Source organism: Microcebus murinus, chromosome 29, assembly GCF_040939455.1.
Source record: "Microcebus murinus isolate Inina chromosome 29, M.murinus_Inina_mat1.0, whole genome shotgun sequence".
Taxonomy (NCBI): Eukaryota; Metazoa; Chordata; class Mammalia; order Primates; family Cheirogaleidae; genus Microcebus; species Microcebus murinus.
The window spans coordinates 7,168,015-7,238,922 of record NC_134132.1 but is presented as its reverse complement, the minus strand read 5'-3'; the positions used below and the strand labels follow the sequence as shown (position 1 = coordinate 7,238,922).

Sequence of the window (70,908 nt, the reverse complement as noted above, 5' to 3'; positions counted from 1 at the left end):
CTGGTGAAAACGTCCTGTTAAAGTTGTGTCCTTTCCACCCGCTTCTGCTCCCCGTGTAGACAGATGCGGCATTAATGATTCGCACCCACCCAGGGCATCATTATTCTAGTTCCCTGCTGCCAATACGCTGCTAAATCGTCGCATCTTCCTCTCTGTCGCTGGTTTGGGTTTAATTTATTTCATGCGCTGGGCACCCGCCCCCGAGTGTCGCGTGCGCTCGCGCGTGGCACAGTGAGTCTTCTGCAGTCCGTTCCCCAAATGCATCGTGAAACGCAGAGTTAATGCTTCCAAAGTACATAACTTTTGACTATGGAATTGTTAAAAAAAATAATAATAATAAAGCGGGGAACTTTAAGGTTTATGTGTTGTCCAACCATACCCAGTATGTGTGTCCGATCGCGAGGATGTTGGCGTCTTTTAGGAAACTTGTCGCACGCACTTTACCAGCCGCTGCAGCTGCGGCTCCGGGAAAAATTCAACTGCCAATTGCAGACCCGTTTTTTTGTTGTTTTTGTTGTTGTTGTTGTTTTTAAATTTTTAAACGCAGCCACTTATCATTCTTAAGCTCTTTGCAAGTGTTTGTTTAAAAAAAAATGAAAATTAAAAAAAAAACACATCTAGTAGTGTCAAAAGCATTTGGTCGATTTTATTTTGCCTTGTTAACGTTAGAAAACTTATTTATTATTGAGTGTTTGCTACCATTTCTACTTATCTTGGTTCATTTTTTTTTTACATTTTCTACTCGAGATCATTTTATTTTAATTTAGCAAAGCCAACTGCCATTGTTTTATGTATTTCCTTTTGCAAATGATGAAAATAAACGTGAAAAGGAGCTATTATTTGTCATTTATTCTATTCCAGTATAATCATTGAAAATAGTTTTTGAATGACCTTGAAGACTTGCACTAAGTCTTTTATTGAAGATGAATTTAAGGTTGGGCACAGTGGGTCACACCTGTCATCGCAACACATTGGGAGGCTGAAGCTGGAGGACTACTGAGGCCATGAGTCTGAGACCAGCCTGGGCAATATAGCAAGACCCCATCTCTAAAAAAAAGTTTTTAAATTGTGAGTTCATAATACTTACATTATGAGATAAGACTTTTCTCAAATTTTCAGCACAGCTTTGCCTTTCTATGACAGCCAGGATCCTTCCAGTCTCCCTTACCTCTAGCCCCGAGAGCCTCTGCAAGGGGAGGAACTCGTTTCAGGTCTCCCAGGATCTAGCCAGGAGTAGTTAACTTTACCAAGGTTAGCTATTTCCACTCATAAAAACTAGCCAAGCTGAAAGCTTTCTTGCAGCTCAAATGCACAGCACAAGTGTGCTCTCAGACTCTCCTCTCCTCCCCTCCCCTCCCTCCCTCTCTCTCCTCCTATCCCTGTCTCTCTTCCTCTCTTATTTTGGGGTACGGGGACCTGAAGAAGCAAAGAGAACAATGGAAAGAACTTGAAGGGAAAGCAGAATTGGACTCATGGATTCAAAAATGAGGAGCCAGCAGTTGCCCTAGGAAATGGTTGAACTACACTCATTTTTCTCTTTTCAAATAACTCTGCTGCTTCCCATTAATATAGAAGCTAATGTGCATCTTTATTTTGTCCTTCTGAATTAGCTTCCATATAGCAAAGATTATCCAACTACATTTTTGAGTCAGTTGCAGAAACTAAGCTGTGCTCTCATCTCATCTCAAATGTCCTCACTAAGGAAAAGCCTGTTCTGGGTCACACATTCATAGGTTTTAGAAAAGCTAATATAGTATGTATATGGAGAGAGTAGAAAGCTGAACTGTAAAAAAATAAATTTGATTGGCCAACATGAGAGTAGAACTATTTATTAAACTAAAGATTAAAAAAAAAACAAAACTAAAGATTCAGCGACATTCCGCTGGATAAACATCGCTGAATTTGAGACGTTGATTTTAAGCCAAGTCTTTTATGTTTTGAGGTCCTCATTGGGATAACAAATTGCAGGAAAAGGAAGCAAAAAAAAAAAAAAAAAGCGAAGGGAGGCTCGTTTAATCACTCTCGCATCCTCCTCTCTCCCCAGCATCACAAAAAAGAGGAGAGAGCCACTAGAAGAAAAAAAAAAAGGAAAGCACCACAAACTAGATTTGCAGAAAAAGTAATGTTCCAACGAGCGCAGGTTGTGGTCCCCAGGAGAGAACCGCAGAGCCAGCTTGTAACTGGCCACCTGGGTGTCGGTGGCTTTTAGTTGAAGCCACAGGAGAAGCTGGGAGCCGCCACCAGCTCTGTCCCAGAATTGAGCAGCGGCTTGCGACACTTTCCAGGACAGAAACAATGCACCTGCGCTTAGATAACCTTTTGCACCCACCGAGTTTGCTGTGCTCATGATAAACATCAGGAATCTTCTTCGAGTTGCTGAATAAATCAAGCGATGGCTTCTAACACATCTCCATGTCGCTCTCTATAAGCAGACCCAACAGGTATGAACACACTGCGACCTTGCAGGATGGCAGCACACATATTTTTATAGTTATTTGGCTCCGCGTGTTTGCCTGAATGTGTAGAGGGAGAGAGAGGGAGGAAAGGACCTAGAATTCTTTTACCTGTTATGAATCTGAGTAGGGGAAGGACAAGAGGAAAAAAAATCTATTTTTTTCCTTTAAACAATCTATATTTCATTTGGGGGAAGGATTTATACTCATTTTGTGTCAACCAAAGAGGAAAAAGACCTCATCCAAAGTTAATATTTTTCACTGTCTCAGAGAAACCACAAAACAGAAAGTGCATCAGGAATATTCATTTACATCTTTTATAAACGAGGAAACTGCTGCCCGTTATTTGCCCCCAAATCACACAGCCAGAAAGTGCCACTATCCAGAACTGGATTGTCCACCAGGTCAACACTTCCCCAAATTTTTCTCTGAGAAAATCAACAGCTAAGAGTTACAGCTATCCAAACTTGGGACTGGGCAGGGGGAGGTTTACCAACATAATAGGCAGATATTTATTCTTTTAAATATTAGTGGTGGTATATAGGAATCGGAATTCCTCATCTTTATTTAAGATAGTTCTCTATGTTTATTCTCAAGAAAAAAAAAAACTATAACAGTATCAGATTGGAAATTCGGTATCACACTGATTGAAAAGCGATGGTGAATTTTTCTAACCCATCCAAACGTGCACAAAAAGTCAAATCACTCTGTGGTCAATTGAGTGCTCAAAGTTCAAATGAAACTTTAACCCCTTTTCTTTCCTTCATTCTATTTCTCTCTCTCTCTCTCTTTTTTTTTATGCTGGAATTTCTTTGAAAGAGATGTACAATCACATTTCCATTTTAAGGTTCTGCTAGGGAGTTTGCATAACAAACGTTTGGCAGCTCGCTCCCTTACACTCCATTAACAAGCTGTAACATATAAGCTGCAGGTTGCTATAATCTCATTAATATTTTGGAAACTTGAATATTGAGTATTTCTGAGCGCTCATTCCCCATATGCCAGACCACTCCCGCCATGCTGACTGGTTCCTTTCTCTCCATTATTAACAATTAGCTTCTACCTTCCAAAGTCAGATCCAAGTATCCAAGATACTAGCAAAGGAATCAACTATGTGTGCAAGTTAAGCATGCTTAATATCACCCAAACAAACAAAGAGGCAGCATTTCTTAAAGTAATGAAGATAGATAAACCGGGTTAGTTCTTTGCAACACTGCTGGCACCTTCTCGAGTTTTATGTACTTTAAGCAGCTTGCTTTATATTCTGTCTTCGCCTCCTACCCCACCACCACTTTTTATTTGTGGAGGGTTTTGGCTCGCCACACTTTGGGAAACTTATCTGATTTCACGGAGAGCTGAAGAAAGATTATTTTTGGCAACGGGCAACTTGAACCACGTTCTCCAAGGGACATGGCTAACACTGGGGGGTCCAACTTGACCAGAAAAAAAAAAAGGTGGGGGGGGCAGGGGGAAGGTTAATTTCTTTCATCTCAACTGACACGGGACCAATACTTTCACGAGGCCTTTTCTCTTGATTTTAGTAGAGCTTTCAACCTGAACAAAGTGAGTGGTCTTTTATCAAAGGATACGTTGCAATATTTCTCTCCTAGGCTTGTTTGCAAGTTCAAGGGAAAGACTATGAGCGATGCTGTTGCCAGTTCCAAACCCCAGTTGGGAGTGGAAAGGCAGAGTTGCAGATTGCACTTTACCAAGTACAATCTACACTTGCCCAGTTGCCGTCTTGCAGAAAACAGCCAGTGTCACTGAGGGTTCAAGACAACCAGTGGCAGTTGAACTGCTTGCGACTGTTTTTTGGTGAGAAGGGGCATGAGATGGTGGGGGGGGGGGCGAGGGGGAGGAGGGAATATATAAGTCAGGCTTAAGTTTTTCTCCATGTTTCTGACTCATATATTGACTCTTCACTTTCCAGCCGCCCTCACCCCTCGGCGGTCCCTGTCCTCGACTGGGCCCCTGGCAAGAAAGGGCGAGCAGGGCGGGCGGGGAACGGGTTAAATGCTCGGGTGGGGGGCGGGGAGGGGCAGGCAGGGGAGGAGAGGAGCGGTGGGAGGGAGATAAAGGAAAGGACAGGAACCGGGGAGCGCGGGGGTGGCCCGCGGTAATGCGAGCGTCGCTTAATTAGAGCGCGGGGACAATAGCGGGCTGGCAGCGGCTCCGGGCCGGGCGCGGCGTCTGGAGCGGAGCACGCGCTGTCAGCTGGTGAGCGCGCGGGCCTTTCAGCCCGCTCCCCGGGGAGCGCCGCGGCCGCATTGAACGCCACCGCCACCCCTCCCGGCCTCCTCCTCCTCCTCCTCCTCCTCCTCGGCCTTCCTCCGCCCCCCCCTCCAACCCCCGCCCCTGCCGCGGTCGCCCCGCCCGGCAACCGGCCCGGCCAGCAGCAGCCCAGCAGCGGTGCCAAGCGGAGGGGACTAGGCCTGGGGGACCGTTCTGGAGAGCCGGGCCACCTGGCGCGGTCACCGGACCCGGCGACGGCCGCCCGGACCCGAGCGCGCCACTCGCTGCGCGGCCCAGCGCCCGCCCGCCGCCGCCGTCGGAGATCCGCTTCCCTCTTGTAGCCCAAGATAGATGTCCCCAGTCGCTCCTGCACTCCAAAGAGACTTTTTTTCTTTCACGCTGTCGCGATTCTCAGGGTTTAAAGGTTCATGGAGAAGGGGGCGCGCGGGCCTCGTCGCGCGCGTGTCGCTCCTGACACTTGGCCACCCAAGGCAGGCAGAGCTGAGCGTTTCCCTGCAAAGACGCTAGGCCTTTCTGCGTCCCCGAGGTCCCCTCCCCCGAGTTCAGCTCTGCTTTCCCTGCGCCCAAACTAGCAACTGAGTCTGTTTGAGGCCTAATCCACAGGTAGGCCAGGCCCGTTCTACAGGTTCATACTTTTTTTTTCCCCAAAGAAACCCGAAGCTTCCTTTATATGGGTGAAGAAGAGCAAGATGCTATTCAATATAAGTATCATTATCACTATTTTTTAATAAACAATTCTGATCAGGGAGTTAGGGGATATGATAAAGAAAAGGGTGTTCTGGTGGCCGGCTGGTGCCCCAGGCTGCAGGGCCCAGCTACTGCCAGGGTGACAAGGAAGGTGTGAGCTAGGCTATGCTCTGACTGTCTTGGGATTTGGCAAGCCAACAGATGTGGTTCTCTTTGGGGGTCACTGGCCACTTATTTGTCTTTTCTAGAAACAGTTCTCCATAATCCCTCCCACCTTCCTGCCCCTTTATAAACTCTTAGAGCTAGGGTACCGGTGAGGGAGGGGCTAGGATTGGAAGGAACCCTTACTTACCTGGGTCAGGGGTGAGGTAGCATTTGGGGGAGAAGTTGGTGTCATTCTTTGTTTCTTAGAGGCCACAAAACCAGGAGAGATCTGAAAACATGGGGCCACCAGTCTACCACAGAGATGGAAGGCCAGTTCTTTTTATTTTCTTTTATTTTCTTTTATTTTTTGACACAGAGTCTCACTTTGTTGCCCAGGCTAGAGTGAATGCCATAGTGTCAGCCTAGCTCACAGCAACCTCCAACTCCTGGGCTCAAGCCATCCTCCTGCCTCAGCCTCCCAAGTAGCTGGGATTATAGGCATGTGCCACCATGCCCGGCTGATTTTTTGTGTATATATTTTTAGTTGGTCAATTAGTTTCTTTCTATTTTTAGTAGAGGCGGGGTCTTGCTCTTGCTCAGGCTGGTCTCGAACTCCTGACCTGGAGCAATACACCCGCCCTGGCCTCCCAGAGTACTAGGTTTACAGGCGTGAGCCACCGTGCCCCGGGCCTCTTTTTATTTTCAATAGGGGATGTTTCTAAACCGACCTAGCAGAAATGCACAGGATTATTTATTTTCTTTACATTTTCTTTGAACCCAAGAGATGTTGATTCAACAGGTCAAGAAAGAATCCCAGGAATCTGCGTACAGAATTCCACGTGAATCTGACGCAAGTGGAGCAGAAGACTCTGAAGCACTAACCTAAAGGAGTTTATATGAGACCCTTCCTGACGTTCCCTGTGAAAATTGAAAATGGACACTGGCTAACAATCCCCTTTTACCTCCATTTATAAGACTCGGTGTTCTTTTTTCCAAAAAGAGAGAAGCTAACAACATAGCTTCTTGGATTATGTGACTTGATCTTGTTGCTTTCAGACTATGGGGCCATGGGACAATATGCTTTGGCCTAAGATGTCTCAACTACAAAGTGACACCAGCTGCCTTTGGAGGCACAAGGGCATCAGTCTGGGCAATACAAGACATTCATCTGCTGACTCTCTGTCCAACAGAAGAAGCTCAGTGGGAAAAGCCAAAATCATAACCAGCGAGTGCTGTTTGAAAATCAGGGAGCAAGAATTTTCTCAGGCCAAACAAACTCTAGGACAAACAGAGGGTGTGGGATAGGGTTGTCGGGAGGCCTTTGGTTTAAGGTGGGTAAACTAAGTCACATCACTCTGTAATAACTCCAGCCTGGATTTAGAGGGTCATCGACTTTAATGGAAGAGTTAGCCACTGATAACTTGATTGAAAAGGTAGCTGTTCTCTTGTGTTGGTAATGGTAATCAAAGAATACAGAGAAAACCAGTTTTATGATTTAGAAGGCAATGATCTTATGAAACAGTAGAACACTATAACTTCCTGTGATGATAAATTCTTTTATTTCTTCCAAGCTCTTCCCCACTGTCTCTTTTTAATATTCCCCTCCCTCCTCCTCCTTTTCATCAATGAATGGGCACTTACTGGGTACCAATATATGGGAGTTAACCACCATGAGAGATGCCCAAAACTAAAATAGCACCTTCTTCCTTACAGAACTCAGAACTTGAAGAATCTCAGAAAAAAACATGGAAAAGAAGCTTCATCTTCTAGGTGAAGGTGTCATTATTGCTCCAAATGAGTCACAGCATTGTCATCTTGTGTTTGTCATCAAATGATTCCATTCATACTCCCAGGTATGCCTATGCATAACCTTCATTGTTTTCCTCAATAATAACAGAGATTTTCATGTAGTTTGAAACCGTAGAGCTAATCTTCAAATCAACCACTATTTCTTTTGAGCTCAGAGGATACCTTTATGAGGTTCTAAAAGAGATCAAATGGCCTACTGAAGGTAACATAGATTAGTGGATCCATGATCACGAAAACCCAGGTGTGCTGTAAGTCTGTGGTCAACATTTTTCCCACCACACTTACCTGCCTCAGGTGTGTATTTTGAACCTCCTTCTCTCATTCTTGCTCAAACTGGAGGTCATAGTGATCCCCAAACTCTTCCATTTTACATTTGCTCCAGAGAGAGCTAACTTAAGATATTTCTTTGGAGATGATCATAGAGCCAGTTCCATTTCCATGGGATAGATTTTAGAGACATACTGGTTAGAGGAATTTTCCTTTAGATTGCCATCCTTGCTCCTCTGATTTGACTGATACTGGACATGCTTGCCATTTATTCTATATTAAATTTCATTTCCACTTTCATCTAGAAAAATAATCCATCCAAATACGAAATAGCATACGAGGTGAGGAAATGAGGATAAAGAATGTTACATGAAAGTGTGTTCCAAACAGTAATGGCCTGAAAGCAAGTCATTTCCCCAAATGATTGCCTTATCTATGCTCAAAAGCATGGTAGGAAAATGGGGCTATCATTTTTATTGTTTCTCTTGGAAGGAGAAGTGAATTTACCTGCTACATTTGTAGCTGCGGATTCATTCAGTGATAACGTACATTTTTTATTCACCTAGTCATCTGAGCTATTGGCATTTTCCCTTAAACCTTCCAAGTAGACATTCACCACTGTCCCAGGTGGTTCGATGTCTTAGACATATTTCTTTGTTTTGAAAACTTCTGTTCTTTCACTGTCATGAGTCAGTACTCCATTTTATAACACCTGTCCTCATTGGTTTAAGGCAATCTCCTCTGTATTGCTTGTCATTTAAATGCTTTCAACCTCCCAAAGAGTGAAGTGGAGAGTGGAGGGCAATTGAGGCAGAGTATATTTCTCATCAAAAAAAGGAAAGTTTGCAAGCAGCCTCATAGATCACATTTTAGGATCAAGCAATCAACTGTGTACTTGCAGTCATGCCTAGATATTTTTCCGCTTAATATTTATTCCCCATTGTTCCTCCTCCCCACCTGTACACCAGGACAGCTCCCAAGGTTCAGTCCAGAGCCCTTTTTACCAAAATCTAAACCCAGACTGCTTCCTAACATGACCTAACATGACCACATGACCCACCTGGCCGAATATCCCCCCACTATTTTGGCACATCTACAGGGCTCTTATTTCTAGAAAAGGAGTGTGAAGTTGTGATATAGGACCCCCCCTTTTTTATTGAGCCTTATTCTTAAAGCAACCCTAAAGAGTTCACTGTAGCCAGAAACTACTTCCCCAATATTTCATTGCCTGTTTCTCCTTGTTCCTCCACCATGTCCATTTTTGCTATAGAGAGGTGTGGATTTCCCCAGACCAAGGGTATTGGCTTGGGTTCAGTGTTTTCTCATATGTCCAGGAGCTTGTGTTAGCCAGCTGGCCCAAGGACTAAAGGCATGGGGACAGGGAGGCATGGTCACCCAGCCAGAGATTATTATTAATGAGAGAGCCTGAGGCTTCTCAGGGGCTGTAGAAGGGGAGGAGCAACTCAGTGGGGTCCATGTGGGAGACTCTCTGCAACACTTTTCCAAGTGCCAGGTATTTTACATGCAAGTCCCTTTGGAGGAACCCCTCCCTACCTTCATACTACTGAGAAACAAAGAAAAAAATGACTCATCGTGTGGGCTAAATGTTGTCCTCAAAACTCTACTGTCACCTATGAGCTCACCTCCTTCTGGATGCTTCCTCAACCCTCCAAGATTTGTTTTTTTTTTTTTTTTTTTTTCATAAACCCTCCAAGATTTGGTAAAGAATTTTTTTGTTTTTCTTCTTTCATGAGAGCCCATGCAAAACTCTCACATTCCACCGAAATTGCTGATTTGTTTTTAAAGGCCAGCTCCTTAGGGTCAGAAACCCATGTCCAATTTGACCATGCATAGACCAATGGCAGACAGGCAACGGCCATGGAGGAAAGAAGTGAGAATTGAGGTCACCCAGGCTTGCCTGTGCTCTGTCTGGCCACAGAATTCCTTGTCTTGCTTTGTCTTTAGATGAGATAGATTCTTTGAATCGATTGCAGCCAACACCATGATCTCTTTGCCCTGAAAACTCAGACAAACCTTTCCTTAGAGGTTCTTCCTTCCCTTCTTTCATTTTTGGGGTAGCCTCTGAAACCCCTAGAGGGGTGCTCTCTCTACACTCCAATAGGCCTCCTGACAAACAACATGGGTACTATCTTTGGAAGCAGGTTTCTGTGAGCCCCTGGAGTGGGGCAAGGTCTAACGGAAGTCACCTTTGCAGCCGGGCTAACAGGTATGCCCAATGGGCCTCTCCAGGGTTTTGCTGGACAGGTAGGTGCCCTTAGGCCAGTCTTGGCTGAGTGTGACCAGGTTAGCCTACCTGATCCCTGGAAGGTGCCATTGTGGCCTCTCTTCCCCTCCTTCTCGCATGGTCTTGCTACCTATCTCACCTGGCTGCATTTTCTAGCGCATCATTCCCTTCTAGCACCTTCCATTCACGTGCTTTTCATTCATCCTCGTCTAGCAGTTTCCACTTCCCTGTCATTCCCCCCCCAGACCTGTCGTCCTTGGGTCCGATGGCCTCCCTTGTCTTCCCCCACTCCCTGGACCGTCACTCCCCAGGTCTGGTCCTCCTTGGCCGGTGGCTTTATTTGCTATCTTAGCTCCGTTGCCAGCAGCATCCCCTAACCTCATCGCTGCTCTCTCCACGCCTCTTCCTCTTCGCTTTCCTGCCTGTCCTGCCTCCCAGCAGGGACAAGACCCGAGCAGCCACTGCCCTGCGTGGCAGCCCTGGCGACACCCCTTCCTCCCCGCAGCAGCCGGGTCAGGCACGTTGGTGACAATCTGCAGCGCCCCCAACCCGGCCGGGGACACGGAGGGGCCGGTGGGGAGGGCGGTGCAGGTGGGCAGCCCAGAGCTGGGGAAACCGGATCTCCTGTCCGTGGGAACTGGAGGGTATTTTTTTTTCTCCCCTGTTCTTTTTTTCCCTCCCCTATCTGCCCTGACAAAGACACCCAGCCGTGGTTGAGTGGCTGGTCGCCCCTAATCTCGGTTAATCAGCTGGGGGTCAGGTCAGCATCAACCCAGCAGTGTGATCAAGGCGGGGATCTCTGTTTCTCTGCGGTCTGACTTCTTCCCTGGGGCAAGCACCCTGCTATAGGATCCTCCATCTAATACCCCCCTTATCTCCAGCATCTGAGCTCACCTACACCCCTTTTCCCTGGAAAGATCCCTGCTCCAGCCTGCGGGGACCCTGAGGCTTCCAGGAATAACCTTTTCCAAGTTCACCTTGACCAAATCCAGAGAAATTGCTGCTGCTTTCAGCACTGTTATAGCCACTAAGCAATACACTTCCCAGGATAATGGCTCTCTTAAAAACAGTCCTCAGTTCTACCTGTTCCTTTTCATCCTGTACACTTTTCAGTTTATTTCCATCTAGGGAATACATAAAATCCCCCCTCCATTCCAAAAAAAAAAAAAGGCTGTCTTCAGTCAATGGGAATCATTTTGGTCCAAATGCTTGTAAGCTGATTTGCAGGATGTTGACAAAGAACAATAGAGGAAATGAACTAAACCATTCAGAACTGTGTCCCGAAGTTTACCGGGGTAATCGATCCTTCCACTGGGTCCTTCTGAATTTTTCAACAGTAAACTAGTTCCATCTCCACCCCATGGCTTCAGCATTATTATATATTTCCCAGACAGCAGAGGCTGGAAATAATTTCAACATTTACCCCATAAGTTAAAAAAAATAAATAAATAAGACATTGGGTTAAAATAGTAAATAAGACATTTGGTTCAAATAATACCTCGAGAAATTGGAGACAGAAAGAAAGAGAGAGAGAGATTGTTAGTGCCAAACTTGCAGAAGAAATTTGCACCTGTACGACTTGTAGTTCCTTAATGTCTGCTAAAGTCTAGAAATATCCACCAGGACAGCTGGCAAATAGGGGGTTAATCATTACAGAAAATGAGGCATCATATCTTTTCAGTTTGGTTTATACTGAAGGGCAGTAAAGATTTATGCTTCAGGAAGGTAAAACTGTTATTTTCGGAGCGTGGTTGATTCCTTTGAAAGTTTATTTTCTGAGGAAGTGTAGATAGTCTATGTTATAGAACATCCTTAGTTCTCTCTTAAAAACCTCTGATTCTAAGAAGATCACCTAGACCTTCTTACACAATATAAAAACTTAGGTTTCTGATATAGTCTAACATTTAAAGTTTATAAGAATACTGGACTAAAGTAACCTATTTTTAAAGGAGAAAATTTCTTAGACATTTCGTTAAATCAGATAATACTTTTTGGCTAAATTAATTTCTGCTCTCTTGCAGTGTTTTTCAAAAAGAGAGTTTCCTTCTCCAATACTTTTAACAACTGCCCATCACATTATAATCTAGAAAAATTTAGCGGGCTGCCCTTTTTTCCTAATAGACAATGTGCTTATTTTTTTTCTAACATTTGTGGAAAATTAATTCATGGATATAGATAAGATAGGTGTATCTTATTACTATATATCTTTCTGGTACTGTATTTTCCAATTCCAGGAAAGCCAGGTTGAAAGAACTTTCTGTCACCAGCCAGTTATTAACAAAAACAGTATTCATTGACATCCTGGTCTTAGGCAGCATCTGAAGCTCACTGCAGTTCAATCCTGTGATTATTAATTCACTTCCCACCAGTATCTTATGCAGGGCTATTATCTACTGTCAATATTTTTACAGCCTATGAGGAGAAGTCCTGCTTACTTCCTGTTAGAAGGGAGGCAACAGGGTTTTTTTTTCTTCTTCTTTCTTTTTTTAAGTAGATAAATATGTACTCTACAAATATGTTTGATTGAGCAGGTAAGAAGGAAGGGAAAGGGGAGCCCAGCATCTGCTGTCTCACCGGCTCATTGTGTGGTTAATAATTGCTCCAGAATAGTTTTACAGGGTGTAGGCTTTCTAAAACAAGGATTACTGAAAGATCCAGGTCTGCAAACTTTTTTCAGTTCTGTTCATACATCAAATCTGAGATATTTGGAGTTTTTTGCTGTCGTTGTTTTAACCACCTTATCTTCTTGTAAACCCTTTGGATTTTCTAGCTTCCAGAAATCTCTGAAGGACATTTTCCTGAAAGAGATGAATAGATATATAGTGTCTACTTTTAAGAGAATGGTGCTTGACAGCAAAGGACTGTCACAATGATTTATTATGAATTCTGGGTTAGTGTTATAAAGGCTCTACTTTGTATGAATATACACTATTTTTAAAAATGTATGCAAATAAAACATACCCACTGGGCCAAAGTGACTTTAACATCTTCCTATCTTCTCTATGTCATGGCTACTCTGATCAAATAAAAGGCCAAAGCAAATGATTATAGATGTGGAATAACACAAAATAGTGTGGTAAATCACAGTATTTTAAAATATAAATTATAACAAATAATATTCAATTCTGAAAATTTTCAAATTGAAAACACTTCCATTAAGAATTAGAAGATTCATTTTGTGTTTACATTTATATATTTTTAAAAGAGTAGTAGACTTGAAGTCAATAACTCTATGTTTTACTCTCATTTTCTCACTTATTTATTAATTCTCTGTTCCAAGGGCATAATATTTAGCTCTTCTGAGCCCAAGTTTTATTATTATTCATAAAGGAAGGAAGGACAATTAAACCTGAGCCACCTATATCAGAGGGTTGTTTTGAAAATCATATAAAATAACATAAATAAAATAACATACTAGAATATAAAATAGCATACTAGAATTATATAAGATAATATAATATAAGATAATATATATGTATCAGTCAGGTTAGGCCAGGTTATGCAATTGTAACAAACAAGGCCAAAATCATGATGACATAAGAAGCAAAAATTTATTTCTTGTTCACAATACAAAATGACAGGTCAGCTAGAGTTTAGCTGCAGTCAAAGGTCAACTGGTCTCTTATCACTTAGGGACCAATGACACAGCAGCCACCATCTGAAACATTGCTAGTTACAAAACACAGAGGGAAGGAAGACTCTGGAGGCAATTATATCACATGCATGGAACATATATCACACACTTCATTGGCCAGAACTATTCACAGGGCCCATCCAACCACAAAAAGGTCAGGAAATAATATCCTACCATGAAAGTGAACCAGGACTATAAATAGAATTAATGATCGCCACAGTTTGTGGAAGAAATTTTCCAATGGCAAAGTGCTTTATAGGTGAAGTGTTATTTACCAAAAGTACACTTGGAATTTCTTAGAATTAGGGCAGACATGAATTCACCAAAAATTATAGTACCCTTTTTGTGATTTAATTCTTTAAAGTGAATTTACTTAGAGGTCTTTAAATTAAATGGTATGGATATATTTCCTTGGTATTATAAAAACACTGACCCAGAAGTTTCTAAAATGAAGCTTAACATTTTAATTGGCTTCAAACCAGATCAAAGTTTTCCTAATATACAAATCCTTAACCATGCACTAAGATATGATTTTAAAAACAACAAAAAAGTAACACATAGATCTTGATATGACAATAAAATCTCTTGCTGTATTCCTTATGTATTGATAAGTCAATCATCTCCAAAATAAGCCAATCAGAAGTCAACCCAAGACTTTTTTTTTTTTTTTTTTGAGACAGAGTCTCACTCTGTTGCTCCTGCTAGAGTGCCATGGCATCAGCCTCGCTCACAGAACCTCAAACTCCTGGGCTCAAGCGATCCTTCTGCCTCAGCCTCCCGAGTAGCTGGGGCTACAGGCATGCGCCACCATGCCCGGCTAATTTTTTCTATGTATTTTTAGTTGGCTAATTAATTTCTTTCTATTTGTAGTAGAGACAGGGTCTCACTCTTGCTCAGGCTGGTTTCGAACTCCTGACCTTGAGTGATCTGCCCGCCTTGGCCTCCAGAGTGCTAGGATTACATGCGTGAGCCACCGCACGCAGCTCAATCCAAGACTTTAAGGGCAATTATAGGGAAAAAGAAGTTCTCCTTTATCAGATTTGAAGAACTATTAGATGTAACCCTAGAGTTCTGAGTAGCTATTTCTCTCACTACATGAATAAAAGTTGCCTAAGAAGATCACCAATTCAGAGCTGAGACAGAGAGAAAGGAAAGTGTGTGTGTGTGTGTTGATCTCATCATTTAGTCTCCAAATTCAGCATGCCTAAAATTAGTTATATTCTTCAGCTTCCCAAGTTTTTGAACCAAAGTAAGTCCTCTCCTCATTTTTTTCTTGAAACCAGTTTGAATTGGGTTACTGCCATTTGTATCTACAAGTCTCCTAATTAATACAGAAACTTAGTGTATTTACTACTGTACTAGACTCAATCATCTGCTAAAAGGATGAGAACCTCAAATTATATCTTAAGAATAAAATAAAATTTGCAATCAGAGTATAGATATGCTTGACTATATGAATCTATAGTTCAGGTTCTGTATTTTTCTCTATTATTTGGGACATTTTGATAAAAATGCTTGGTCCATTTATAAGTTTAGCTTAGCAAAGTCAGAGTGATCATTTGCATAATAGTGCTAATCTAGCAAATGTGGCCAGCAGGATCGTGTGCCTATTTAACCTCTATAACAAAGACAATTGTCTTTCCATTGGGGAACATAAATTCAAAATGTTCTATACAAAGTTCATCCTTAGTCATCAATTCATCCAAGAATTTTTTCAATTTTTTGAGTACTTACTATGGGACAGCATTGCATTAAATCTTAAACTACAAAAAATGTGATAGCTGGGCACAGTGGCTCACACCTGTGATCCTAGCACTCTGGGAGGCCAAGGTGGGAGGATCACTCGAGGTCAGGAGTTCAAGACCAGCCTGAGCAAGAGCGAGACCTCGTCTCTACTAAAAATAGAAAGAAATTAGCTGCACAACTAAAAATATATAGAGAAAAAATTATCTGGGCATGGTGGCGCATGCCTGTGGTCTCAGCTACTCGGGAGGCTGAGGCACGAGGATCGCTTGAGCCCCAGAGTTTGAGGTCGCTGTGAGCTAGCTGATGCCACGGCACTCTAGCCCTGGCAACCGGGCAATAGAGCGAGACTCTGTCTCCAAAAAAAAAAATAATAATAATTTGAGGATGAGGGTAAGGTTGGGTTTATTTTAAAGGACAGATAAAATTTGTGTGGGCCAGTCATTTTCTATGTGCTGAGGAGAGAGATCATTACCTTCATGGACTTTGTATTCTACTAAAGAGAGACAATGACAAGATAAATTAGCAAAATACATAGTGGTTTAATAATTAAGGAGGAAATTAAAGCCAAGAAAATTAAAGCCAGGCAAGGTTGAGGAAAGGGTTGAAATTTCATTCTGAGTGGCCAAGGCAAACCTTGCTGACATGACTTTGGAGAAAAGACTAGAAAAGTGATGAAGCTGGCTATCTCTGTGGATAACTGGGGGTGAGGGAGTATTTTAGGGAGTCAACAGCAAGGGGCAAGGGCAAAGGCTCTGAGGTGGGAGGATGCCTCCTATTTCCAACCATCAGCCAAGAGCACGGCATGGCTATGTGGAACGAGAAGGGAGAGAGCCGGAAGTTAAAGAAATAAAAATGGGCTGAATCTCCTATGGCCTTGGAGGTTGTAGAAGGAATTTGGCTTTTACTCTGAGTGAAATGAGGAGCCACCTCGGGGTTTCGAACAGAGGACTGACATGATATGACTTAAGTTTTAAGAGCCCCTCTCTAGGTGTTGTATTGAGAATAGACTGTAGAAGGGTGGGCACAGCAGCATCTAATTCAGACGAGAGAGAAGGGTGGCTCAGATCAAGTCATTTGTGTGAATGGCAGGAACTTGTTAAATTCTGGACATGATTTACATGTATAGACAGACAACAGGGTAGGCTGACATACCGGAAGTAACATGTGAGAGAAAGAGAGGAGACTAGGATCACACCGAAGTTTTTGGTCCAAGCAACTGGAAGAATGGAGTTGCCAGTAATTAAGATGGGAAAGACAATAGAGGAAACAGGTTGGAGGGAGACTCAGTTTTGGGCACGTTAGGTTACTGTGGAACTTCTAACAACTTCTCTGCCAAGTGTCAAGAAGGATGGATTTGTCTGGACAAAAATAAATAATGGAGTTTTATTAATTCCAAAGAAGTAGTAATGGAGAGAATCCCATTTATCATTAGGCAACCTGGGTTTTAATCAATTAATGCTCAAGAATTGGAATTCTTGGTGTCAGACTGCCTGGGTTCAAATCCTGGAATCATCACTTAACATTTTCTATGACCTTTAATAACTTAACCTCTCTAGAAGTTTTGCTTCTTCATTTTTTCAGTTGGGTACAATAATTTTACTACTTCCTAGATTTGTCCATATATGAATACATTGCACGAATGCAATGCATTGCATATAGTGAGCAAATAATAAATATTTGCCAATAGTTGCTGAGGTAATAACATGGTTTTTCTTTCTTATTAGACTGAGACATCATTAAATGCAGGGATCTAACACATCCTTGTTTTATGTGGCAGAGCATTTGGAATCTAATAACTGTTAAATTAATGATAATCTATATCTGAGTAGAACTGAAAAAGGTTGGAGCATTAACTCCTTCCATAGAACTGGCAATTTTGTCATAATTCTAGCTAAATCCAGGTGGTTATAGTGGGAATAGTTTTATTCAGGTAGCAGGGAATGAACAGATCTTTGACTACAGAGTTGTGAGAGAGGTTCTATCAGGTAAAAGGAGGAATCCAAAGAAAGATGGAGAAATGGAACAACAAATGATATTCTCTCTGCTTAGATTCCAGTTCTCTTTGAAATTGGGAGAAGAGACTTCTATGCATTTCTCTGCTAAGTATTAACCAGTATGAGCATAAACTCCTTAAACCTTCAGTTCCTACATTCATTTAAACTTACAACTTGTTGTGAAGATGAAATAAGATCTTATATGTGAAATGTATTAATGAATGTGTACATCTATTTATAAGCTTCAAAGAACTCTTAGAGTACAAGGAAAATCCCAAAGTTTGGGCAATAAATAACAGATTAAGAATACTTGAGAAAGGTTGTAGTTCTAGGGAAGGTAGAATAAGCACACTCTGTCTTTCCCACTGAATGTGAGCATAAATGTTGAAGCAACTATATGAAGACACTGAAGAGTAAATTTTAGCAGGAAGATTGGGGAAAGAGTCTAGAATTTGAATTTGTACCACAGCAGGGGTGAGTTTCCCATTTTTTCCCCCAGTGTTACCTGGCATAGGCTCAAGAGAAGCTCTAAATCCAGAAGTACACGTGGGTGAACAGCCAAAAGGTTACAATAAGATCCTTCTCTTTCTGGGAAAAAAACTATGGGAGAGGGGAATTCCTTGGATCAGAGAGAGAAGAGGAAATCCTTTGATTTGTTGTTATTATTTTTCTTTTCTCTCCTGCCCTAACCCTTAGATAACATCATGATAGTGGCTGTGGCCAGCAAGGCACCTAAAAATCTGAAGGAGAGGAATCCATTTCTATGGCCAAGCAGCTATAGGTCCCAAGAACATACAAGAGTGTAGAGTGAATACCTGTTGTGTTTTGTTTTTTCCTTTCTCTGTTCTCCACCATTTGGCAGGATGTGCAGACCCAATCACAAGGAGATCATGGCAGACAACGAAAATTAGAGCCCTGGTTTTCTGTATAGAAGGCCAGGAAGTAGGTCTGCGGGAGTCAGAGGTGTTGGGTAGGTCACAGTAAAGAAGAAAACTGGAAATTAAACTCATAAAATTGTGCACGCACTTCTGGACTTACCTAAGAGCTGTGCATACCGCAGAGAACACTCTTGACATGAACAGGAAGTCTCAGCAAGGAAATAGGAGACACAAAAAAAAAAAAACCTAATGAAAATTGTAGAATTAAAAAATACTCACTAAATGGGCCAGGCGAGGTGGCTAACGCCTGTAATCCTATTACTCTGGGAGGCTGAGGTCAGGAGTTCGAAACCAGCCTGAGCAAGAGTGAGACCCCGTCTCTACCATAAATAGAAAGAAATTAATTGACCAACTAATATATATAGAAAAAATTAGCCGGGCATGGTGGCGCATGCCTGTAGTCCCAGCTACTGGGGAGGCTGAGGCAGGATGATTGCTTGAGCCCAGGAGATTGTGGTTGCTGTGAGCGAGGCTGATGTCATGGCACTCTAGCCCGGGCAACAGAGTGAGACTCTGTCTCAAGAAAAAAAGAAAAAATCCTGAAAGCAACTAAAGAAAAATAATGCATTACTTGGAGGGTATTAATGATTTGAATGATGGTGGATTTGTCATCAGAAACATGAAAGTCAGATCAAAGTGGAATAACATTCTCAAAGTGCTGAATGAAAAGAACTGTTAATTCAGAATTCTGTATCCTGTAAAAATATCCTTTAGGAATGAAGGAAAAATAAAGATGGAGGTAAAATAAGAGAATCTACCACCAAGTACCTGCTCGAAAAAAATGTCAAAGGAAGTTTCTGAATGATACAAAATGGAAACTTAGAACATTGGGAGTAAAGGAACAGTGACAGAACGGTAAAAGATGGGTAAATATATAAGATTCCTCATCTCCTCTAAGTTCTTTTAAATATGTATACCTGTCACAAGCAAAAGTTATTGCTTTCAAAAAACATTACCTTGATGAGGTTTTCAAGTTATGGAGAAGTAATACATTTGACATCTGCAACATGAATGGGTGAGCTTAAGGAGCCTGTAGAGTTTTCTACACTCCTTGAATTGGTAAAATATTAATTCTAGGTAGACAGTGAAAAGTTAAATATGTATGTTATAATCTTTAAAGAAACTATTTTTTTAAAAAGTGGAGACATAGTCAAAAACTTGATAAATTGGAATAACAAAAAACATTAAAAAAATCCAAAGAAACCAGTAAAGGGAAAACACAGACACAAAACACAGAGCAAATGAAAAGAAAAACTAGTAAGTAGACCTAATTCCAAACATATTAATAACTTTATTAAATATACATAGTCTAAGAAGACAAACTAAATGACAGAGGTTGTCATAATGAATTTTTTTAAAACTTTTTTATTGGCAAATTTTAAATATATACAAAGGTAGAGAAACTTGTATAATGAATACACTTGTACCCATCATTGATCTTTCATGGGCAATCTTGTTTCATTCACGTTCCCATTCACTTTCTCCTATCCTTGATTATTATGAAGCAAATTGCAGATGTCATCATCTGTCAACCTAAATATCATGCAAAAAGAGGCTCTCTAAAAGAAAAACATATTGGTGGATGCCTTTTTCAGCCTCCACCCATCTGCGCCCAGATGGTGGGCAATTTCAAATAAGCAGCATTTTGCTACACATGAGCCTTTGTGTATCTACTTCTCAGCTCTGGACCCAACATTTGGTGCTGGTCATAATGAATTTTTTTAAAAAATAGATCAACTACATCCTGTCTATAAGAAACCTACTTTAAATATATCAATCATGATGTTGAAAGGGTAAATTTAAAAGAATGGAAAAAGATATACCATGCAAACATTGATCCAAAGAAAGCTTGAGTGGTTATGCTTAGATTGTGTGCTTATTTGGGACAGATCATGGTGAATAATGGAGATCATGGTGGATCTACCCACCCCCAGCCACCCATTGACATGGCCAATGACAAGAAATATATTTTCATGTTTGTACTCTGCAACACTAAACTAAGCATCCTAGCTGGCACACAGTAAGCACTTAATAAACAATTGTTCAAAGGAACTTGAGTAGACTCCTTCCTCCAATTCTAAGTTGTTGCCCAAGTTCTCAGAGTAAATCAGTACATATGAGATGGGATACAAAAGATGTTAAGAGGCCACTCAGAGAATAATTCTATCTCTTGTGCTAAATTCTTACAAAAATTCTCGTTCTCAATTAAACAATTAAATTTTAAAAAACTGAATTTTTCATGTCCTTGGAATAAATTCCAACTGCAAAAGAAGCACAATATCTTAAGAAATTAAAACATCTGGGTTGATATTTATTGCTCAGACTCTTCATGGAGCAAAGCTCATTGTATTAATAAACATATTTCATTTTAAAAGTGAATGTAATTGTTTCACTAGAATTCACCCAGAAGTTAATCCATGATGGTACCAAGTTAAAGTTTTTGAAACATGAGCACAATTTTTGATCAAGGTAGCTTAATAACTTGTTCACTTAAATACAAAACAATGACCTTTGGATCTGTCATTGCTTTGCCTGGGTGATTAATTTCAATTTTTTTGCTTTACACACCCTGCCATAAACTTTTTTATTTACACTTTATTGTAACTGACTTCACGACATTTGCTCTTGCTTAATAATAATCGGTTAACAGCAAGGGCAGGTGTTCTCAAGGATGTGGCCCTTCCATGCAGTGAAATCTAAACAGTTTTAAAAATCATCATAAAAAGTATAAAGATAAAACTGCCTCATTCGAGTGTCTGAAGAGGAAAAAAAATATGTCTATGCAAAGAGTCAAAAAAGGGAGAACTTATAAGGTAAAATTGGTAATAACATATCCATTCTAAATTTATTTGTCACCCTTCTTTTTAATATTTATATTCGATATATCACACCTAATGATGGCCCCTGCTAGCAGAATAATTTTTACATGGATTTCATTCTATCTTTTTCCTATTATGTTTAGATGTAAAAACCATAAACTTTTGCTTGAATCTGTAGAGTTTGAGTCTGATTGTTGATTTTCTAATATCCACTTCCCTATAGCTATATTGTCTTCTATGAAATGCTCCCTTCACCAATAAGCAAAAATTCTTTCTTCTTCCTTACTCAACTTCATTCTCCAAGTTCCCTAGAAAATTGAATTCTTCCACTTACACTTCCATGCTTCCAGAATTTTCTAGTTCAGTCTCCTGGTCACATCAGCTTCTGCAAGGTGGTCTGAAGATCTCCTTAAAAGCTGTCCTCATTCTTCTCTTGGTCTTTTCTCCATCCAAACTGTGACCATTAAGAATAATTTTTGGATTAAGCAAGAAAGATCTTGGGCATGGCTAAAAATTAATGTGTAATCTGGGAAAGCCTATATAGGCATTAGAATATTGGCTCAGATTAATGGATTAGTCATTGAGTGTTTCAAAGGGATGACATTTAGGACTCTCTTGAACCAAATAGACAGGCTCCAATGAGTCTGCTTCTTGGAGCAACAATAGGGTTCAGGGTGAAAAGGAGAAACATAATGGAGTCTATACCAGCTTTGGTGAGAAGGTTGCTATTATGCAAACTTTGGCAAATATTATATTGGGACTTAATTCTAATTTGCAAATTAATTACTTAACAGAATGCCCACGTATAATAGCTGCATCCATTCAGATGCTTTTCTGTGCAAGGAGCAAAAAAGCCTCTCTCCAACTGAATTATACGATAAAGAGAACTTATTGGCTCACCTAATAGAGAAGCTCTTGGATCAGGGAGGGTTTAGATATGGGTTGATTCCAATTTTCACAATGTTTTCAGGGCTCTGAATCTATTCCTCGCCAATTTTCTCGGCTCTGTGGGTTGAAATTTGTTCTCAGCTTGGCTTTTCCTAGTGCTATCTTTCAGTAGCCCACAGTGAGGCATGCTTCCTAACTCACATCCAGAGGAAGAAAGTGTGTATTTGACCCAGTAATAAAAACAAAAGAGAGTTCCACTCTCACTGGATTAAATTAAGACACATACTTATCCTTGAGCCAATCATCGTGCTATAGAAACTGCATTTCTTTGATTGACCTAGATCATAGAACCCATCTCTGTTACAATGAGAACAGAGTTCCTTGTGTTCCTTGTGTTACAGTGTTCCTTGTGTTGGATTTTAATAGGGAAATAATTGCAGAGCTGGGACAGTAATTCAGGGTATACCTGAGCAAGTTAGTTTAGGCCTAAGTCCGATATTACTTAATGTCCATGAAGATGGCACATAGCAGGGTAGATGATGTCGTCGTGAAAAACGAGAAGAGGTCCTCAAACAGCAAATTCCATTATGGTACTCTTCCCTTCACAGTAGTAAACTTGTGTCATGGACACAACCTGCCACATTCTCACACTAACAACCAGGGTGACTGTACTGGGTACTGGGTCACTGAAACCTGTCATCTACATCTATGGAGAGGTTTAACCTTCCAGCCCCATCCAGATCCTTCTGGTAGGTTCTGCTGATCTTCTGCACTGTAGTGGAAAAACTAACCTCCTGCCACCTCCTCCCCAGAAAAGGTCTCTTTGGTTCTGGGTATCATTCTGCCAGAGCTTTTGTCCTTCCTTCCTTCCATGATCTGAAATGAGCATAATTCCTGTATCCTTTTAACTAACATTAAGGTTAGTTAAAAAGCAACTAGGTTTCTGTTATTTGCAAAGAATTTTATCCTTATACCCTCAATCTTGAAGACTTTGTTGAGATGTAACTCGTGTAAAATTCACCCTTTTAAAGTGTACAATTTAATGGTATCTAGTATATTTACAAAGTTGTAGAACCTACATCCTCAATGCTCTCTGAGAGTCCTAACATGCAGATAGAAACGGTTGAGACCGCTGAGCTAAAACAAATGGTTAGATTTTCAGACAAACTAATGACCAACCAAAACATGAGTAAAAATTATCCTTAAAAACCTCTACAATATGCAGATTTTAAAAACTATAATAGACTATTTTAGAGTTTTATGTTCACAGCAAAACTGCATCAAGAGTAGAGGGCTAAAATTATGTTTTTTAACCATTCAATTTAATTAATTGGCATTCTAAGTCTGAGAGAAAACAGGAAAGTCTTTAATAAAAATGTTCCATGTTTTCTCAGAAAAACATTTCACAAAATGGTTATTCTCTTTGTAAAGAGTTGCTTTGTATTCATTTGAAACAAAAAGCAAAATGAGAATAGGGTTTTATTTTTCTTCTTTTTTATCTCTTTAGCAACTTATTTTTTTTTTATTTAGCAACTTATTGATCAACACTTTCCTGGCTCTCTTTTATTGGAGAAATAAAACACTCGAACAAAACTTCAGTGATAAATAACTGAAAATATCCAATATTAATCCAATCCCTATGCATTATTTTGTACCATTGTTATGAAAGATTGAAAAATATTGCAGATATATATTTCGCAAGGGTATTGTCATCTGCTTTGAAAGAAATATTGTCATCCTCAGGTACAGTTGGTTTATAGAAAACATTTATAATCAGAAAAATTTGATATGGAATATTTAGTATAAAAAGTTACCTAAACTATAATAAAGAAAAAGGTGATCACACAAGATGATCACACTGGTAATCATATTGACCATGTTTTATATTAAAGCAAATAGAAGTGTGTGCGACCATTTGGTGAATTTAGACTGCATTGCCAACTAATCAGATCCACTTAACAACAAAATACCATCTTTAGTGCTGGGCATGAAAAAATAATATTATGAAAAGCAACACAGGTTAACAAAGAGAATTCTGGAATCAGAAATACCTTATTGGGCTTTCTCTCCAAATTGTCACTGTGATTTGAGGAAAGACATTATCTCCAATATTAATTTCCCCATTAAAAAAATTGGGGAGAACTAACAGTACCTACTTCCTAAGGCAGTTGTAAGGATGAAATGGGACATAGTACATGTTAAGTGCTTAGCTCAGGCCCAGGGTGTAATAAATACTAAATTAACATGAACTAAGGTGATGGTAACAATATGACGGAACAATACAGCATTGTTGAATGCTCCCTGGCTGTGCTGGGCTGAGAGATGGAGAATAGAATTCCCAAATATATTTTTGGGGTGGAGAGGCTGAGGCAGGAGGATCGCTCAAGGTCAGGAGTTCAAGACCAGCCTGAGCAAGACCGAGACCCCGTCTCTACTAAAAATAAAAATAAATTAATTGGACAACTAAAAATATATAGAAAAAATTATCTGGGCATGGTGGCGCATGCCTGTAGTCCCAGCTACTCGGGAGGCTGAGGCAGGAGGATCGCTTGAGCCCAGGAGTTGGAGGTTGCTGTGAGCTAGGCTGACGCCACGGCACTCTAGCCCAGGCAATAGAGTTAGACTCTGTCTCCAAAAAACAAAAAATAAAATAAAATATTAAGCTTGAAAGAACAAAAGGGACAACAAATAGTTCAGTTTGACTTAGAGGATAAAGGTAATAGCGTCTGCAGAAATAAGAATGTCTCTAGGAATGCATTTTGGATTAGTCGATGGACGTGGGAAAGAAGAAGGAGTCAAGGAAAATGGGTTGGGGAATACTTCTGTGATGAATTAGATGACATTCAGGAGGTGTTCGCTCCCTCTCCACTTCCCTCTTCTTGGAGAAGTTAACCACCCTACCCCCCATTCACCAAATTAATGTTGGCCTTAGCCCCACGCCTTGACTTGACCAATGGCATGTGGGCAAAACAACATTTTGTTTGTTTTGAGTTCAGGACTTAAGAGATACCACGTGTATCCACTCACCCTCCGGAAACCTTTTACCTCCACCGAGAGAAGAACGTGCCCCAGGTAGCTACTGCCCCCTTTGGTTTGAATGAAACTCATAGAACAGACCTGAACTTAGCCCACAGTCTTGAAGGAGAAACTGCCTGCCGAACCACAGACCCACTCGTAAGTGGAATATAACTAAATGCATATTGCCGTGTGCCACTGAGATGTTGTGGTTGTTTTTTACACAGAGAAAGCTAAAGCGGGCCGGGTGCAGTGGCTCACACCTATAATACTAACACTCTGGGAGATCCAGGTGAGAGGATCGCTCAAGGTCAGGAGTTCGAAACTATCCTGAGCAAGAGTGAGGCCCCGTCTCTACTAAAAATAGAAAGAAATGAATTGGCCAACTAAATATATATAGAAAAAATTAGCCGGGCATGGTGGTGCATGCCTGTAGTCCCAGCTACTCGGGAGGCTGAGGCAGGAGGATCACTTGAGCCCAGGAGTTTGAGGTTGCTGTGAGCTAGGCTGACGCCACGGCACTCTATACCAGGCAACAAAGTGAGACTCTGTCTCAAAAAAAGAAAGAAAGAAAGCTAAAGCAGGCACCATACACTAAGTTAGGGAATATATAGATTGGGAGGGGCTGGTCATGACAAAATGGGGTGGAAACGAACTGAATTCTGAGCATCCTGCTCAGAGGTATCTCTCTATGGGCCTCAAAAAGTATGCAAGAGGGTAAGTCATCGGATGCATTTGGCAGTTAAAACCACAGGAAGGAATGAAATCTTCAGGGGAGAGAGGGTATATATGTTCATGATGGTTATATCTTCTTGTTATATTATTATTTTTTTTAACTTTTATTTTTGTGAGACAGAGTTTGGCTTTGCTGCCTGGGCTAGAGTGACATGGCATCAGCCTAGCTCACAGCAACCTCAAACTCCTGGGCTCAAGCGATCCTCGTGCCTCAGCCTCCTGAGTAGCTGGGACTACAGGCATGCGCCACCATGCCCGGCTAATTTTTTCTATACATATTTTTTTAGTTGTCCAGTCTATTTTTAATAGAGACGGGAGCTCACTCTTGCTGAGGCTGGTCTCGAACTCCTGACCTTGAGCAATCCTCCTGCCTCGGCCTCCCAGAGTGCTAGGATTACAGGCATGAGCCACCTTACCCAGCCTATATTATTTTTTTTACCAGTTTACCATTCTTCTTTTGTTCCTCTTTGTCCCTTGTTTCAACACACACACACACACACACACACACACACACACATCATTGCTTTTTTTTCCACTATGGTGCCTTGTACATGCTGCCTTCCTTCCATACCCTTGTGGTCCACCTACTTCTTTTCTTCCTAAGAATTCTCTCTAGTTAATCACATGCAGAAAAGAGCTTGGGATCCATGCCATGTTTTACAAATGGAGCCACAGTCTATCAGGATCCTAGGCCCTGGTGACATCAGGAGAACAGCTAGGCTCCCCTAGTCATACCTACAGCCAAGGGCTGGGGTCTTTACCTAGACACACAGCAACAGGCCCTCCTGGATCCCCACGCCCTGCACCAGAATGCCACAAAACCTGCCTCTGTACCTCCATCTAGATTCCACCCAATAAATGCTTTTCCAGGCTAAGGTGTATGGGTCAAATCTTAGCTTGCTCGATATCCACTTTCCTGCTTTGCTTTTAGAATCACTGCCTAACTCGATTTTTCAGTCTTTTTCCCCAGTTTCTCATTTCCCACCTGATTTCTAAACACCAGAGTGCCCTGGGACTCGGTCTTCTCGAACTTTCGGTTTTGCTACCTACGATTGCTTACTCGGTGAGCTCCTCCGATCACATGGCTTCAGATTCTATCTACAGTCTGATACCTCCAGTCTGGACCTCCTTCTGAGACTCCAGCCTTATCCACAGAAATTTCTACTGGATATCTCCACTTGAATGACCAAGAAGCACCTCAAAGTTATGGCCAAAACCAACTTCCTGATTTTCCCTGCCTAAACATGTTGCACATGCCATCTTCCCTATTCCAGCCAATCTTTCCAGCTGTTCAGATATAAAAATCTTGCAGTCAACTGCAGCTCCTCTTTTTCCTTTACTTGCAATCCATCAAACAAATCCTGTTGGCTCTGCTTTCAAAATATGTCCAGAGTACAATCAGTGCTTCCCCCCACCACCACCACCACTGGTCCCATCCTGATCCACACCACCATCATATAATTTCTTCCTTGAATTATAATAACCTCTCCCTGGTTTGGCCCTGGCCTCCTACATCCTGTTCTCAACACAGTAGCAGAGTGATTCTTTCTGAAAAATAAGTCAAATTACACCACCCTGTTGCCCAAAACCACTTAATGGTTTGCTTTTTTTTAATTCAGAGTAAAGCTAAAATGATCACAAAAGACTACTAGCCTCTACCCGCTTTGATTTCTTGTTACTCCTTCCTGGCACATTAAGGTCCGTGCCTTTCCTTGGACATCCTGGACGAACTCCTGCTTCAGGCCTTGGTGCTTCTTTTTCCCTTCTCTCTAGATTTTCTTTTCTTCCATATCTGCTTGCCTTATTCCCTCACCTTTTTGAAGATTGAATATTGCAAAAATATTACCCCTTCAGTGTCTGATTAAAATATTTATTGTCCACCCCAACCCAAAAACACTTCCTATCCTGCTGTCCTGTATTATTTTTCTTCAGAGCACTTACTATCTTTTAATATACTATATAATTTATTTAGTTTGCTATCTAGCTCCCAACCATCCCACCTGAAGTACAAGCTGTAGGAGGGGAGGGATTTTTCAGTTTCATTCACTGCTGTGTTCACATTGCCTAGACACGGTGCTCAAGATGCATTCAGAAAACATTTGTTGAATGAATAAATGGTTTCTTTCCAGCTCCAGCCTATATTAAACTCGATAATTTTGTGATTTTCACTTTACTAGACAGAAAAACACATATCCTCACTGAGCACTCCAAGTTACATTTTCCTTTTCTCTCCCAAGACAGTTTCTTCTTTTCTCTTTCTGCATACTTTCTCCATCCCCCATCCTTGAGTGGCTCTAATCATCAGCAGAGGAATGCACTACTGATTTAACAATCTGTGGGGAGCTTTTGAATACCCAGAAAGGCCATCCGAGCACTAGGAATAAGAATGAAAGCACCTGCAAAGAACTCAAGCAAACCAGCAAGAAAAAAAATCAAACAACCCCATTAAAAAGTGGGCCAAAGTCATAAACCGAAGCTTTTCAAAACAAGACAGACAAATGGCCAGTAAACATACGGAAAAATGCTCAATGTCTCTGATCATCAGAGAAATGCAAATCAAAACCACACTGAGATATCACCTAACCCCAGTGAGAATGGCTTTTATCAAGAAGTCCCAAAGCAACAGATGCTGGCATGGATGCAGAGAGAAAGAAACACTTATACATTGTTGGTGGGACTGCAAACTAGTGCAACATCTATGGAAAATAGTATGGAGATTCCTCAAAGAACTAAAAGTAGAACTACCATTTGATCTGGCAATCCCACTTACTGGGTATTTACTCAAAGGGAAAAAAAAAAGTCATTTTATCAAAAAGACACTTGCACTCGAATGTTTATAGCAGCACAATTCACAATAGCAAAGATGTGAAATCAACCCAAGTGCCCATCAATTCATGAGTGGATTAATAAAATGTGGTATATGTGTACCATGGAGTACTACTCAGCCATAAAAAATGAATTAATATCTTTTGGATGGAACTGGAGACCATTACCCTAAGTGAAGTATCATAAGAATGGAAAAACAAGCACCAAATGTACTCACTATTAAATTGGAACTAACCAAACAACAATCATGTGCAAAATAGGAAGGAAAACTGAAGGAAAATCAAACAGGTGGGAGGAGGAGAGGGGAATGGGTGAAATCATACCTAAGGGGTACAGTGTGCAGTATCTGGGTGATGGGCACACTTATAACTTTGTATCAAGCAGTACAAAAGCAATCCATGCAACCAAAACATTTGTACCTCCATAATATTCTGAAATTAAAAAAGAATGATATCACCCATCAAGTGCATTAACAGAAATGAGGAAATTATTAGTGTAGAAAATGGTGAATTACATATTTGAAACATGCCTGAGACATAGAATTAAAATCCACACCAAGTATGTTTTTTCTAGGGAAAAATATGGCTTCAGAAATTTCTCTTGCCAAGTTATCTTGGAAGCAGCTCACCTATAAAATACAGGTCACCTATAAAAACTCACTTCTTTCAAGCAGTTGCTTAAATTCTTCTACCCTTAAGAACAGTGGGGAATAGGAAATGAATTAGCAAAAGTCAGTTTAACAATGACAGAAAAAAAAAAAGAAAGAAAGAAAAGAGAATTTTGTTGGTCATACAGATTTCTGAGGGTCTAATCATTTGGAGCAAACCATTTTCAGGGTGAGATGACGACCATCTCTCTTGGATCCTGTGGCTATAAACCTAGCTAGCCGTAAAGTGCTAAACCATAGGCTCCAGGCCTGTGAGTCTGTCTGATTAAAATCTTCACAGAGGTTTAATCCCTTCTTAATGTGTCCATCACATCAAAATGGCATCTAGTTTCCCAGAGGATTCATTGATAGAAATTACAAACCACTTATTATTATATGTGTTGTGTTGCTATTATAATCATGAAGATATACACGAATTTATACATTGTGGATCGCTGAGAATGAAAATGCTTCCAAGGTTCCTAGTTCCCATTTTGCTTTACAGCCAGAGCTCTTGAAAATGTGGACTGCTCCCATATCTACACGTTAATCTCTCCCAGTTGATAGCATGTGAGAGAGCAAAATGTAAAGGCAAGATTATAAAATAATAATCTCCTCCAAGAGTGGGCTCTAAACCTTGGTCTAACTCTTGCCCACAGTCTTAAATTCAGTCTAGAAATTTTAACTCTAAAGGAGGCAGGATCAGAAAAAATACTTCTTCCCACTTTTTTCCCCACCAATATTACATATGGACGCAGAGGTAAAGTTCCCATGAAATTTATAACACATAAACTTCTGGCTCTTCATTAGCACAGGTATTTTAAGCACCTGAAAATGCTGGGAGTGGTAGAAAGTTCCAGGTGTGGAGGGAAAACCATGTTGCAATCAAAAAGCATTTCTATATAACTTTTCTGACAAATTGCCCAAAGACATTCTAGAAGACCATAGGCCAAATCCCAAAGTTTCCAGTGATTCACTGTGATTTTGTTCTCATCCTAATTATTCACTTTCTTATTTAATTTTGTATTTAAGGTTTTTAAAGAGACACCCCCCAACCCTACCAGATCTTATAAACTCAAGTCTGTGACAAACTGAGGTCTGCCCTTGAGGGACAGTTCATCCTTAGGAATGTCATGGATAGTCCACTCAAAATCTAAAGAAAAAAAAAATGGCCAATATAATCAGATCTCTTGTCCTTTATTTACGAGTCACATCAAATGCCAAAATTACCACTATCATTTTAAAGGATTCTTTATTTTGGTATAATTTATGAATTTTTAACATATTTTTCAGCATCCTGATTTGGAAAAATATATTAACTCCAAGAAGTATTAGCCATTCTACTATCATTGGTATAGCATTGTATCTCCAAAAGAAAACGACTTATTTTTACTTGTACATGTGGGACCCCATGTAGCAATTGAATGACAACTAGACTGAAAAATAGTAGAAAACCATTTTCAAAATTACAGGTTTCTTCATCCAGATAACTGGATGCTCAAAGCTTCATTTGATCATCACAAAAGATTTAGAGTCTAAACATTTCAGTAAAGGATGTAAACGGGTATACAATCACTGTTTAAGCATTTCAAACCCAGATTGTTCTATGTTTACTTATTGGTAAAAGTATTACGCACGGGGTTTGTATTCCTAACGATTTATATCTTGTCTTCTGAAAAAGCCTCCTAGTAGGTACTGTATGTTCCTTTAAAATTATTGCTCGCTGTAAAAGTGGGGACACACACGCCAGGGTGTGCGTGAGGCAGCTTTTACAATGTCCCTGGGTATGCAAGGCCTCTGAGGCATGATGCCAAGACTGAAGCTGCCATCATTCAACAGTATAAAATACATACTGTGGTGTGTCATCGCAATTATTCCTTTTTATGACTTTGGAAAAAAAAAAAAAAACAACCCCACCTTCCTTTCAGTAATTTTAAACATTAACCTCTAGCTTGCAGAAACACTCAACACAATTCAACTCTATGTTTTCCATGAACAAGATATTGACTTCATGAACAGCTAACTCCTCCTGACCCATACACATTTTTTATCTGGGACAAATCTTAGCTTCAAAATAATGCAAGAATTTGTTTAAAAGAAAAAGTGTGTGGAAGAACTTTTCAAGAGTATATATTTTCTGTTAAGTTGGCAAAAACAAATCTGACCGGAGTATTTACAAGAGCAAAGATGTTCTAAAAATTTGGAATTATCTAGGTATGTTTCTGTGGTTTATATAGGAATGGCTTTTATTTGTAAAAAAAAAAAAAAATTTTTTTTGAGACAGAGTCTCACTCTGTTGCCCAAGCTAGAGGGCTATGGCATCAGCCTAGCTCACAAAAACTTCAAGGTCCTGGGCTCAAATGATCCTCCTGCCTCAGCTTCCCAAGTAGCTGGGACTACAGGCATGTGCCACCATGCCCAGCTAATTTTTTCTATATATTTTCAGTTGTCCAGCTAATTTCTTTCTATTTTTAGTAGAGATGGTGTCTCCCTCTTGCTCAGGCTGGTCTCAAACTCCTGAGCTCAAACCATCTACCTGCCTCCATCTCCCAGAGTGCTAGGATTATAGGCATGAGCCACCACACATGCCCTTTATTTGTAAAAAAAATTTTTTTAAGATGAATAAAATATTTTTTTATATATAAATTGTTGGGTTCATTTTAAAATGAAACCCTTACTTTCCACAAACTTATAATGGCATCTAATAATTTAAGAACAATAAATGCAAATACATAAAAGCATTAATATTAGCAATCACTAGTGGGCCAAAACTTTAAAGTTTACATGGTATCACTCGTTCTCCAATCTTTTTCAATTCAAGTTGTAGAATACAAATTATGACCTGTAGACATACAAGTTACATTTTGAATGAGAAGTACAACCTGGAGTTGAAATTATAAAACACTTGGTGAAGTTGGCGGAAACAGGAAATCAGGCAGTGATTCCTGTGAATAAATCCAGATAGAGACAGAACAGTTGTACAGGAAAACCACTATTCCTTAGAATATTGATGAAGAGAAAAGAATGCCATATAAGTATGAGGAGTAGGTAAAACATTCTGAATAGAATTTATTATGGGAAAATATAATTAGGCAAGAAAGAAAAAGTCTTACGCTATCTTAAAGTTGGAAAGGCTACTTAAAAATTATTTAGTTCAATTTGCCTTGTGTAAGATAGCCTGCTGGGTGGTTTTTAATAATCTCTTAATAGAATCCTTTAAAATAGTCATCTGGCGTTCCCTTGAACATGTATTGTGAAAACAAACAAAGAAACAAATCTTACTATTTTATGTGGTATCGTTTTCTGCTGTTGAGCAACTGAGTGTGTTGGTCTTCACAATGGGCTGAAGTTTACTCCACTATAATTTGTGCCTATCAGAATGTTTTTCCTGCTCTATAAAATGATAGAATCTTCCAAGTGTCTGAGGACACCTGACAAACATATCTGCATCCTTCCTTCCCCAATCTTCTCTTCCCTAGACATACAAATCTCTGTTCGCTGATTAATTTCTCATTTGTCATCATTTCTAGACTCCTTACTATATTCTTTGTGTGCATTTTAAATTAATGAGTGTCCTTTTTAAAGTGGAGCACACAGAATTAGTGATAATTCTGCATGCCACAATGGAGTTTTACTTTTGTTAACTTTATTGACCCAAGTAATATGCTATTAATGGCGTCAACATTTACATCGGCTTTCTTGAGAACTTCGTTACACTATTGATTTAAATTGACCTTTGCTGTCAAATAAAATCATCAGGACATTTTTAAGAAACATTCTGTGTGGTTAAGTTAGGTCTACTTTTATCTTATTAATGTGTAATTGGTCATTTTGAACTTCACTGTAAAATCTTACATTTAGGCCTATTTTGTTGCTTCTATTTAATTCACCCTTCATTGCAGCCTATACAATTTTTTCTTTAGCCATCAACTGATTATCCAGACCACCTAGATTTATTTCCCTTGCAAATATGATAGATTTGACTTTCATGTGATCAGATGTGTCCATAAACGGAGTATAGACTTTAGAAATAAACCAACTTGCGTTTGAATTCCAGAATGTTCACTTACAGTCTATGGCTTTTGAGAGCTCCCTTAACCTCTTTGAACTTCCATGAAATGGGAACAGAATGCTTACTTTATGAAGTTGTAGTTAGAGTTAGATGAGATATTTTGTATGTAAAGTGCTTAGAACAGTGCTTGGTTGTATACACACACACACACATATATATCAACTAGTATCTCTAGGAGTGGCAGGGAGGTAGAAGCCATAGTCGTAATAGTAGAAGAAGCAAATGTATTATGTGGCTGGCAGAATAAGAGAATTCAGAAACACTTGGAAATGAAGGCAGAAGGCATTGACTAATATTGACTAATTGTTAACATATGTTAAAGTTCATGAGCAGCCATTTTGCTTTTATGAAATGAACACTGAAAACTATTTGATTCTGAGTTTAATGACAAGATCAAAACCATATTCGAAGTCGATTACTGACTTTAGTTGAATTTAGTTGCGAAGAAGTGAAACCGAAGGCCAGGCAGGCTTGTTAACCACATTGAACACACCTGAATGGTGATTCAGGGAGGCAGCCAGTCAGGGGAAAAGCATTTTTTTTTTCAGAAGATGAAAAATTGATCAAGCCTAATATGGCTGTAGACAACTCATAGGATATTTATTTGCTGTCAGGGAGACTGAGGTTGGAATTGTGTCTATTCTGTCTCTCTTAACTTGAATGTAATTTTAACTACCTAACAGTGATGAGGGTGGGGTGGAAGTTTGAGCACACAGCACTATTTTCAAGTTTGCAGCATCCCAGAATGCCCTGGGCCTTAGGTATCATGACCCAGAAGGCTGGGCATCAACAGGAAGAAGAGGTCTTCATCAATGCCGAGTTCTGCCCCAAGAGAGAAGTTGGAGCTTTATCTTTTTCTTTTTAATAACAGTAATAGTAGTATTTATTGAGCACTTACTATGTTCCCTCGTTCTAACTACTTTATGGGATCATCTCACATCATTCTCACAACACTCTCTGAGCTAGGTATTACCAATTTTCTCCATTTTGAGGATGAGATGATTTGAACTCAGAGTCTCACTGTGGAGCTTATTCTTTTAACCACTAAAATAAACTAGCTTCTATGTTATTAATAGGATTACTGGTTTTTGAGGGTAATCATTGATGATCTTTTGGGGAATAGTAAAAAGGGTAAATTAATAAAGGAATGTTGCTAAATGAAGGAAAGGAAAACTAAAAAAGTTGGAGCAAATAAGGTATTTGTTCCATTTGAACATAACTGAGGGGAAAAAAAAATTCAGGAATATTATTAAGACTTGTAGTGGAAGATCTGACATTAATTGCCTCTTTACTCCAAATTCCATCTTCCATTTGAAGGTAGAAGGAAACGTTTACTCATCTTCCGCCCCTAATCAGAAACCCAGTAATTCAAATAGGAATTGTCATCATTTTATATAATCCTGCCTCTTGGCTTTAATTATTGGGCTAGGGGTGCGCACCTGACCCAAATTGGGCCAATCATAATAGTTAAATGTCCTCACACAATAATTTGTCTCAGAGATGGGCACATGACAGGAGCTAGGCTACAATCAGGATTTTTTTCCCCACTTAAAAAAAAAAAATAGAGGCCGGGCGCGGTGGCTCACGCTTGTAATCCTAGCACTTTGGGAGGCCGAGGCGGGCGGATTGCTCAAGGTCAGGAGTTCGAAACCAGCCTGAGCGAGACCCCGTCTCTACTAAAAATAGAAATAAATTAATTGACCAACTAAAAATATATATACAAAAAATTAGCCGGGCATGGTGGCGCATGCCTGTAGTCCCAGCTACTCGGGAGGCTGAGGCAGGAGGATTGCTTGAGCCAGGAGTTTGAGGTTGCTGTGAGCTAGGCTGACACCACGGCACTCACTCTAGCCTGGGCAACAAAGTGAGACTCTGTCTCAAAAAAAAAAAAAATAGAATAGTAAATCTTGCCTGGAGTCTGTCTTCTCCCAGAGGGGAGCATTGGAGAATATGAGCTCCAACGCTGTTTGTAACTATGTTCCCCTTATGAGAAGAAAATCAGTCCCACAGATTGAAGCCAACATGTGAAGAGATGCAAAAAAATAAAAATAAATGGAAAGAGTGTCACCATAATGACATTCAAATCCTTAGTTCCAGATGTTCCTGCTCTTTCCAGTCTGCCTCCATAAGCCAATACATTCTCTTTTTTTCCTAAGTTGTTTGAGTTTAGCCTCTGTTTTTTGCAATCAAATGAGTCTTACTAAAATTATCACTAGGCTAAGAGAATCATATTCTCGGTCTAGTCTAGAGCCTTATGCTTGGACTAAATAAGGTCAGTAGAAAGCTGCCATCTTGGGTAATATTGTCTTCACTCCTCCTCTTAAACTTATTAAGTTGCATTCAGTAACAAACCCTTAGATTTCATCATGCGTCCAAAGCAACTTACAACGTTCAAAGCCTGATAAAGCCTTCACCACGCCGACGTAGTTGAGGACATCGTATACTTCATTCCTCAGGGCCCCCAGTATAACACCCCACGTGAGAAATTTTTTTCCTAAAATATAGACCAGAGCTTTGCTTCCCTTAAAGGAACTACTCTATTTTCTACCATGGAAAAAGAAAACCATATTAATTAAAAGAGATCCCATTAATTAAAATGGGACAAAGCAGATCATTTTAGGATAAAATATAATATAGTGAAAGAGCACTGATTTGGAGACAAAAGACCTAGGTTTGAGTCTACATACTTAACAGCTGGATAGTCTCTGGAAAATTACTTAATCTCTCTGATTGCAGTATTCTCTTTTGTAAAACAAGGTTAATAATATTAGCCTTACCTAGATTATAACATTATTGTAAGAATTAAATGAGATTTATGTATGCAAAAATGCTTTGTAAACTATAAAGCACTATATCTAGTTTAGTTATATTAAGTCTTACAACCAAACTGGAATTTACTCTTATATGCAAGATGATTTCTTTGAGGAGTGCAAACCTTTTTATTCCTCACGAGAAATTTATACTGCTTAAAAATAATATGACCCTATTCATCTTGAAAGGGCTTAGCTTAAATCCTTTATTGGAACTCTAAGTCATAGTTCCATTTTACATTGGAGGCATAGAAAAGATTAAGGCAGGGAAAGTACAAGCAAGTAAGTTAAGGGCTGGGAAGGAAAACAAGTCTCTGTGCAAAGCAAAATCTGGAACCCCAGGCTACCCAGTCTCTACTGCAAAGCAGAACTACACCGCTGCCTTGAAAACTCACTTTCTTTGTTCCTGCTCTTTCTCAAAATTTCTACCCTGAACCCACACTATAAAATGTAAGGTCTGAGATAAAGAAAAGGAAGCTCAATCTATTGTTCAATGAAGATCAGTATGAAGAGTGAGGGATCTCAATTGGTAACGACATTGTTGATTTAGACCCAAGCCATTTTCATGGCCATGTGTATGTCGCTGATCTGTGGGACGGAGGGATACAGAGTTTCGTTTCTTCTTCTTTAGCTAAACGCGGCTCAGTTTTCGTGCCAGCGTTTTAGGAACATTAGGGAAACAGCACAAAAGCACACAGAGGTGTCAAACAGCAGGGATGGGAGGCTGAGTTTTCCCTCATCCGTGAAGGAGTCAATTAAAGAACAAAGACAACTCTTGGATATTAAGATCACCAGTCCAAGTTGTTCCAGATTCTCTTATGTGTTTCAGATTCAATTTCCTTATATTTCTTTTTTTTACAAATTCCAATAAACTGTGATTAATGGGGTGTTGTGGGGCTTTTAAGAGCACGATTATAAAATCATTTAGTTTTTTTCTCACCTTTTGTAGCTGTGTGTTTTTGTTTAATCCTGTCCTTATATGGGAATTATTTTGAGATAAAACAACAAGTCACATCAGGAAAATTTTCAGGGAGGTTCTTCAGAGCTTAACCATCATTTCAATCTCCTGGACATGAAATGTTCTATTGCTTTTTCTTTTTCTTTCTACTGATTTTTTTTTGTACGTTCAGACACCAAAATAACTGAGAAGGAAGGAAGAGCAGGAACAAAGCACACAGTCTGTCCAGAGCTCTTTTCATTGTTGGTTAGATTAGGGATGACTTCAACTTCTTATGTAAAGTGCACCCTATAAACTAATCCTTGTTTCTGCAATTTAGATAAGATTATTTCAAATAGACGTCAGTTTCAGTACTGGATTTTCTTTCTTTCTTGTACTGATGTTCTTTTTTGGCTAATGATCTATGTGATTGTCATTTGACATAAATTTATCACATCTGATTCACATCTTGTGCTTTCACGCCAGGAGCAAAACATTATTTGTGTTTATATCAGTAAGTGAACTTTCAAGGTGGATCTGTTGACTTTTCTGAACATCAACAAACTAAGTACAGCAGTATTCTTTGAGCTGGTTAATAAAATCCTAACTGACCACGTGTGATGTATACAACCTGTCTTTAGAGACACATGTACGTGTCAATTTAATATTAATTTCTATTTTTCTCTGAAATTTGTATATGTCAATTTAAACAATATAATTTAATGGACTATTCATTAGACATCAATATATTGTGACTCAGTTTTTAAGTGGCTACAAAGATAAATTGCATTTCAATTTAAAGAAAATGTCAAGAATAATACATTTTTATATTATATAAAGATTACTTCATCTACTATTCATTTCACCATATATAGTATACCTGAAGCAGAAAGTGCGCATGTCATTCCAATAAATATTTATGAAAATTAAATTAAAATGAAACTTTTAAGCAGAGGATTAGTAACAAAACAGGTTTTGCTTGTGATCTCGACTGGTCAATGAAGCCCAAGAAAAAATGCTACCTATTAGTATAACTAAATGTCTAGCAAAGATTTCAGGAATGAAGCACTTTGATTCTTTCTAGGTTTAATTATAAAAATGTGGCTTAATTATGAAAACAAAAATGACCAGAGTGCAACAAATGTTCATTAAAACTCAAATCTTGCAGCTGGGTGTGGTGGCTCATGCCTATAATCCTAGTACTCGGGGAGGTCGAGGCGGGCAGATCATTTGAGCTCAGGAGTTCAAGACCAGCCTGAGCAAGAGTGAGACCCCATCTCTACTATAAATAGAAAGAAATTAATTGGCTAATTAAAAATATATAGAAAAAATTAGCCGGGCATGGTGGCGCATGCCTGTAGTCCCAGCTACTCGGGAGGCTGAGGCAGGAGGATCGCTTGAGCCCAGGACTTTGAGGTTGCTGTAAGCTAGGCTGATGCCATGGCACTTTAGCTCGGGCAACAAGAGCGAGACTTTGTCTCCAAAAATAATAAATAAATAAATAAAATAAAAGTTAAAAGTAGATAATGACTCGGTCACATTAACAGAGACCTCAGGAGAGGAAAATTAAATTTGTTCAGGGTAATAAAGAATGAATTAATTTAAGAATCTTTCTGCCTGTTTTCTAGATCCCATCTTAATTTTTCAGAAATCTTGATCTATCCATTATCCTCTCTTTCCTCCAATTGTAAATCCAAAAAACTAAACAGAGAAAAAAGCCTTCCACGTTCTGGCTCTGCTTTATATATTACCCTGGTTTTCAGTTTTTGTCCAGATCTAAGTTTTAAAAGAGTAGTCTATAGCTTCTAACATTCCTCCACCTCGAATCCACTTGTCAACCCAGTGTCACTTGACTTTCATCTTGTCACTGCACTGAAAGTTCCCTGTAAGGACAAAGTAACTTCCTAAGTGACAAAGCCAATAGGTACTGTTTAATCCTCCAGCTCTCTGCTGTTGAAACTCCCTCTTTGTAGGTTTTCCTAAAATCCCAACACCCTCTCTGAGATTTTCTTCCTCCTCTGTGGCAAACCATTCTCATTTCTCTGTCAAGGAATATTGTGCGGAACGAGACTATAGTGCATATCTCTGTCTCCATTTTTAGATGTTTTCTTTCTATTTGTTCCATGCTTTCGGTGGAAATGGTACACTTGGGAGTCAGATGGAAATTGTTCACCATCAGTTTTTTTTTTTTGTCTTCCCTTTTACTTTTCCCACTCTTCTTAAACTTTCTACCTACCCCTTTTCCATTATCGCCCCCTTATCCCAGTTCCCCAAACAAAAGAATAAGCAAAGAGTTAAATCAAGTTGTATTAGATTCAGATTCAACAAATATTATTGAATGCTCACCATGAGCCATTTGCAAAAATCCCCAAAGTATGAACTGTGAGTTAGTGATGAACCCCACACATTGTTCAGATGATGTACCAGCCAATCAGGGGCCAGGGGGAAAAAAAAAGAGTTCTGAGATATACTCTGGCAGCTCAGAGGTGGTAAAATAGATATTCATGATATTTAGATAAATAAAATACATCTGTGTCTCAGTTTAATTAAAATCTGTGTCCCTGTGAACAACACAGAGCTTACGTGCCTTCTTCTCCGTTCTTTGTACCTGCCTCTCTGTGCTCCTCTCCGTTCTTCTTTATTCTTTTGTTCTCCTTCCTTTCACTTTTTTGAATTTCATGGGAAAGCAAAGTGGCATAGTCTACCCTGGATTTTCTTATGATTGTTAAATCTCTCTTTCCAACTCTTTTTTAAAAACCTCCTTTTGAACCCCATTTTCAATGTAGATTGAAACTGAAATTTCCTCAATGTGTTTTGCAGAGTGACTTGGCTGGAATTATAATTCTGCATTGAGTTATAACTCTTCCATTGCATCTTTCTCCAGTGGGAGTAGCTCATTTTCTCATCTCCCTCCATGAGCAACAAGACCAGGTAATGTTTTTCCTTCTCTTGATTTCCCATTGCCTACATCGTATCATCACTGCCTCATCCCTATGTAAAGATTCATGATACATATATATATATATATAAAAAAAAAAAAAAAAAGATTCATGATACCATAATGATTAAAATTAAAGGCTCTAGGCCGGGTGCGGTGGCTCACGCCTGTAATAGCACTCTAAGAGGCCGAGGCAGGAGGATCGCTCAAGGTCAGGAGTTCGAAACCAGCCTGAGCAAGAGAAGACCCCGTCTCTACTAAAAAATAGAAAGAAATGAATTGGCCAACTAAAAATATATAGAAAAAATTAGCCGGGCATGGTGGTGCATGCCTGTAGTCCCAGCTACTCAGGAGGCTGAGGCAGGAGGATCGCTTGAGCCCAGGAGTGTGAGGTTGCTGTGAGCTAGGCTGACACCATGGCACTCACTCTACTCGGGCAACAGAGTGAGACTCTGTCTCAAAAAAAAAAAAAAAAAAAAAAAATTAAAAGCTGTAGAGCCAGACCACCTCATACTGAATACTAACTAACTCTGGCATTTACTAGCTGTATAACTTCAAGCCAGTGACAATCAAGATCTATAGATCTATGCCAATGACTCATACAAATAACCCGGAACGTGCCTGCATGTCCTCAATTTCCATGACCTTAATTTCTACTCATTCCCAGTACCAACCCTGAATCTTGTCAGCTTTGCTCCTCCTCAAACATTTGAACATCCAAATACCCAACTTTTAATCTCTTTCTGCCAACGACCTGCTTTTTAACAATGAAAGTCCTACAGTCCTTTGTTCTTACCATTTTATTCTAATCTTTCAATCCCTTCCTAGCCTCTTATTTATCTCTGCATGGTTGGAAACTTCTGCTTGAACACAAAAAAATATTTTTCTATTGGTCACATTGATCTGTTAGGAATTTAATTTTTTGCCATATGGATGTAGCTAATTTGCTTCTAAATTTGTACTATTGACTATTTATTGTTCCAAACTTTGTCAATCAAACGTTCTATTTGTCTTTAGATAATAATCTTGATCATTTATTATTTTTTTCTCAACAACTTTTCCAAGCTCCAACTCATCCTATACTCTGTTCCTTCCCATCAGATTATCTTTACTCTTACTCCATTGAGAAAATTAATACTATCATGTGTAATCTCTCTGAACTTTCTCACCTTCTACCTGGAAACATATCTACCTTTATACCTATCCTTCCTCAATTTGTCTAGTTTTATAGAAAGTCTGCTCAAAGTCAATGTTTCAATTATATCTTCATCACATCCCTCCCTACCTCTGTCAGATTTGTTTCTATCAATTATCCTTTTCTCTCATTTTCCTTCCTTTAGCCTGTAAATAAAATTAAGTTTCTGCTGCCACAAAACATGCTCATCTTATCCTGAATTTATTTCTTGGTACTCCATTCATTGTGCTCCTCTTCTCATCTAAATTCTTTTTTTTTTTTTTTTTTTTTTTAGTTTAAAAAAATTTTTTTTAGTTGTCCAATTAATTTCTTTCTATTTTTAGTAGAGACAGGGTCCCACTCTTGCTCAGGCTGGTCTCGAACTCCTGACCTTGAGCAATCTTCCCACCTCCCAGAGTGCTAGGATTACAGGTGTGAGCCACCTTGTCCGGCCTAAGCAGATTTTTTTTAAGTCAACCAACTAGCTCACTTTTCACACAAGTTGGACCAGAAAGGGTTTCTGTAAATTCTCAGTAGACATTGACTTCTGTCAGAGTTCTGACAGTGAAGTAGATGATAATACAATTTTACTTGTGTGTAGTTTTTGGCTGATGCCATGTGGAAAGTGCTTTTATCTCTAAGGGTCCCTTCCAAAACGTAAGAATTTTAGTAAACAAATCTGCCTTTTCAGAAAAAAAGTTAATAAAGGTTAATAAGTATATGGATTATCCAGATAAATAATTATTTCAACAATTTACTTTGTAATAGAAACCTGAGTGTTGTATTGAAAACAAAACTACACCCTAAATAAGACCATATTTCTCTTAAGTTTCCATTTTTGTGTATATTGGAGATAAAATCAAGCTCTATTATATGAATATGGACTAAGGCATTTTAAAATTAAGTCTTTATAGAAAAAGATATAGGTTCCAGGAGGAATAAACACGATATAAAACAAGTTGCTGAACTTCTTTGACTCTCTTTTTTATCTAAAAAGTAGAAAGTTGAACCTATTTTTCAAGAAGCTGCAATTAGGGTAATAGAATTTGCTACTTATAAAGCCAAATTCTGAGATTTATTTATTACATAAAATTGCCAATATTGCCTACTAATTTGAAAAAGTTGTTTATATGAAAGCTAGAAAAAAAAATCCAAAGTCTGCAAGCCAATCATAGGAATTTTGAATTGAAAATTACATGGCTATTAGTGGTAATTTTAAATATAAACATAATATAAACTACAAATTTAAATTCTGAATCAAATCAATTAAATGTCTTGAGACTACAAATTACTAAACATCTACTATATTCCTTTTTTTTTTTTTTTTTGAGACAAAGTCTGGCTCTGTTGCCCAGACTAGATGCTGTGGCGTCAGCCTAGCTCACAGCAACCTCAAACTCCTGGGCTCAAGCGATCCTCCTGCCTCAGCCTCCCGAGTAGCTGGGACTACAGGCATGCTCCACCATGCCTGGCTAATTTTTCCTATATATTTTTAGTTGTCTGGCTAATTTCTTTCTATTTTTAATAGAGATGGGGTCTCGCTCTTGCTCAGGCTGGTCTCGAACTCCTTACCTCAAGCAATCCTCCTGCCTCAGCCTCCCAGAGTGCTAGGATTACAGGCGTGAGCCACCAAGCCCAACCTATACTCAAAGAAGCACTCTTCTGGGCTGTCCTCAAGCTATTTCCAGTCTAGTTGGATAAATGGGAATATGGGATACTTCAAAAGAGGCTGCAGTCATCTAAGCAATTAGATTCATAAATAAAACAAAAGTCCTCATGTTGGCTATCATGCCTCTCGTAAATGGGACTGTTTATGGGTCAGAATTATCTTCATATTTTTAATGTTGGAAGCAGGGGTTATGTTTTGAAAGGTATCCTCCCAGAAGTTAGATACTGTCCAGAAATATTCAGCTGCTAGACTCAGTGATGAGAAGATTACATTCTACTTATTTTCGAATGATATTTAAAATATTTATCCTGGCCGGGCACGGTGGCTCACATCTGTAATCTAGCACTCTGGGAGGCTGAGGCAGGTGGATCACTCAAGGTCAGGAGTTCAAAACCAGCCTGAGCAAGAGTGTGACCCCGTCTCTACTAAAAATAGAAAGAAATTAATTGGACAACTAATATATATAGAAAAAATTAGCCGGGCATGGTGACACATACCTGTAGTCCCAGCTACTCGGGAGGCTGAGGCAGGAGGATTGCTTGAGCCCAGGAGTTGGAGGTTGCTGTGAGCTAGGCTGACACCACAGCACTCACTCTAGCTTGGGAAACAAAGTGAGACTCTGTCTCAAAAATAAATAAAATAAAATAAAACAAAATAAAACATCTATCCTGCCAACCTTACTTAGCATTCAGGTAACTAAAAACTGTTCATAAGATAAAGGAAAAAATAAGAAAGAGATTCTTCTTTTCCACTTATTAGATTTTAGAGGGTACTTGAATGGCCATTTCACACTGGGACATTGTTAAAAAGTACAAATGTTGACAAATAAATGTCACCCATACGATGACAATAAAACAATAGTAGAATTTCTTTTTTTCATTCAATTGTACTTTTACTATCACGGCTTATTGAATCTTTACAAACAATGGCAAGATTTATGACTACCAAACAATCCTATATGGCTCTTGCAATTAACCTGAAATTTTGCATTTCTCTCAAATACAACTCTGCTCTTCAAATCGGACAAATGACAGCTATTTTGATTTTGAGATTGAAATTGGGGAATAGAAAAATGTATGTGAAACTCCAGTGTTAGTTACTAGAGGTAGTTCTTATTCTTGGCCTTTAAACAGTGAATTTTGAGGAAATGGCAATAACTAGCGCGTGTTAGATTTTGTGATGGTTTCATGGTGAAATATTTCATTACATAGATTAGTTCATCTGTGCTATATCCCTTGTTTATCCTGATGAAACACACAATTGCTAGAGAGTAATAATCATATTATCTATTGATATTTTTAACCATTCTGCTTACCCCTCCCATTTCCCTTTCTGTAACCCTTTGCACTCCCTTGCTTTTTTTCTCTCGATTCCTTTATTCTACTTAACCATGTCGAGTCACACTCGACATTGGAGTGCAAAGGGTTAAAGACTGGTTTAGAGCAGTGACAGGCTCAGACTAGGACTGACGCATCCCAGCTAATGTTCTGGGCTTTTTACAACTAAATAGCTCTTGCTTAGCTTACCAAGTGGGTTTGGTTGTGGTCAAATCATGTAGAGCCAATTCGCTCAATATTTTCCTTCCTTGATGTAGATTAACTTTTATCTGATGGAAGCCAAGTATACACTTGTCTCTGTTCTCAGTTTCTGTTTACAAACCTTACTGTGGAAGTTCCACGACATCTCAGTTTTATTTATTTAAATTGGTGTTTAACATTAGAGTCGAGGGACATTTTATGCCCTGATGACATTTCAGGCACTTTCTGATCGGACAGCAACATGCAGGAGGAGTATGTTTTGAAAAGAAAGAAAAATGGAAAATGGAAATCTCTTCATTGTAAAGAGATTAAGAATGTTTTCTGTAAAGTTTCCGGTGAGGGATGGCTCCCTTGTTTCATTAGAAAGGGGGATGGGACTCAAAGGAGGTTGACAGTTGGTTGATGTGTACGTCTAGCTACTAAATCACTGCATTCATGCGAAGGCCTCCTAGCGCCCCCATTAAATCCCATTCAGCTCAGGAGGTAATATATGTACTGTAGCCTATGGCTGGCTTATCGCTGTCTTCCCTCCTGTTAAACTCTCACACTCATCGTCCTCTTTGAGTTTCCCTCTAAAATTTCATGTTTAGTATGGAGAGATTTCAAAAATGAAAAAGTTGAAAGAGAGAGAAAAAAAAGAAAGCTACAGAAAGATATTTTCAATGCAACATAATGCTATGTATAATACTATATATATTTACATTAAATTATATTTTAAACTACACATGAAACTCATGATAATAGTTGCATTTGGGGAAGGTTCCAGAGGCATAGGGCTGAGGCTGGTTGTCAACAGGGACTTTAACTTCATTCGTAAAATGTTTTTTTTGGTTTTTTTTTTAAGTGTGAAATCTCTATCCATTTGGGAGGCAAGTAGGATCTTACAGTACCCTTTGAAATTCTCTGTATTCTTTAAAATATAAAGAATAGGCAATAGTGATAGAGTAGTAGTTAAATATACAGGATCTGGAAAGAGACATCCTGGGTTTAAATTTGTCACCTACTACATGACCAGGGGCAAGTCACCTGACCTTGCAGTGCCTCAGTCTTCTAACCTGGAAAATGGTGTTACTAATAAATAACACCTACTTTATTGGCTTGTTGTGAGAAGTAAACAGGATAATACATGAAAAGTGCTAAGAATATAGCAAGTGCTTGGGACTTAGCAAATATTCAAGAAACTATAATGAGTAATTACTTGTTTATAACCTTGAAAATTTTTCTTGAGGATTGTCTCTCTTTCATGAAAAGAATTTTTTATAAAACATATTTATTCCTGGAAACAAATACAGAAACAGTGTATACATAAAACTATTATAAACATAATTCATTCATCATCTAATGAAGCTACAGAACTGGAAATTCGGTAAAACATTTCCATATTTCATTCCGAGTATTAGGAAGCCAGTTCCTTCCAACTCATTCTTCTGCCTTTTATTTTCTAGAAGACCCTAGAATTCTCTGGAATGCTCAGTAATATGATTGATCTTTCTGTCTTCTGTTTTTTACACCATCTTTCTTCCCAGTTCTGAGTCTACACGGCACCATCCGAGTCGTTTGGAGCACCAACGCAGCGAGTATGCGGTCTCTTCCTTTGGCGACAGTGGCTGCTTCAGTATTAACTGAAAGGCAGAGCGGATAATGTGACACGCGCTTTACTTTCGGCAGACTCGTTAATATCAGCTCTGAATTTTTCATGACGGCTTCGGTAACCTGTAGCCTGGAGTTGAAGCTCTGGGGGTTTCCACGACAAAGAGGTGGATCAGCTGAGCCCTCACTTCCCATCTGGCACTGGGTGACAGGGACAGTCGGGGGGCTGCAGGAAACCTGAAGAAGGAGAAAGCTGATGTGGGACACCCATTGTCGTGCATAAAAGGCTAAACATGTGCTGTTGTGTGGATGTATCTTTGAGACACTTGTTTATCACTTGGCTGCAGAATATACTTAGCCGATGTGTTTTAACTTTGCAGTCACAAGAACAGCTGCTGCTCGTGAAAGCAATACCCTCTTGCACAGGGGCATCCTGATTTGCCAAACCAGATTCAGGACGTCTCTTCGGCGACAGTTTTCTGCTGCCTGGCATGCTTTTATTCCCCTCAGAGCAGGTGGACACGTGCAGGCACACACAGAGACACACACCGTGCAGATGCGGGGCCCTTTGAAACCGTAAACCCTTTATGCCACTTCCCAAAGGTAACAGAAAAACCCTAAGGTGCTTGCAAAAGCAGCCTTTTATGTCTTAAAGTCTAGAAGAGAAAGTTCTGGGGCGTGGGAGGCTCGAATATATTCGTATGTGGAAAGTCAAAACTGACCAATTTGAATCTGCCCATTCTATCATTTTTTTTACTGAAATTTATACTGAAAAGAATTTTTGTAAAGTGTATTACTGGAAAAATACAGAAGCAAATATATAGTTGCCCTCTTATTTGTAGGAAGTTGGATCACTATATACATGATTTTATTTTTAATAGCTGTGACAGCTGACAGTCACCGTACACATCCTCAAGCTACAATTCTTAGAATCTTGTCGTATTTTCTAAGCACACCAGGAAGGTGTTATCTTAATTGCAGTATTCTCTGGCCACACCCTTTGTTTCTGTTCTATCAAGAAAGAAGTAAGTAAATAATGCCTCGTTTATACTTGGAAGAAAATAATTTTATAGAGTTACAAAACTTCAGCCCAGAGTAAGAAACAACGAAGAAGAGTGAATATGTGCACCGCTGCTATGATGTTTTGTAATTCTTCATCAGTGGAAAGAATCAGACCAACTTCTTAAATTAATTCTTCATTTAATTTTTTCTTAAGTTATTTGTCTAGGTTGGTGGGGTGGCTCACCCCTGTAATCCTAGGACTCTGGGAGGCCGAGGCAGGAGGATTGCTCAAGCTCAGGAGTTCGAAACCAGCCTGAGCAAGAGCAAGACCCTGTCTCTACTAGAAATAGAAAGAAATTAATTGACCAACTAATATATATAGAAAAAATTAGCCGGGCATGGTGGTGCGTGCCTGTAGCCCCAGCTACTCGGGAGGCTGAGGCAGGAGGATCGCTTGAGCCCAGGAATTTGAGGTTGCTGTGAGCTAGGCTGACGCCATGGCACTCACTCTAGCCTGGGCAACAAAGTGACACTCTGTCTCAAAAAAAAAAAAAAAAGTTATTTGTCTCACTATTTTCGGTCTGTCACTCCAATAGTTCTCCGACTTTGAGGTTCATTTCATTGTCGCTTTGGGTGTGTGTGAAATTTTTAAGAGCTCATTAACTAACATTCTAACTTTTTAAAAGATCTAACATAAGGTTGACTTTTAGTATAAAAATTGTATCAAAATAGTATAACAGGGTATACATTTTTATAGCAAAGTGATAGTAACCAAACAATTGTACAGAGCTGTAGCACAACAATTAAAATATTAAGCAATTCATTTTAACTACAATTGTGAGCTCAATACACATAAGTGACAATCTTCAACCAGAGAGTGACTCGGATGAAGCCTACCTAGGCGTGTCCTCGTGTTTATTTCTGCACAGACCAGCATGTTCACAATCTTGTTAAAGAATTATGATTGATGATTCAGTAATTTGAAGAGTTTTTCCCATTATTTTACTGCAAAGGAGTAAAAGAGGGGTTAACCATGGAATCCAACCTTATTTTTTTGTATGGCAAATACTCATGTAGCAAATATACGTCCCTGGAAATTGACCATACAAAGGCCAGTAAAACTGTCCCTGAAATGTACAAGATATAGAGTCTGGCTAGTCTCTGAGCCACCACGGCGCTTAGTCAGTACTTCTCCGACAGCAATTATCATCGCCTTCAGTTACACAGCTGCCAGAGTGGACTTCAGAAACGGGTGTGTGTTTCAACGTGCAGCGTAGCCCTTAATAGTTCTGTAGCTTTGGGGATGTCTCTTAGATTCTCTGAGCTTGAGTTTCCTCATCTGTAAAAGGAGGTGATGATATCTACCACACAGCACTATCTTTGGGGGAAGATGAGATGCAGAGCTAGGCCAGTGTCCCATGTGTGCCTGGGTCACAGCACGAACTGTGTCCTCCTTCTCTGTGAGAACAGCAGCAGCCTGGTCTGATTCATCTCTACAACCTTCCACGCCTCCTGGCACCATATCTTGCACAGAGTGGCCAAAAATAAATCCGTTACTCTTTTTAGATTTTTTTTTTTTTGAGACAGTGTCACTCTGTTGCCCGGGCTAGAGTAACGTGGCATCAGCCTAGCTCACAGCAACCTCAAACTCCTGGGCTCAAGCGATCCTCCTGCCTCAGCCTCCCGAGTAGCTGGGACTACAGGCATGCGCCACCATGCTTGGCTAATTTTTTCTATATTTTTAGTTGTCTGGCTAATTTCTTTCTATTTATAGTAGAGACAGGGTCTCACTCTTGCTCAGGCTGGTCTCCAACTCCTGACCTTGAGCAATCCTCCCACCTCGGCCTCCCAGAGTGCTAGGATTATAGTCATGAGCCACCATGCCCGGCCTAGATTTTTAATATGTTTGAAAATATCCTTACTTGATAAGAATTCTGTTTTAATGTATGAGAAGATACTGATAGCTTATAAAATGAATTTTACACATTACAGAATGTGCTTTCTTCTCTTCTAGGAGAAGACAAAGTATAGAGAAATGTAGCCTCAAATTTCAGAGATTGAGGCTTCTCTAACAGATATTAAAAGGTAGGTGAATTAATTTTTTGCTTCTAACTAAAAAGGGGCATCATTTTATTTGAAAATATTCACATGGTTTCCAAGCACACAAACATTTTCATTATGATTTTTTATAATTATAATTTCTACAAATATAATTATGACAACTACATGCCATGTAATTGTTTAACAAATCTTTTTGAAGGTCAACTATGTGCCAGGTGTCATTCTAAATGCTGGGAATATATAACAAGAAGCCAGCATGCAAATCTAGTGCTTAACAGGATTTACCTTTTAGTTGAAGCAGGAGCAATAAAAATATGTATCTAAGATAATATCAGTTAGTGATTAATGCCATGTAGAAAATGAAAGAGGAAGAAGGGATATAGAATGATCAGGAGGAGAGATTATAATACACAGGGTGATCAAGGAAGACCCCCTGTAGGAGGTGGTATATGAATGAAGATATTATTGATGGAAAGGAGGAAGCTACAGGGAAGACTGAGGAGGAAACTTTACCTCAGAGGAAAGAACAGGTGTGAAATCCCTAAGGTAGCTACATCCTTATTGGGTACTGAGCACACCTTATAACTTCTTATGAAAATAGGGTAGCAACTTAGATTAGCATCTGTAATCAAGTTCTCTTATTTCGATGGCCTCTGCCCAAAAAAGATTCTAGAAAAATCAAACTCTGAAAAACCTCAGATGTTATCACTCAGATATAATTTTCCAAAATCAAATTTCATATTAATTTAGATGTTCATAATATGGTTTTTTGAGTAAACAGAGATTTGACAGCCGGGCACAGTGGCTCATGACTATAATCCCAGCACTCTGGGAAGCCAAAGTGGGAGCATTGCTTGAGCTCAGGAGTTTGAGACCAGTCTGAGCAAAAGTGAGACCCTATCTCTACTAAAAATAGAAAATATTAGCTGGGCATGGTGGCTCGAGCCTGTAGTCTAGCTACTTGGGAGGCTGAGGCAGGAGGATCGCTTGAGTGATCTCAGCTAGGCTGACACCATGGTACTCTAGCCCGGGCAACAGAGTGAGACTCTGTCTCAAAAAAAGCCATAAATAAATAAAAATTGAGATTTGAAGATTATAGTTTTAGCTCTCAAAAAAAAATATATTCTCTTGGCGATTATCTCTACCTGTTTGATTGTCTTTGCTAAATAACAAATGACCCCAAATTTAGTGGCTGAAACAATCATTTTATTTTGTTCATGATTTTGTGGGTCAGAAATTCTGGGAGGGTTTGGATGGTCAGTTCTCACTTGGGGGGCTCTCATGTCGTTGCCAACAGATACAGGGCTGCCGTCACCAAGGCTCACCTGGGCAGGACATCTAAGGTGGCTCCCGCTCATGTCAGGCACATGAGGCTGTTGTCAACTGGGAACACTGTCGACCAGAGCACTGCATATTGGCCTCTTGAGCTTCCTCACAGCATGGCAGCCTAAGGGTAGTTACATGACAGCTCACAATGCCAAGCTCAAGTGCTCTGCTGCTTAAGGTAAAAGCTGGCTTGGAATTCACACAATGTCACTTTTGCAGCATTTTATTGGTAATAAGTCAGTCTCTAATACCAGCAGAGATTCAAGAGGAGGGAATAAAGTGGCCACTTCTTTATGGGGAGATTGCAAAAGATTTGTCAGCATATTTTAAAACTCAACACTACCCTCTGTGTGATAGCTGTACACACTAGCTATTTGAAAGACAATATGGAAATTCTACATCTTTACCATGAGCTCTATTAATAGAATATCATTTTAGTTAGCCTGGAGGTCAAAGCACATCAAATACCACTTAGTGGCTGTGGCCGTTTGCATTTTCCAAAAATTGCCGTAACAATATCTCCAGTCTCACGTGCTCTTTCAGAATCATGTCACATTTCCTACCAAGAGGTATTAGAATCTCTGTCTCCTGGCCTTGAAATCAACCAAAACTTTGAGACCCCCTTTTGGCCTTGAAATCAAACAGAATACAGCAAAAGTGGCAAGGTATGAGTTCCAAGTCTGGTTCACAAAAGATGATATGCCTTCTACCTGAGCTTCTGTCTTGGGAATGCTCACCTTTGGAACCAAGTCACCATGTGTTGAGGTAGCCCAAACCACAGGTGGAGGCATGTCAAGGTGTTCCAGCTGACAGTCTCAGTTAAGGTCTCAGCTGAGAGGTAGTATCAACCAGTAGGACTGGTTGATAGGAAATCAATAGGAAAACCAATAGGATTTACTAAGGGATTGGATAAGATATGGCGTGTGAGAGAAAGAAAGGAGTCAAGGGTGACTCAGGATATTTTAGGTTGAGTTACTAGAAGTTTCTAGAAGTTACTAGAAGAATAAAGGCACCATTTATTTAGATGGTAAATAATGTGAGAGAAGATGCTTTGCTGGGGAGATCAGGAACAGCAGGGACATGTTACATTTAAGATGTCTGCTAGACAACCAGTGAAATAATAGTTATCACAATCTAAAGTGTGGTGGAAACATTATCAATTATCAATTTGGGAATTTTTTAATGTTTAGGTGATTCGTCAGACTGGAAGATTTCATCAAAGAGTTGCATATTTTTTTATGAGGACCGACATAAATAGACATAAAGGGCAGTTGGTGCTAATCCTGACCCATTATTTCACAGATTAGATATACCTGAAAAAATAATTCTTTATCCCCATGAAGGATTAAGAGATAATAAAACCTATTTATGGGTATTGACTTATTCCTTGAATTGATAACTCCATCGCATAGCCTGTTTACAAGATGACTTCTGTATTTAGCATTTTCTTTGCCTGAACATATTCACAACTTAGTGTTGTAGAAACTTTAAACAGTTGTTACTTCAATTCAATTATTTGAAGAAAATCTTGCTTGCCTTGTTAGGCAGAGAAAACCTTGTTTCTCTGCCTAACTCTCTAATAAAGTGTTTTTCTTGATAAATGCTGTTATCTACTGCAAATGACATGCCCTGACAGAAAGAAAGCAGAAATCACAGGTTATTGAAGTCAGCCAACAGATTTGCTTATTTGGATACACTTAAATATAGCACATGACAATCGAAAATACCATCAATACAACCTGATGCTTGGATCACTTTCAAATTGCACCACACAAGTACAAATGCTATTGTCAGTGTCTCATTTCTTTTCTATATGCAACAGTGCAAATTAAACCGGATTACCTAATGTCAATTATCTGAGTGCTCAACTGACTGAAAATACAAGGTTAAAAGTCCCTTTATAGTAGAGCTCCAGTTTAGGAGTTGTGCATCCACCAGAGAAGTTTAAGGAACAGGATTTGCCTAAGAGATCAGCCTCCTTCCTAAATGATGTCTAGGTGCAAATTGAAGGATAGTTTTTAAAGCTCCATGCAGCAACATGTAATTTTTTAAAGAATCTTCGTTGCGAATATGTAGTCTCCTATTTTTTTCATTGTGTTCAGAAAGTTTTCAGCATGTGGGTTGCTAGACCTCAGAACTAGGGGGAGGGGAAGAAGTTCACATGGACAAATCAAGTTTATCATTAACATGTAACACCCTAAGAGAAAGACTGAGATTCACCTATTCACCCTTCCCTCTCCATTTAGCCCTGATAGAGCTCAAGAGGGCAATGAATTAAATTTATTCCAGACAGCCTGGGGTTTTAGCTACTGTGAGTGACAGACTGGTGCTAGAAGCAGCTATGAAAGAATATGCCAATCTGAGGCTGCACTCCATCAACACAAGGAAAATGAATGAAAGTTCAAGACACATAAATTTCAAGCCAGCAAGTTCATGGTAGTGTGACTAAAATGTTTAAGGTTAAAGTATTAATTTGTATAGTCTTATCTGAAAGTTTCAGACTTGTAAACTTGCAAAAATATTTGACACTTTTCTAGACCAAGTTTATAAGGAATACTTTGGTACAAGCTAATATGCATCTATGTTTATTCTGTCTCGCATAAAGCATAAAGCTATGGTACAATTCTATTTAATAAGGGCATGACTTTGTACGAAAGATGCCACAGCATTATAATAAAAGCCACCAGATGTCACTGTTACAGATTATATTCAAGCATATGCTAATCTGAAAATATGTGACTTTTTAATTACTCAGTTTAAAGAAGTTCTGGATTATAATTCTGCTGTCAAGAAAATGTTGCAATTAGACTTTCTGAACTTGTAGAGATTTTTTTATCCTCAATGTGTCTTAACTTCTCTGATTCTTTTGGTTCTTTTTATAGTGGCTCTCAATTTAATTAGGGAATATCAAAGATTTTCCCACCGGGAAGGTCTACTATACATGAGTTGTTATCAAAATATATACAAGTAGGACAACTACTTATTTCCTTAGAAAGGTTTAAAGATGGGTTGGTGTGAAGGGGGACCAGTAATTCCCAGTCTTGTGATTCTTTGATTTCAACAGGATCAAATAATTGATAGAGGGTCAGCCGTCACAATCTTTCTGCCTTTTAACCTCTATTTCAAAAACTACTTCTTCCTTACAACATGTGGTGGGGAAGATGACCGGTTTGGCATAAAATTGGGTATATGTCCTACATCCCATAATACTCACTGTTACATGGGAGATCAAAGATGAGTTAAGGACGGGTATATACAACCACAACGAGTAAGACGTGCAACGTTTGGGGGATGGACACGCTTGAAGCTCTTACTCGAGGGGGGAGGGAGGCATGGGCAATATAAGTAACCTTAACACTTGTACCCCCATAATATGCTAAAATTAAAAAATAAATAAATAAGATGAGTTAATACAATTTGTATCTACTCTATGTTAATCTTACATACAGACTATGTGTTTCTTTAAACACCAGCCTCATGTGGACATTTCTATTCAGTGTAAGCAAAACAAAGGATTGAATAAGGAAAATTTCTGTCTAGGAAGCAGATGAATGAGACAGATTTGGGGGAATATCAGGGTTTGGGACACCTGCTAATTCCCACCCTGAAGGGGAAAATTTACACTATCTACAAATAGAGGTTTATATTATATAATGATCTGGTTGTGTTACATGCTGAACCTAGGCTGACAATTAAAATAAGGATCTTCTTACAACTAGTACCATCTTAAGGAGCCAATTTTTTTTAGAAAAGAAAGGATCATCCAGGTAAATGGAAAGGGATTTCGTGACTTTATAGGCATTAGTTAAATCCTGCTGAATTTATGTTGGTATGTTGCTATACATCAGCAAAAGCTATATAGAAAAGGAAAGAAAAAATTCAGGAAAGTTTTGAGAGATGGAAATGTCCCTGTCTGACATAGAAACAAGTAGTAACAGCCACGAAACCTGTCTGGTGTATTTATGCCATTGTGGAATGTTGTTCAACATATGGAGAGTTTGGCCCTCTTGCTGTCAGCCCAGGGCAAGGGAAGAATTATCCAGGTAAAATTAAGTTCCTTCTTCAATAGATGCAAAATATTTTCCTGATGAGATGTCCAACAGTCTAGGCAAAAAGCTGTTGTATGAAGAACTGAGCAACTGGCCTGACATTGTTTAATTTTTTATAAATCCTAGCTGTAGTTTAAAAAAAAAAAACAGGGCAGGTTGACATATGATTATCTTAGAACTGTTAGCGTGAGGGAGGTCAGTAAATATCTCCTATTCTAACCTTTCCTATTTGAAAACAAAAAGGCAGTAAAGAATCTACCACGCAGAGCTTTCTGGTTTTTGTTTATCTGCAAAGTCTTCCAGTTCCAAGCCTGTTATGCTCAAATTTCCCAAATAATTGATTAAAAATTTAGTACTCAAGAACTGGACTAGATTTGAATGATGGCTTATTTGGAAAAGCTTCATGTCTGTTTCTATTTCCTCGGCTTCGCAGTGTTTTCACAGTGGGAGGGAAGAGGTGGGGAGATTAGTTCTGTTCCATCTGATAAAGGAAAAAGTATCTCTGATCTCCACTTGCATTTCCCTTTGTCCTTTTCATTGTTGCTGTTGTTTCGAACAGGGCTTAAGCTCAGCGATGCTGATTGTGACCAATTAGAGAAATTTGTCAGAACACCTAACATTCTTAGAAATTAAGCTAAAATGCTTCTCAGATTATCATCTACTTTGGGCTTACAAGATAAGGTGGCATGCAAAGGGAAGGGAGACTCAAGTAACCTCATCACTTTATAGCCAACTTCTTTCCGTTTTTGTCTGTCCAAGAAAGAGTGGAGATGGGATACCAAATTCTAGTCATTAGCATGCTTGATACAAAACACAAAGTCAAATGTGTGCCTAGTCATCAAATCATACTTGTTTTGTCTTCTTATGTTCTCTTGGCTACTTTTGCTGTCTTTCCATTATTCTCTAGGTCGTAAAACTAGCCCTGGTCACTTTAGAGACCATAGCATAGCCCAGTTCTCTATCTCCACATTTTGCTTACTGCCTGTAAACTCACATCCCTCTGTGAGTTATTCATATATATATATACATATATGTGTGTGTGTGTGTGTGTGTGTGTGTGTGTGTGTGTGTGTAAAAGAAAGAATAAAGAAAAAGGGAAAACCTTTAAAACATTTCATCCAGAGGTGAGAATGAATATTGAAGACATTTTGCTGTACACATTTTATATGTATATTACATTGCTGCAAATTTGTCTTAGTTCAATTGGTGGAATCTAGGTTTTTCCACATGATTCCACTTGTAATGGAATCTCAGCAAGATTGAGAAAATTGTATTTATTACAGAATTTACAATTATCATCCTTTTTTTTTTTTTTGAGACAAGAGTCTCGCTTTGTTGCCCAGGCTAGAGTGAGTGCCGTGGCGTCAGCCTAGCTCATAATAACCTCAAACTCCTGGGCTCAAGCGATCCTCCTGCCTCAGCCTCCCGAGTAGCTGGGACTACAGGCATGCGCCACCATGCCCGGCTAATTTTTTCTATATATATTAGTTGGCCAATTTATCTCTTTCTATTTCTAATAGAGTTAGGGTCTTGCTCTTGCTCAGGCTGGTTTCGAACTCCTGACCTCGAGCAATCCACCCGCCTCGGCCTCCCAGAGTGCTAGGATTACAGACGTGAGCCACCGTGCCCGGCCTATCATCCTTGACTGATTTTCCTAAAGCTTATAATGACATCACAACTGTCCTGAAATACCTTCCTGGTAAAAGAACCCATTGCCTAAGCTCTTCATTTTAAATATCTAGTTTCTTGGACACTGTGTCCCTCCCCCAGACACCAGGGTCCCCACTGCTCCTGCGCTATAGCTCTTCTTCAAAAGCTCCTCCTGTAGATTATTGCCAGCCTCTTAATGGTCTCTCGACCTGATGATTCTAGAATCATTTCACTGCTCACTACATATCAATGGTTCTGCATTGCCCTTAGAAAAAGGTTCAAACTCCTTAACACTAGTTACAAGCCCCTGGTCTGCCTGCAGCATGTTCCTTGGCCCCGAAGCTCTCACACCTACACCCCTGCAAACAGATTCTTGTCCTTACAACAAGGGGTCCCCAACCTATGGTGAGTTGGATAATTATTGCATTATATATTACAATGTAATAATAATAGAAATAAAGTGCACGATAAATGTCGTGCACTTGAATGATCCCAAAACCATCCCCCACCTCCCCCACCAACCCTGTTCCATCTAAAAATTGTGTTCCATAAATATGGTCTCTGGTGCCAAAAAAGTTGGGGACTGCTGCCTTCCAAGACCAGGATCTCCTTGCCTTCCGTTTTGCCCAGAAACTTCCTGTCGTTAGGTTTGCATGGAGACCTTTCTCCTTTCCCTTGCCCCCCACAATTTTCCAACTCGTTTCCAAAGGTCTTTGTTCAGATATGAATTCCTAGAGACAGGCTTTCCTGGGTGTTCACAACCTCCACTCTCTAGGCTGAGTCAGACACTTGGTTCTCTGCTCCCAGGTCTCTTGCCATGCTGGGTTACAATTGCTGCTGTCTTGACTGTCTTCCCAACCGACACATATAACCCAGCGCATTGCCTACCAGCACGTAAATAAAGGAATAAAAAGATTTCAAAGAAATAAATGAACAAAACCTAGTTAAATAACCCCTCATCCAACAGACGGCTGGAGCGCTAATAATCATATTGCAGAATTCTTCTATTGTGCCTATACCCATCAGAAAGTTCTAGTGAAATTGCTTTCAGTTAAAAAGTCTGCTTTCTTCTCAGTAACTCCATTTCTCCCTGTGAGACACACAGAGTTTAAAGCACATGCCCAAGAAATTCCCTACGAAGTAGAGCTACATCCATAGAAGAATCTCTGCCTTTCAGACCAATAACTGTAAAAACCACAGAAAGTCAAGAAGATGGCTCTTCATCTGACTGGAAAGAAAAATCCACGTTTCTAAGTGTTTGGATCTATAATAGTGTCCTTATTCAGCCTGGCTGTCTTAAATGCTTGGTCTGATGCCAGGCATGTAGCAGGCACTCAACGGTAAACATTCGTTTAAATAAATGATTTAAAATTCAGCATAGATTCAAACTCTTTTTCATAAATTTTTAGAGATATTTTTAACTTTTCTATACTCACAAAGCTACAGTGTATAATGCATATAGTTTCTCATTAAATTTTATATGGCATTACCAAAGCTCTTAGGTACTCTGGTAGCAAAATTATTTTGAAACATTATAAGGATGCCAATAGTGTGTGTAAATTTAAGACATTTAATCTTTAAATATATTGCACTAACTTTGTAGAAAAATAATTAAAGATTACTGTCCATTATCAGATTTATGTTTCTTTTCCTTTGGAAGTCAGTAAATGTAACTGTACACCATAAATGTTCCATTGATGAACAAGTATTGATCTATATATACACAGAGGAGATTTCTGAGCCTTTATAATACTGGGAAACTGTGTATTCTTGTATAAAGGAAAAGTTATAATAAAAAGGGGTAATATAAACATGAGAGTTATTTCTACATTTCTACATAAAAGCAATTTGATTGCCATTTAATTATATTCATCTTCTATACAAGTAGGAAGTAAAAGATTAGAAACTTTTTAACCTTTTAGAAAAGAAAGCTTTTAAAATGCATCATCATAAGTCATTGGTACAGCATCTTATTTTACAAAACACTCTCACATTCATTGCCTCATTTTAGACATCTAGTATGGACATAATTCCTTGTTGAACAAGATTGAACCACTACATTATTTTTAAAACATTTTCTTTTTGTTTTTAAGGAGAAGTCTGGGAGCTGGAGGAAGTTAAAAATAAGATGTGTTGTGAAATATGGTACTCAATATTTCAAAGAGATATGTAATTAAAACTGCTAAGATTAAAATCATTTTCCATCTTGGTTGTTCACATGTGGTATGTTGTTAAGGAGTTCACTGTATGGAAACACTTCAGTCTAAAAGAAGCATATACCTTATTACAACTCCCCTTAAAATTTGCATTGAACAAAAAAACAAATAAAGATATCTGATGCTCGAATTAAAGGTCAGCAAAACAGTGAAGGCCCATGGTTCGAGCAAAAAGAAGTCACAGAGTGAAGTTGAACATTGGAAGAGTCTAACTCACCAGAAATAACCATAGTTAGCACACTGTTTCTCCACAGTTGGTAGCAATCAGATACATATTTAATGTGGTTTCATTATAGCTTATAAATGCTGGCAATAGAATAATCTCCCCAGGGTATTCAGTGAATAATAGAAAAAAGAACCTGATGAGCACATTTAGCACATGCACCCACAACCTCGTGATAAAAGGAAGCATTTTCCCCATACCGCACCTGTTGTCATAGCTGCTTTAATTACTTTTCATTGTAGTCAGCAGCCTGAAATATTTATCAGGGAGCCTATAATTTTCCAAATCCAAAACTGACATCCACTCAAATGGCAATGGGCGCCGAAATTTTACTGACCTCTCCTACTTCTGTGCTATGTTTGCAACACGTGCAAATAGCTTTCAAAATTTCAAAATAGCTTTCAGGGAAACTTCATTTGGGTAAGTGAATCGGTGCATTAAAAGACTATGGGATGTTCACACAACATCCAAAAGGCAGTGTATCAAATAGAATTTCGACTGAAACAGGGATGGAAATAATTTCATGATTAAATGTTAAAGCATTCAATGTGCTAAAGTAAAAGATACAAGTGAATTTAAAGGTTTTTATTCAGAGATGCCAACAAAGAACACTTTCAAAGTTCTAGAACTTATTCTCCCAACCAGTTTAACATAAAATTAGGTTTGATTTTTACACTTCTTTCTTCATTAAATTATTGGTTATAAATCCCATGCTTTAGCTTTTCTTCTTCTTGTTGTTGTATTTTAACTTTATTTATTTATATATGTATTTATTTACAGCATTATAATTGGCAAATCACTTGGCTATGTTCTTTTGAGAGTGAAGTGTGTTGTGCTCTAGAATAAAATTTTGCTATTTCTTTGAAGGAAGGTCCAAATAAATTATTTTAATCTTATTTATTTAATAAAAATGTATTTACATATTACTATATTGGCTATTATAATGCAATATGAACATTAACTCATTTGATCCTCACAACAACTATCATTATTATTATTTTTTTTTCTCTTTTATAATTGAAGCAATTGAGGTATAGAAAGATTGAGTAATTTGCTCATGGTCACTAAAGCTAGTTAGTGGCAGATCAAGGCTTTAAATTCAAATAGTTTAGCATCCGAATCTGTGTTTTTAACCTTATACAGTGCACTAAAACCAATTGGATTTCATAAGAAAGTTCTTATTAATAGAAAAATAATTTCATATAAACCTCATTAATTCAGTTTGTGAGTAGAATGTCAGTACAGATTATCAAAGTAGATTATTGCAATTTGGAGTCGAAAATATATTTTATATTCCAAACCAGTAAATACTTATATCTACACATTGACTCTATGAAACATAGCCAAACACAGAAGTTTCACAAATTAAGGCTAACCTTACTACATTGTCTACAGTCAAGTATATTCTATTATATTGTGTTTCATTTTTAAAATGCTGCTTATGACAAAGTAAGTTGCTTTTACAATGTACTAAAATAGTGGTTTGCTTTCCTGCCTAGCATTAAAATTGTCTTGGGAGATTTTAAAACTAAGAAATGTTTGAGTCCTACATCAAAAAATTAAATTAGAATCTCTGGAGAATAGCATTTATTTGTTTATTTATTTTTGAGACAGAGTCTCACTTTGTTGCCCTGGTGTCAGCCTAGCTCACAGCAACCTCAAACTCCTGGGCTCCAGCGATCCTCCTGCCTCAGCCTCCCTAGTAGCTGGGACTACAGGCATGTGCCACCATGCCCGGCTAATTTTTTCTATATATTTTTAGTTGGCCAATTAATTTCTTTCTGTTTTTTGTAGAGACGGGGTCTCGCTCTTGCTCAGGCTGGTCTACGAACTCCTGACCTTGAGCGATCCTCCTGCCTTGGCCTCCCAGAGTGCTAGGATTACAGGCGTGAGCCACCGCGCCCAGCCAAGAATAGCATTTAAAAAGCTATTCAGGTTATACCAATAAGCCCCATAGGTGAGAATCTCTGCACTATTGAGCCAATGCACTTAGTGTGTGGAACACTTTGGAGTAGATGCAACTGATAAGATACATTAATTATGGTTAAACAGAGGACTTTTGAGTGACAAGACTTTTGGCTTATTTTACATTAGCATACCGGCATATTTGTATGCTATATTTATTTATTAAATTCTTGAATATGTGCTGAAATAATTTCATAAGTAGCTAAATATTCATTCTTTTTTTTTCTTTTATCAGATTTATCTTTACTTCTTTATTTTTTATTTTTTGATTTTTTTTTATTACAGCCTATTATGGGGGTACAAATGTTGTTAAGGTTACAGATATTGCCTCCCCTCCCCCCCTCAAGTCAGAGCTTCAAGCGTGTCCATCCCCCAGTTGGTGAGCATCGCACTCATTGTGTTTGTATATACCCATCCCCTCCCCTCCACCTGCCCGATACCCAAAAAATGTTTGTTTTTTTTTAACATTTTGGTTACACTTTATGTCTTTACCTCTCACTAGCAAGGGTTAGAGGTATGTCCTTCCCCTCTACAATGCTCGCCACATCCCTCAGGTGTGGGACTAGGCCCCCAACCCCCAAATCCCTGGTGAACACCACCACCCTTTGAGCACCATAGTGTTAATCAGTCAGTACCAATTTGATGGCGAGTGCACGTGGAGCCCATTCTTCTGATCTTGTGTCGCCTCACTTTGGATAATGGGCTTAAGCTCAATCCAGGATAATATAAGTGGTGCTAGCTAGCTGTCATTTCTTAGAATTAAGTAATATTCCATTGTAAACATATAGCGAATTTTAATAATCCGCTCATGAATTGATGGGCACTTGGGTCGGTTCCACATCCTTGCAATAGTGAATTGTGCTGCCATAAACATTCGAGTGCAGATGTCTTTATAATAGAATGTCTTAGGCTCTTTTGTAAATATTCATTCTTTAATCTTGATTATAATGTTCACTCGCCTAACATATCCTTTCTTCATTGACACCATAAAGATATTTAAACCCTGGAACTATCTGAATATTACCAATTAGTGGATCCTGAATCAGCATGGTATTAATTTAAATGGGCAGTTAAATTGTGGGGAAAAAAATAATAATGCTTCTTTGACCAAGATTGGAATAAGATGAACGTTCTTTCAATTTCAACACAAATCACGTTGCCTGGTGACTTCTATACCTGTATTTTCCCCCTTTTATTTCCATCCTTTCTCCCCCAAACCTTGTGATCGTCTACAAGTGAAAAACTAATACAGTTATGTGTCCCTTAATGACAGAAATACATTCTGAGAAATGCATCGTTAGACAATTTTGTCATTGTAACCAGCATCATAGACACTCTTACACAAAGCTAGAGGGTGTAGCCTAATGCACACCTAGGCTATATGGTATAGCCTGTTGCTTCTAGAGCAGCGGTCCCCAACCTTTTTGGTACCAGGGACTGGTTTCATGGAAGACAATTTTTGCATGGATGTGAAGGGGGGGTGGTTTGCGGATGATTCGAGCGCATTTATTGGTTAGTCAAACCTCTCTGCAAACGATCTTCTGTATCTGTAGCTGCTCCCCAGAGCTAGTATCACCGCCTCAGCTCCACCTCACATCATCAGGCATTAGATTTGCATAAGGAGGCAGAGCTTATGCAGTGATACCAGGGATGGGGAGCGGCTGTAAACACAGATGAAGCTTCACTGGCTCCTCCTGTGCAGCCCAGTTCCTAACAGGCCACATACTGGTACCAATCCCCAGCCCAGAGGTTGTGGACCGCAGTCCTGGGGTACAAACCCGTACAGCGTGTTACTGTACTGAATACTATAAGCAATCGAAACACAATGGTTTTTGTGTACCTAAACAAATCTAAACATAGAAAAGGTACAGGAAAATACAGTATTATAATCTTATGGGGCCGGGCGCGGTGGCTCACGCCTGTAATCCTAGCTCTCTGGGAGGCCGAGGCGGGCGGATTGCTCAAGGTCGGGAGTTCAAAACCAGCCTGAGCAAGAGCGAGACCCCGTCTCTACTATAAATAGAAAGAAACTAATTGGCCAACTAATATATATAGAAAAAATTAGCCGGGCATGGTGGCGCATGCCTGTAGTCTCAGCTACTTGGGAGGCTGAGACAGAAGGATCGCTTGAGCCCAGGAGTCTGAGGTTGCTGTGAGCTAGGCTGACGCCACGGCACTCACTCTAGCCTAGGCAACAAAGTGAGACTCTGTCTCAAAAAAATAAAAAAAATAAATAAAAAAAAAAATAATCTTATGGGACCACTGTCATATATTGAGGTCATCATGGACCAAAACGCCATTATGCAGCACATGACTGTATTACACACTAATTTAAAGTTTGGAGTTTGAGCAATTACCCACCTTGTTGAATGAGTACTGGGGCTGCCAAATTTGATGTCCACCAAACTAGTTCTTAGAAGACAACACCAAGGTCTACTGTAAACCATTGCAAAGCACCGGGACTGAAACAGGAGTTATCTCACATCGCGTGCTGAAATGGAAGGAAACTACTTACTAGATGCATCATCTAGAAGACTGCAGAAATGGGATACATGGAAACAAGGTTTGGGTCAGACGTTTGCCTTGATGGATACAAGTCCCAGATGTATTAATGTGATTTCATTCATTTTTTTGTTTCCTACCATAGGTTCTTTCTTAGTGCTATGATTTTATGGCTTTTAACCTAAACTGGCCATACTTTTATTACCATGGTAAAAATTGGTGACATCCTTCAAAAAGGCCACCTTACATATATATTGCCCAGATACATGCACGTTGTTTGTAGTATCGGCTATACTGCCCTGAACAGAAGGGTTACAACCACATTTTTCCTGGGTGACAAGTCTGGACAATCTCCCAAAACTTGAATATACTTGGAGAAAGCAAAAGAAAAACATCAGGTGAGCCAGGCTGTTTTGTTTTTTTACATTTGCCAGGTTTATGAGAATAGGGTGAGGTCTGCTAAAGTCAATAAAGTCTATGTCAAGGCAGCAAGAAAGTACATGTCGCACCTTCCTTTATACACTGTACGTTTATACCATCCCATAATTCCATTCCCTAATCCCAGAGTAGCTCAAAAGTGAGTTGTAGATGTGTGGGACTTCTAGGTATTATCCAACACCTCTAAAAAGCTGTGAATGCTTGGCAGGACAGCAACATCCAAAGAGTCATTGGCTGTCTCCTTACCATGCCCCTGTTGGCATGTGTGGCTATGGCCACCCTGACCAGTGCCCTTCAGATTCTAATAACTATGCCTGGCTTGAAGCAGATTTCTGCATCCACCTCACTTTTCATAATGGAGTTGCAAGCCTAGACCATGCAGCATTTGATGCTCCATTCTGAAAACCAAGCAAGAGCAGGAACATACAGAAATGCAGAACAACTGTAAAAATGAGGTTGGCTTTATTGTTTTGATAGATAATATAATAAATACAATAAGGAAGGCACTGTATCCCTTTGATGTCATTTTATATCAGGAATACTATGACTATTAATACAAATTGACCAGTAGGGTTATTTTGTTTCCCCTACCTGGTAGTGGTTTTGGTTATTTTATTTTGGTTTGGGTTGGGTTTTAACTGCAAATGTGGCCACATTAAAGAAGGAAACTTGAAATATCATAATCTAAGAAAAAGTTCCTCAATACTATTGACATTTTAGAGTGAATAATTCTTTGTGGCAGGGTGTTTAGCAGGATCCTTACCCTCTGTCCATTAGATGCCAGTAGCATTCTCCAGAGTCATGACAATTAAAAATGTCGCCATTGCTCTATTCCCCCTGAGGACAAAAATCACACTAGTTGAAAATGGCTGACCTAAGGCATGGGAAAATCAATAGCATTGAAGAACAATTATAATCCCATGTTCCTTCAAAATCAAAGTTGCTATTGAAAACCATTTAGGAAAGTAATTCAAAAACCATTTAGGAAACTATGTGCAGTGTACAGTCTTTCTTATTTTGCATGTACTACATCACCACTACAAATGAAGTTGAATGTTTTCTATGTCAATATTGACTGCTTAAATACCATTCTCCACCCACTAAAGCAGGAAATATTTCTGATTTCACCTTGTACAGGTCCCAGCAGAGCAGTCTTAGATGGGGTACATAAATATGACTGTCACTGTTGATGATGACAATAATAATTTTGGCAAATTCAAGGTAGAATAGCCTAGGGGATTAAAATTAATATTATTATGCCCATTACTAGTTCCGCCATTTTACATTTTTGAGGTTGCAAATTTGGAATCAATTGTGAATAGCCTGAGATGGGATAAGTATCAACTAAAATATACTGTGGCTTAATTTGCATGTAGTTATTATTTTGAGTTTCTATAAAGGTGGGAATTCAGCTCAGAGCTTTGGTCTCAATGAAGCATTGCATTATTAGAGTTACACCAGCTAATTCAACAAATAATGCCCCAAATATATAATGACTAAAACAAGATAAAAGTTCATTTTTTGCTCAGCTAAAATCCAAAATGAATATCTCTAACTTGTGAGCGATCTTCATGTGGTGATCAGTTCCTTCCATCATGTGGCTTTGCCATATTTAATATAATGTTTCTAAGGTCACCATGTTGGTTTGTACCAAGTGAGCAGAAGGGAAAAGAACATGGAGAGTCACACAGGCTAGTTTTTATGGACCAGCCTTGTAAAATGAAGAAACAGTGCTTGAAGGCCGGGCGCTGTGGCTCACGCCTGTAATCCTAGCTCTTGGGAGGCCGAGGCGGGCGGATTGCTCAAGGTCAGGAGTTCGAAACCAGCCTGAGCAAGAGCGAGACCCCGTCTCTACTATAAATAGAAAGAAATTAATTGGCCAACTGATATATATATAAAAAATTAGCCGGGCATGGTGGCGCATGCCTGTAGTCCCAGCTACCCGGGAGGCTGAGGCAGAAGGATCACTCGAGCCCAGGAGTTTGAGGTTGCTGTGAGCTAGGCTGACGCCACGGCACTCACTCTAGCCTGGGCAACAAAGCGAGACTCTGTCTCAAAAAAAAAAAAAAAAAAAAAGAAACAGTGCTTGAAGACTCAACTAAGATGCCAGTTTAATGAATATGCCTTATGGGATTAGGGCTCTGTCCCCCAAGACATATATATGCACTGAACCAATGGCTAATGAATGGCTGTGTCCCCAGTAGCTAGAATACACAAATCTGGAAACCAAGATATAGAATTAGGTTATTGGTAGTCATGATCTCTCTTGCCATGATTACCAATAACCCACTTGACCAATTTGTGCTTCCCAGCCCTGCACTCCTAGGCTCTGTTCCAATATGAGATCCTGGTTCCCTCTGGGGGAATTCTTCCATAACAGGATCATGACAAACATGAAAAAAATGCTCAACATCACTAATTATCAGGGAAACGTAAATCAAAACCACAATGAGATATCACCTTACCCCATTCTTACTAATGTTGATTATTCTTTATTTTTGATAATTTATAAACAAATAAAAAGGTAACTGGTTTAATTTGTATACCTTTATTTGTATACCTTAATTTGTATAACCTTTGATTATTAATGAAGTCAAATAATTTTTCATGATTATATTAACCATTTTATTTATTATTTAGTAGGTTACACTGATGTCTTTGCTCATTTATATATTAGATTTCTGGTAATGCTATTACTTTTACTACAAATAGTTTTCCTGCTTTGTTCTTTCTTTTTCTTTTATTTTATCTTCAAATTCAAAGGTTTTTTTTTTGTTGTTGTTGTTGTTGTTTTTTGTTTTTAAGACAGAGTCTCACTTTGTTGCCCAGGCTAGAGTGAGTGCCGTGTCGTCAGCCTGGCTCACAGCAACCTCAAACTCCTGGGCTCAAGCGATCCTACTGCCTCAGCTTCCCAAGTAGCTGGGACTACAGGCATGCGCCACCATGCCCGGCTAGTTTTTTCTATATATCTTAGTTTGCCAATTAATTTCTTTCTACTTATGGTAGAGACGGGATCTCACTCTTGCTCAGGCTGGTCTCGAACTCCTGACCTTGAGCAATCCGCCCACCTCTGCTTCCCAGAGTGCTAGGATTACAGGCGTGAGCCGCTGCACCCGGCCCAAAGGTTTTTAATTATTGTAATAAAATTTATCATTGTTCTCCCTTCTTGAAGTCTTTACTTCCTTTAAGTTCAGGAAATCCTTGTTTATCCAGGGATTATATAAGTATATTCACTCTAGATTTTATGATATGTTTTTGGTATATTTTTGCATTTCACATTTGATTGATCTGAAATTTATTGAGATATTTATTTGGCACTTTCCAAATCACTAATCAGTCATCTAAGCTCCATTTATTAAATTAGCCTTTCTTTCCTCCACAGACCCTCTGCTCAATAAATTGCTGGGCAATCTATTTTGTTCTATTGACCTGTCAGTTGATTCTTGTGCCAGTATAACCCATAAACTACTTTAACTTGATAATATGTCATAGTATAGTACGACTTTCCTCGCCACTTCTCGTACCCATACATATGCCAGTTAATCTTCTTTCCCAAAAATTTCGTAGCTATCATCACCCAATTATTTTCTTAAATAAATTTGAGAATTCTCATCGCTTCTCAGCCTTTTGGCTAAGATCAAGTGTAGTAAATAAATTTTACAATTCTATCATCAAAAATAAAATCTCCTTGAAATTTTGAGATTTTGTTACTATTTTCTAATTTGTTTATTTCATTCTTTATCTTCATTTCCCTCTTAATTATTGGCTGGGAATTTCTTTTGTTCTTTTTCTAACTTATTGCAACAGAAAGTCATGAGTATATTTTCATATTTGTACTCTGCCATTCTTCATTCATTCATTCATTCAACCGCATTTATTAAGCTCCTAAAATATATAAAAATATATTTTTATACTGTTGGAAGTATGAGAAAACAGACTCTGCCTTCATGAAGGTTACATGCTAGTGGGATGAGATGGATAATAAAAAACAGATGAAATGGTATAGCATATTATGTAAAGTAATAAAAAAATTTTATCATATAGTATTCTATAATTTATTAAATGTCTCTCATTGATAAATGTTATTTCAACACATTCACTGCTTTATTAAATGTTGCAATCAACATCCTTCACCCAAATTTTCTTGAATTTGCACAATTATCACCTTAATATAAATTTCTAAAAGTGGGATGCTAGTTCAAATGGAATGCACAATTTATGCTTTGATACATGTTGCCTAATTTCCCTCCATATTGGTTGTGGTGATTTATACAACCAACAACAAACTGTTTTCCTTTCTCTTGCAAAATCTAGGTTCTGTATAATATTTTAGTCTTTGCCAGTCTGGTAGGAGAAAGAAGGAATCATATTGTTCACATTGCACTTCTTTACTCATCAGTGAGGCAGAATGCATTTCCCTGTATCTATTGCCCAGGTGAGTTGTCTCAGTTATAGAAGAGCTATTCATGTTGCTAATCCACTTTGCTATTACAATTCTTTGGCCAAATATTTTTAGCTGCAAGTAATAATCTCCCTAGTCCAGCCCAATTTAAATATGCAAAGAATTTCCAGGAAGGATTCTGCCTGGTTAATGGGACTTGAGGGCAGGAAGCACTTCTAGATCTCCCAGATCAAGAGCAAATGGCTCTGTATTTGACAGATACCTTCTTTCTCCTGAAAAAAAAAAAAAAAAAATGGAAACCATTTGCCTGTTACCATGTCTGTTTTCAACTTTACCTGAAAGATCATTGGTAGTAGTTCTGCACTCTGGGGAGAAATTTGTCCAGGCCAAGAGAGTTAGGTGCATTCAGAGCATAATGATACTTCCTGACAGCATCTTCTAATATGGCTTTGTTTCTCCTATAATTACTGTCTTTCTTAACAAAATACAAATACAAAATAGGAGATAAACAAAATTACAAAATTTGAGAACTGGATGGAATTTTAAAGATCATGTAGCCCATTTCTCAAATTTCTACCATGAAGAAATTTATGCCTAAAGGGGCTAAATAATGGGTTTCAAGTTTAATTCCAAGTAAATGAGCAGATCCAAGCCCTCAATTTCTCTGCATTCTAAGTCCTGTGCTTTTTTCCGAATGTACTAGAACTTCTGATTATGTGTATATCTTTCCAATCAGATATCTCATTTAACAGATTGTAGTATTCAATAAAACGGAATACATAATTATCTGAATATATATAGCTCCTCATTGTATAGAATTGTGTGCTTAATATTAATATCATTTGCTATTTATATTAACAAGTGTCTACCTGCATAACTTTGAAAATTAGAGCTTATTCACCAGTCTAAGATCTAAAAAAAATATCATCTCTGGAAGATTGTGGATTTTTATGTTTCTTAATCTAATTTCGAAAAGTATGGTTATTCAATGAATTTTATAGATAGAATGAAAATTCACCATACAATTATTTAATTGAAATAATTTTATAAAATTCCTTATTTGAGTGACACTTGCTAAACATAAATCAGTTGTCTGAATTATTTACTTTCACTTCATCCCACAATTTTCGCATGTACTTGTTAATACTTCTGCTAGCCATATGGAACGCCTAGAAAGTTGCTTCAGGGTACAACAAAGACAGCATCTGTAGTTTGGTGGTATAAAACACGCCTAGTGATTTGGGTTCTTAAGTTTCAGTAGTTAAATCTCACATTAATAAAGATGATTTTCTTCTGAATAATTTTTCTAGTCTGACAATATTAACCTTTGTGACATAGCCAGTTAAACAGAACAGCAAGTTAACTTTATAGTTGCAATGACTGTATCTTCAATTTAGAGAAAATTTAATTATTCTCACCAGTCTAAGATTATACTATTTTAATTAAAGAAATATCCTGATATTTTATAATGTATCATTAAAATTAAGACACACATTTTTATGGGTTTAGATTAAAATTGTTTGTTTAGATGAAAAAATGAGCACTGTAGACTTCCATAGACCGTCTGTTTTTTTCAGCAACTCCACCATAGAAAAATCATGAAAACTATCCCATATATCATAAAATTTAACAAAGATCTACATGGACAGGCCATAGGCTGCTACCAGGCCGTGGCTGGGGGTTGGAGTCAGTAGTGTAGGGTTTCCTTTTATGAGAATGACAACTTTTACCTTTTTCTTACCTTTTATTTTTGATGCAAAAGACTAAGAATTTTCTAATGGGACACTTCACATTTCTCCCAAACTCTTATGCTTTAAACTGAGTGTGATGGCTCATGCCTGTAATCGAACATTTTCGGAGGCTGTGGCAGGAGGATCACTTGAGGCCAGGAGCGCCAGACCAAACTCTTCTACTTTAAGTGCTCTTTAACATGAGATTTTGAAATTAGAAAGTCGTGTAGTAGTTTTTGACAAATTTATTTGCCTCAAGTATTTATCAATCATTTAATATATATATGATTCACTAGATGCCATGGGGGATATGTAGAAGATAGAATTTTTTGTGCAATGTAAAATTTAATAAGAGAAAATATAAACACAAAACCTAAAATGATAATACAATATAAGTAGATATTAAAATACCACCAGATCAGGCTAAAATTCCAACTACAGGTGATTTAACTGGGCGTTAAAGTTTGAGAATTACTTTTCTAAGAAACCTGAGATTTCATGGTACTTTCAGAATGCATCAGATTATTGATGTGGTTATCAGATAGTTAAAACACCTTTCTAAAGTAAGTAGGGATTTATTTGCCATTATTAGGGTGAATTTTCCCATTGGTAGGATTTCTTTCTTTCTTTCTTTTTCTTTTTTTCTTTTTTTTTTTTTTTGAGACAGAGTCTCACTCTGTTGCCCAGGCTAGAGTGCCGTGGTGTCAGCCTAGCTCACAGCAATCTCAAACTGCTGGGCTCAAGCGATCCTCCTGCCTCAGCCTCCCCAGTAGCTGGGACTATAGGCATGCGCCACCATGCCCAGCTAATTTTTTCTATATATTTTTAGTTGTCCAATTAATTTCTTTCTATTTTTAGTAGAGATGATGTCTCGCTCTTGCTCAGGCTAGTTTCAAACTCCTGACCTAGAGCAATCCACCTTCCTCGGCCTCCCAGAGAGCTAGGATGACAGGTGTGAGCCGCTGTGCCCAGCCCATTGGTAGGATTTCTAATAGGCTTGATGGTACAACAGGCCAAAGTAGAATTCAATATTATCCACAACTAATTTTCATGCCAGGGATACATGATTCAGTGTCAGATAAGTGGTCCAACAATGTCCAATTTAGTGAGAAATGATGGCTGTGTGAATAAGGTCAGAAAAGGCATTTAAGGTAGGTATGTACCTTAAAGACTTTGATTTGGCAGAGAGGAAAAGAGAGGACATTATAGGTGGGAAAGAACATTTGCAAAGCCTTAAAGATGGGACTTCCCAAAGGACATAGGTAATAGTATGCCATAGGCTGGGGAAGGTAGGAGCTTAGGAATAGGAATTAGAATTCTAGAGGAGCAGCATGACATTTACAATACACATATATACATATAATACACATGTGTGTGTATGTAATGTCTTAATTTATTTATATCTATAATGAAGACACTGGACTAAATCACTGATTTGCTAACACATCAGAAATAAATAGGATGCTTGTTCAAATTATACATTTCTAGGCCCTACCTCCTAAATGATAACTGCTAAG

At 38.9% G+C, this 70,908-nt stretch overlaps 1 pseudogene; it reads left to right on the top strand.

Moving 5' to 3' along the window:
* The first annotated feature begins 66,870 nt into the window (after positions 1-66,870).
* LOC142865588 (uncharacterized) lies at positions 66,871-66,978 on the top strand (annotated as a pseudogene).
* The last annotated feature ends 3,930 nt before the right edge of the window (positions 66,979-70,908 follow it).